The sequence below is a fragment of the Camellia sinensis genome, chromosome 1 (assembly GCF_055761805.1).
Source record: "Camellia sinensis isolate YWXY chromosome 1, ASM5576180v1, whole genome shotgun sequence".
Lineage (NCBI taxonomy): Eukaryota > Viridiplantae > Streptophyta > Magnoliopsida > Ericales > Theaceae > Camellia > Camellia sinensis.
The window spans coordinates 147,081,541-147,153,629 of NC_138961.1; the positions used below are offsets into that span (position 1 = coordinate 147,081,541).

General features: G+C 35.3%; 2 protein-coding genes across 6 annotated transcripts; both read right to left on the reverse strand.

Annotated features, from left to right (window-relative positions):
* Nucleotides 1-15,552: 15,552 nt before the first annotated feature.
* Nucleotides 15,553-43,778, reverse strand: LOC114286847 (PHD finger-containing protein 1). 5 transcript variants are annotated; one of them, XM_082886474.1, is made up of 16 exons: nt 43,632-43,778; nt 26,113-26,592; nt 25,581-25,802; nt 25,317-25,441; nt 25,180-25,225; nt 21,688-21,758; nt 19,413-20,292; nt 19,183-19,323; nt 17,756-18,523; nt 17,455-17,541; nt 17,053-17,356; nt 16,873-16,957; nt 16,701-16,790; nt 16,240-16,479; nt 15,985-16,124; nt 15,553-15,901 (listed from the first exon to the last, which is right to left on the reverse strand). In XM_082886474.1, exons 2-7 carry the CDS (start codon nt 26,544-26,546, stop codon nt 20,240-20,242), a joined length of 951 nt encoding a protein of 316 aa, XP_082742600.1. In that variant the 5' UTR covers nt 26,547-26,592; nt 43,632-43,778; the 3' UTR covers nt 15,553-15,901; nt 15,985-16,124; nt 16,240-16,479; nt 16,701-16,790; nt 16,873-16,957; nt 17,053-17,356; nt 17,455-17,541; nt 17,756-18,523; nt 19,183-19,323; nt 19,413-20,239. The 5 variants fall into 5 exon arrangements, with proteins under 5 accessions (XP_082742600.1, XP_082742610.1, XP_082742583.1 ...); XM_082886484.1 differs by lacking the exon at nt 17,756-18,523 and having other exon boundaries at nt 43,632-43,772; XM_082886457.1 differs by lacking the exons at nt 21,688-21,758; nt 25,180-25,225; nt 25,317-25,441; ... (1 more) ...; nt 26,113-26,592; nt 43,632-43,778 and having other exon boundaries at nt 19,413-20,068.
* On the reverse strand, nt 38,012-38,694 carry LOC145798535 (uncharacterized; the record flags this gene model as incomplete). Its single annotated transcript, XM_082886488.1, has 1 exon — nt 38,012-38,694. A coding segment is annotated over one exon (603 nt), but the record flags the coding sequence as incomplete, so codon positions are not given.
* Nucleotides 43,779-72,089: the final 28,311 nt, after the last annotated feature.

The following is a 72,089-nucleotide window of genomic DNA, read 5'->3' on the forward strand; positions in this document are numbered from 1 at the left end:
ATTCTTTTCTCGAGATGTGTGAACCATGTTCCCGATTAATTTTCTTTCCTTGCAATGTGCGAAACACGTTCCTCAGCAGTTTCCTCTCCTTGAGATACATGGAACGTAATCTCAAGATTTTCTATCTTGGGATGTGTGATGGCATATCCCTATGCATGGTAGGGCGTTCCCTGCTACCTCCCTTGTGGGGGTGCATTCGATAGCTTCGTTTTTGCGCATGTTTTCTGTTACATCGCATGGAACATGCAGTACATCATATTTTTTATCAAGTGTATCACATTATGCTGCATCCATATGCATCATTCTCTTTGTTTCACACCCTCATTGTGTGAATGCGATTTGGCTTGCACCCTTCACCCTCTCTGTGTAAGACACAGTTTGGAATGGAGTTTTTCCCCTCTCTACGCGAAGCGTAGTTTGGATTGCACCCTAAACCCTCTCTGCATGAGATGCAATTTGGAATGGAGCTTTTCCTCTCTCTGCGCTAAGCGTAGTTTGGCTTGCACCCTCCACCCTCCCTGCGTGAGACATAGTTTGGAATGGAGATTTTTCCCTTTCTACACGAAACGTAGTTTGGCTAGCACCCATTTCCCTCATCACTTGAGTGCGATTTGGCTTGCACCTTCCACATTTTCTACGTGAGATGTAATTTGGGATGGAGCTTTCACTTTTCTGCGCGAAGCGTAGTTCGGTTTGTCTTGTCACCCTGATCACGTAAGTGTGATTTGGCTCGTACCTTTTGTGCCCCCTGCATTATACGCAGTTGGTTCGCATCCTTTACCTGTGTACAACCTATCTTCCCCATCTCTCCGTATGCAATGCGAGGGCACGCGTCTGTTGATTGCACCGTCTCAATATTTGCTTACTTCTTTCCATGTGAAACATGGCTTGATTTGTTTCGATTTGATTTAAGATTTTCATTCAAATGTTGTTATCCTGTTATTGCTTGTTACATTGTTTCATTGCATTGTTTTGCATGATCATGAGTTTTCAAAAGTTGCCGGCTTCGCGCGGCGTATAAGCCCAACTTTCAAATGCATCCTTTCTGCATATCATTTGCATCTTGCCCTTGAACTACGCTGGTTTGACTCCTTGCGAAGGGATACATAGGCAACTTTCGAGTTCAACCATTGCATTTACATCTTGATTTCTTGCCCAAGTCTTGTGGCCGTGTCAAATGGGTCGTCTTTGGGCTTTGACAATCACTCACGTCATTTCATGACTTCTAGCTCTGTCAAAGAGAGGCAACTGTAGACACCTCATTTTTGACCGCCCTTAAGGCTTGGGCATCTCAGGCTGAACACTCGATGATGAAACACTATGTTGTACATACGTTCGATTTTTTCTCAACAAGAAGCATCGGTTTTTGAGTTTCATAGCCTAGAATCTTGCACCACCTTTGGACCAAAACTTGATTTTTCCAAGCCAGACAACCGAGAGGCCTGTTGGCCAACAGGTGGCTGGCTAGCCAAATATTGGTGGTCGACCGTCCCCTACTTGGCCGGCCGGCCGGCCATGTTTCCTAGTAAAACAGATATTTACTGCCAATTGTCCCCCCTCCATATGCATGCACTGCACCAGCTGGGCAATACAGATATTTCCGAGATAGCAACCTGTTTTTCTATATATATGGGACGTTCCCTCTTGGTTTTAGGTTAGAAAAAATTGCCAAGTGCCCAAACCTTACAATATACTCTCCCTCTCTATCTTGCAATAAACATACACTATACATATACTTCCTAAACCAAAAATTTGAGGCTCTTTGTTGAGGTTCTTGAGCTAAAATCTTAGCCTTTGAGAGTGGGTATCTTTTGGTTTATGAATAAAGAAGTAACTCTTCAAGAGGTATAACTTTGGCTATTTTTACACTACTTATTCCTTCTCTTTTCTTGCTATTTTTCACTATTTTGGACTATCTGTGACGGGCTGTGATTTAAAGCTACCAAAGGTGGAGGGGTTAATCGCCCTTCCTTGAACCCTGTCCTACAAGCTTTTATCCTTGTGTTTCCTACTTATTTCTCTACTTTTGGCCACTAATTTTTAGAGTTTTTTAGAAGCTAAACATGTGGTTTTGAGATCCAAAAAGCTGAGGGGTTAGCCACTCCTCTTTAAACTTGCTTACTAGCTCCAATTCTCTTTTATTTTTGCTCACTTTTTTAGCTTTTTCAAATCATTTTCAGCACTGTTTGTAGTATCTGTGGGGCTGTTTTAATTGTTTAGATGGCTTATGCTTTGAATGTCATGCTTATATTATTGTAAGTCCTCATATGTTTGGTGGTTTAGGCCTTAGACACCAACCTATTTGAGTTGATGGCTTTTATTTCATTCTTTCCATACATGTGCTCACACTTGTGATAATCATCTCTGCAACCTCCCTCCTTTCTTGGTTTTCTTTCTTTTTTGCTGAGAGTTGTTTCAAACTATTGATGGTTGTTCAAGGCATGAAAAAGAGACCCTTCATGCTTAATGGTTTAATCTCTTCGAAGGTTCATTACCAAGGCATTACATCTCTCTCATGCTAAGGACAATTTCTTGTTTGACACTTCTTTTCATTAGTGGACTTAATTATCACTTTTGGACAAAACGATTAAGTGATGGAAAGGTAATAAAACAAGGTCAATAAAATTGAAGTAAAAATGGTAACAAGAGCAATAAAATCAAGTTGGTTCAATCGGACGTTAATTGAACCTATTGCGTCTCAAGTCATCACATACTCTTAGTGATGTTAATGATTCGAGAAGCGATGTCTACCACCTCCCTTGAGGTAACTCCATGATGGAGAGAATGTTTTGTGGGTCTTTTCTTTTTATTTATTGAGCTTTTGCCCCATCAATTCATAGATCATCACTCAACGAGTTTGTGACAATTGATGGTTTGCGAATAGAGTCTACTCCTCCCTTGATCAGTTTCATGATAGGGAGGGGCAACAAACACTCTGTTTTTGCTCTATTTCCTTTCTATTACAGCAGGGCAGTGTCCAAAAATAGTGGCCAGCCGGCCACCTAACCATCCGGCCAACCACTCCATTTTAGACAAACAGTGCCATTTTTATGGCAGAACAGAGCAAAGGCTAGGGTGAAAAAAGTTTGATTGTTTGACTGCAAAACAGAACAGTTCTGGCAACAAAACAGAGGCGTTTCCGAGAGGGTGTTCTCATTTGTACACGCTGTTCTTCAACTCCTGATGTAATTAATTAGCTTACATACCTCGTAGATTAATTACTATGTTGCAATTAATTAGTTAAATTCCTTTGAGTTTGTAATAGCTAGTTAATTTAGTTAATTAATTTGGTGTTGTAATAATTAGTTATATTCATTCGGACTCTCTGGTGCGAGGGCCAATTTGTAACACTTGTAAATATTATGTATGTCTTCCAACCCCCATTCTTTCTCCCTTTTATTTACTTGCTTATAATGGTAGCATCATGTTTTACATTTTTCATGTCATTACCATGCTTAAATATCCATTTTTCACGCATTTGGTTGGGTGCATCATTCTAACTTTATGGTTGCTTTTTACTTATTCAAATACATATACAACCACATGCTATCAAATTGTTTCATATGCCATGTTAAAAACCGAACCTTATAGTTGCATTTTTTATGTGTTGCATTAGACACTTGCATATTAGAGCATGCAATTTTTCTAACTTTACTTCTGTCGGCTCGCCTCAGTTGAGTACTAGGTGGGCATTTATTGCTTTAACATATTGTATGTGTGTTAGTATTACCATACCAACCACGTTTACCATGAGGTTAAGTGCTTAGTTGATATATCTCTTGAATGCCTGCGGATGAAGTTTTTTTGCTTAAATTTGGATGATTTGACTAATGTACATATGAGATCACTTTTTCAAGTGGTACATATTTAAAATACTTTGGAAACAAACATGAAATCAAAACGTTCCAAATTTTGTGAATTAGTCTATATTTATGTGAATCACATTGTAAAAGATAGAATAAATAATCGGAAAAATAGTATATATTGTATATAAGAATCACATCATGATTAATAGATGTCGATCTTTGATCGGGTGAGTGGGGTGTTCAGTTCATGACCTTCCCCTCTCATACCTAAGTTCCCGAGCTGAGACACTTTGGTTATGACGGACAAGTGGCCTTTGGCACGAGTTATAGGTTTCCTAAATTCCCAAAAATATTTAGGTGGCGACTTCAAAATCTGGTAATGCAGTCCATTTCTGGCATTTTTAATGATTAAAAATGTATTTTTCAAAAAATTGCCAAATTTAGACTCATTTGTGTTTTATCCATTTCACATTGCACTTGTAAAACTAAATTCAGAACCACGGGAGTTCGAACTGTAGGGCTATCATATCCGAGGAGACTAAACCCCTCCAAAAAACAAAAAAAGCAAGTTACAACACATTAATACAAAAACTTAGCATATTGTAACGCCCTCAAAATAATAACATTAAACCCATCAATATAAACATACATTTATATACAAAAGATCCACGTTTCCTCAATTCATCAGAGTACTTCATTACAAAAGTATTACACGTTAACAACAAAAGTAAATGCCCTACGGGCTTACAGCTTTCCAAGTTAACACGTGGTTACAAAAGAGAGTATTGACTCGATTACACACTAAGCCCTTGGCTTGAATTTACATGTAATACATCAAAAGGAAAATAAGGCAACAAAAGTAAGTTTGCTCCTAGCCTCCCAAGCTATGTCCTCAGAAGTGGCATGCTACCTGTACCTGAAAATGATGTTCCCATATAGGGTGAGCCACAGCCCAGTAGAAATATACTAAACCGACTGTGAACAACGCCTAAAAGATTAGCAACTGATAGATGGTCAATACTTACACTTCCACTTACATCTTATTAAAATTCCATGACAGTCAAGTTTATGTTACAATTCACTTTCCATTTCTTATTCGACTTTGAGTTTGAAAACAAGGCTCAGTACTCTGGCCAAAACATTTGATGAGATTACAGTTCGTCACTAGAACATTTTTTTGAAATTCAAGATGAATACACATTTTGGTGTTGTATCAATAATACATAAACTACCTTCATACTTCACAAACGGTGATGACATACATTTTAATGTTATATCAAATCAAACAAACCTTTCAATAGATAAGCATATGAGCTATATCACCACTACAACAGATAAGCATAAGGGCTATATCAATACTTCAACAGACTAGCATGTGAGCTATATCACTACCACAACAGATAAGCATATGAGCTATATCAACATTCCAATAGATAAGCATATGAGCTATATCACTACCGCAACAGATAAGCATATGAGCTATATAAACATTTCAATAGATAAGCATATGAACTATATCACTACCACAACAGATAAGCATATGAGCTATATCAACATTCCAATAGATAAGCATATGAGCTATATCACTACCACAACAGATAAGCATATGAGCTATATCAACACTTCAACGGGTGAGCATATGAGCTGCATCCCAGGGTCCATCCCCCATCTTCCCTTAATCATTGACCAGTTTAGAGGTACATCCCCCATCTTCCCCTAAACCATTAACCAACTTAGAGGTACATCCCCCATCTTCCTCTAAACCGTGGAGTACATCCCCTATCTCCTCCCATACACAAGTAATGCATATAAACACAGAATCACATACGCAATCAATCAATACATAAAGTTAATGTATTCTATCAACTGTCTACACATAATGCATATAAACACATTGACCATATGCACAATCAACCAACACATAAAGTTGATGTATTCTATCAACCGTCATACTCTATGACACATCCAATTGATTAGTTTTGGTTTGCCTAATCATCATGCATTGTCTACAACAATCAACACTACCCTCCACCGGTAGCCCCAAGCAATTATTTCTAAGCGGGAAATAAATGCACAAATGGATAATATATCAACATTTCAACTAGATGAGCGATAAAAGATTTGACTACACTCTTTAGTCCCATGCATTCCCAATTTCAACATTCTCAATTCAATTCCTAATTTTCTTCAATCAATTATATGCATTAATTAATTAATCCAATTAGGGCAAATTACCATAATTCACAAAACAACCCTAAGGTTCCATTTTCATCAATGTCCCAACATTAATCTCATTTCTCTATGCCTAACATGCATATAGGTTTATATATTTAAAACCCCAACTTTTGTAAAATTACACAAAGGCCCAAACTTTCTCAAAATTACCCAACAACCCCCAACATATCAAAATGCTAAGATTTAAAGACAAAGCTCATAAGATGGAGTAGGTTATCCCTACCTCGAATGATGGGGCTCAACGAAGGAGATGAAGAAACGGAAATGCTCCAAATCCCGAAATTTTCAGATTAGAAGATAGCCCTCGACGATCAACACAACTTTTGTAAAGGCCCAAGGTGAGAAAACAACTCCTACTAGATCAATCCTAAGAGAGAAGTTAGGGTTTTAGTGAGAGGAGCTCTCAAAATAGCTTTTTGGAAAAGTAAGAGAGAGAAAGGATGTTGAAAAATGAACGAAAAGGTCGGATCTCGGCTTTATATAAAAGTCGCCCCGCTCGAGCGTCGAACTCCCCGCTCGAGCGTCACTCACAGATCCCCGCTCGAGCGTCCAATCCCCCGCTCTAGCGGCGGATGCACTCTCCCAGAACTTTTACAGACATGATGCCCGCTCGAGCGTCAGACACAAACTCCCGCTCGAGCGTCCAATCCCCCGCTCGAGCGGATAAGCAACAACAGAGTCCCGCTCGAGCGTCAAAAGCACTGCTTGAGCGGAGGGACCAAAAACTGGGCAAAGATTTTACGTTTTAAAACATAACCAACTTATTCCCAACTTGCCCAACACAACCCAAAGCTTGAACACAAACAGAAAGGAATAGAAAGAGGACAAGACAACAACACTCTTACGAAACCAAATCCGGATTACAGTTAAGCACGAAAGGGAAAACCGGGATCGCTATACATATTATATATATGCCACACAAAACATAAGCCCATTCCACACCTTTAAACATAAACCTAAACAGTGTCTTACACACACGACATTTTCCAACTATTTTCGACAGTACTACGACAAAAGAAGCTTCAGAAGCACAAAATTCTCTGGCATTCTTTAAGGAATGCAATTTTTCAAAAATCGACAATTTTTAATAATTGTTTTACTATTATTCTGCAAAAAAGTAAGTTTTCTTTTTTTTACTATTTCCATTCTTCATTCCATATTGGTTGGTGAAGAGAATGAAAACCATCGGTACTAGTTATTTGAATTAATAAAAAAAAAATCAGTAATCAAAATCATTCAGTGCTAGTTATCCGAATAAATAAAAAATCAGCAATCAATAATCGAATCAAACAATAATTTTTGGTTATATATTTTTGAATAAAATATAAATTTTTGACATATCGCTATCACACAAAAGAAAAACTTTTGATTTTGTACTTTCAAATTAAACATAGTTTTTAATCTATGTTTTCAAACCAATTATATAGTTTCAATTCTATACTTTTGAACTATTTATATATTTTCAAATTTTTTTTTCTCTCTGTCCTTCTCTTTGTTTACTTATTTTGCAGATGGATGCTAAACCTAGTGAGCATTTGTCATCTACTATTTCAAACAAAAGACGTCGTGCAGTAGAAATATTTTTGGAACTTGATTTTCCATATAGGTGCATTATTTTTTGAACTGGTTTTCTAAATGATAATCGTGAACATGAAGGAAAAAAAAAAAAGTTCGCATAGGGAGTAAAGTGAAATAATGAAGGAATTATAAAAGTGAATAAGGAACAATGGAGAGTGTAAAACAAACAAAGAATGCAAGAGGTTTGATGTGTACATTTTTTGAAAAAAAAAAGATGTATATTCAAAATTGGGATTTTTATTGATAAATCTCATTAAGTGTTCTAACCCAATAAGTCTATGAAGGAATTTTTTAACTCACTTATAGTCTCATATATTTATATTTTTATTCCATAAAGTCTTTTTTTTTTTCTTATACTCTTATGTCCTTATATTTAATATTGATATTTAATATTGGGGAGAGGAGACAGAAGGGAAAAGACCAAGGCATAAAAATTTTCATACATAAATTAAATAACATTGATATTATTATTTTATATTATTATATAATGTGAATATATTTTTAATTGACAACACATTAAAAATAATGTGAATATTCTTGCTCATCTGATGTGAATGTTCACAACACCTTTCCGAAAAATTATCTCTCATCTAATGTAGTGATATGAATGTTCACAACATGTTATACTTTTAATTAACAACACATTCTTATTCACAACATGTAGTGATGTAAACGTTCACAACATGTGAACATTCTCTCTCATTTAATGTAGTGATGTGAACATTCACATTCGTATGATTTTGTATGAATATTTGCATCATATAATTGACAACACAATAAAAAAAATTCATTTCAAATTAATGTGAATATAATGATGTGAATATTCATTTCAAATTAATATGATTTTAATGACAGCCAACATCCTGATGCGTGGGAACTACCAAAATATAATGACAATCAACATTAAATATTAACATTAATAAAGGGCAAGAGAAATTGGAGGTGTTTCGGTCTTTTTACCTCAAATAGGATCTAATGGAATAGTCAAAAAAATTATGGATTTGATAGAATAAAACTCTTAGAAAGAGGACTTATCAAAAAAGCTCTCTTGAAAATTTTCATGTTCAAAAAATGTTTATTAAAAAAATCTAGGTAGCATTTGGTAGAGTTTTCTAAATAAGATTTGAGAATATAGTTGTATTTTGAGTATATGAGTTTGGAATTATGATTTGAGTGTGAAAATTTTGTTTAGTGAATGAGTTTTGAAAATAATTTTGAATTGAGTGGGAAATTCTTGATGTGACATATGATATTTAATACAAAAACTTACAACTCATAACCAAACACACAACTCAAAATTCTATTCAAAACTCATAAAAAAAAAATTTTAATTCTGAAATTTTTTTTATTTAAAATATAAAAATAACAGGTGCCAATTGTAAATAATAATAAAAAAAATAGCACTGTTCCGGTCAACTGGCCGGATGTCTAGAAGGACGACCGGTCGGACATCCGGGAAGAGGAACGGTTAGCCCAAATTTTCCTACTTTCGAAAGAATTTTCAAAAGTGTGTGTGAAATTAACTTTTAAAAATTGCAAACAAACAAGACACTCAAAAGTCAGGATAGAAATATATTTAGAGAGCTCTACCAAACAGAGCTCTAGTTTTAAGGTATGTATTTAGAAGTGTAAAAATGGTCCGCGGCTCATAGGCAGCCCGAAGCCCACCCGCGACCCGAGGCAGACCCAGCCCGTTTAGGCTTGTTTGGGCCTGGGCCCAAGCCTAGTCTGAGACCCTAGGCCATCATTTTGAAGCCCTGCCTGGCCCATCGAACGGCATAAGGCCCACTTAAGGCCCAACCCGCCCAAGGCCCAGTGTCTTTTTTAGTGAAAAATAATAAACTATTGGTAGAAAAAATTTAAAAAACAAAAAAAAAATAGTCAGGCCCGCCCAAGTCCGAGGTCAGGCCCGACCTAGCGGCCCGCCGTAGGCCCAAATATCCCTGGGCTTGGGCTTGGGCCTAGCTTAATTTTTTGGCCGGTGGGCCAGCCCAGCCCGATCCGAATTTTGGTAGGAGCCTGCAAAGCCCGACATGAGCCGGGCCGGGCCAGATTTACATCCCCATATGTATTGATATTCATATTGATCATTTTGTTTAACGGTAAAGTTGTAAAAAAAATAAATTTATTGTGTGCACAGAGAGTAAATAGTGGGTTTTTTTTTTTTTTTCCTTTCTTTTTTTTGGTGGAATAGTCTCTTAGGTTTATATCTCACCCCCTCCGAAGGATTCAATAGCAACCCATATGAAAGATGTCATATCTGGGTAAACTATTAGTCTAGGAAAATACTATAGTACACACCTCTCAAAAAATGTGTATCTTATACAATTTAAAATTAAAGAAGAAAATAACATAATTTTATATTTTTTGAATCATAATTAAAAAAAAATGTTCTAACTAACACAACAGCATAAATAAAAAATTCATGAGTTATAACTTTAAAAAAAAAAAAATTAGTCATAACTAAAAAAAAAAATGACATAACTAAGGGTACATATGATGCACTCCTTTAAAGAGTATGTATGTTAGAATTTCCCATTATTCTAAACCACAATATCTTAACCATGTTCGGGTGAACTATTATTCCATACCACAATATCTTCACCAAATAACGGATTATATATTTTATTAAATTAGTCCAATTCTAAGATCATACAAAGCTATCTTGACTTTTTAGGGGCCTAAGACGAACTCAAAAAATGTGATCCAACTTTTATACATATTTTAAAATATATATGGATAAAATAATAACAATATATATCCGTATTTTTTGCTGGTACAAATTTATTGTATATATAAACACTATAAAATTGGGAAAATTGGCCTAAGGTCCCTCCCCAACTTTTGATAGGAGGAGAGGTACACAATAATATGTTTTGATGGCTAAGGTTCCTCAACTTTATTTTATGTTATAAAATACCTAATTTACCCTTCTTTATAACATACGATTGTTTGGATTTTGGCAAACTAAATATTCTATTGCTGACTTCATGGTGGAGATTTTGGAAACTGATTTCGCGGTGGAGATTTTGTCGGAGATTTCGTAGGGATTTCGCAAGTGTTGCAGTGGACTTGACGATAGAGATTACAACGATCGTGTAGGTGTTACAGAGCATAGGTTTTTCAATGGAGTTGTATCAGGTATGGTTTCGATAGAGATTCCACATGAATTTTTGATTTTTGTTTTGAATTTTATGTAAGGATTCCGATTTTATATTAGTTTTTCGAGTGTATTTTTGCATTAGGTTTTTGTTTTCAGTTTTGATCAATTTAAAAAAGAGGCTAGCTCAGTGAAGTTGTTTATGATTTTTGGAGTTGATTTTTCATTTGTTGTTATTAATCAATTTTAGACAAAGGCCAGCTTGATAGAGTTGATTTTTATTTTTGGAATTAATTTTTCATTCTCTGTTTTTTGATCAATTTCAAAGAGTGTTGACAGTGTAGTTGATTTTGATGTTTAGAGTTCATTTTTCATGCCCTGTTTTTCATCAACATGCTGATCAGAGTTCATTTTGCGTGCTCTATTTTTCATCAACATGATAAGTTTTGTTATCTATTTTTTCAAACCCGAGAAGTTTGTTTAAACCAGAGAAATTTCATTCTCTGCACTTTTGTTGGTATAGTCCAGAGAAAATTGTAAGTTTGTTATTATAATCCAACGAAAATGACAGAGAAAATTATAAGTTCATATGGACATATTATTAGAAGTTTCTAATGCAGAAAGAATCTGAGAAAGTGAATGTAAGTTCTTAAATTTCTCTGGACTTTTATTTGTAGTTGAGAGAAAATTATAAATTTGTTATTCACTTTCAGTTTGTAATTCAGAGAAAATTATAAGTTTGTAAAAAATGAATATAAGTTTTTGTTTCTCTGAGCAAAAGTTTTTTTTTTTTTGTTTTTGTTTTTTCTTTCAGTTTAGATGGGCAGTGCAGTGTTTTTTTGTTATCTTGAAAGTGTATATGAGTTTGTAAATTTCTCTGGATTTTGATATGAGTGTAATATTGCAGAATGACGCAAAGAAAATTATAAGCTTGTACTTCAGTGAAAATTACAGAAAAGCTTATAATTTTATAACAAATCTTCTGTGTGATTTTTGTCTATGATTGTGTTTAATAGTTAGCAATAAATTTCTCTATGATTCTCTCTGGATTCATTAATTTCTCTGTGATTTTGTTTTTGTTATCTTGAAGGTGAATATAAGTTTGTAAATGTCTCTGGACTTTTATTTGAGTCCAGAGAAAATTATAAGCTTGTTGTTATAATTCAGAGAAAATTATAATTATTAGAAATTTCTCTTGACTTTTATGTTGTTCTTGTGAAGTGTTTTTACGTTAAACAAATTATTTTTCTTGTTTTTTTTTCCAGTTTCGATGGACAGTGCAGTGTTGTTGCTGTGCAAATATGGGAATGATACTATTATCATTAATGTTTCATGCGAATTGAATTTTGAGGAATTGGTTGGCATTTTGTGTAAAACATAGGACAATTTGAAACCTGAGACGATGTATATTTCATATTCTATTGTGGGCCATTCGAATTGTATGGTTCAAAATGATATTGATTTTCTGAATATGTTGAGGGTTGTTTATGTACGTGGTGTTGATATAGTTGATGTTTCAGTTACTAGGTGTAATACTTCTGATCAATAGGATGAAGTGGGATCTAATTGGGTAGATTTTGTGCATGGTGAATGTGATAGGCTAGTGGATATTGAAAGGAATTCACTCTCTAAGTTTTGTTCTCACCAAGAAAAAGTGTTATTATCAGCTGGTTGGAGAAATATTATTACGAGTGTTGGACAAGAGTTTGAGGGTGGTGTGGTTGAGTTCCGTACTGTTTTATGCAAGTATGCTATTGAGGTTGGCTTTCAGTTTACGTATGTTAAAAATAACAAGCTGAGGGTTACGACAGAATGTGCATATAAGGAATCAAGGGGATGTATGTGGCGTGTACATGCTTCAGTTGAAAAAACAAATGGGTTCTTTTACATAAGAACTTTGAACAATGAACATACGTGTGGTGTGGCGGTTCGTACTAGTAAACATGATAGGATGACTTCCAGCTTAGTTTCTGGGCTGATACTTGAAGAGGTAAGTGCAAAACATTTAACTCGTCCAGTGGATGTTGTCAAAGAAATGAAAGACAAGTATGGGGTCTCAATCAGTTATAACTGTGGTTGGTTGGAGGTTGAAAAAGCAAAATATAGTACATATGGGGATTCTTGTTTGTCATTCGATCAATTACGGTGGTATTTTGATGAGGCATTGAAAAACAATCCAGGTAGTAGTTTTGAGTTAGATTTTGACGATAACAAGCGTTTCAAAAGAGTGTTTGTGGCTTTTCATGCATGCATTGCTAGTTTCAAATATTGTCAGTCACTACTGTTTGTTAATGGAACATTTTTGAAAGGACGATACAAAGGGGTTATGTTTCCCGCGACGGGGAAAGATGGGAATGAAGGTAATTGTAAATATATCTTATTTTATCTAAATATGTGAATTTTCTATACATGTAAGAATTGAGTGAATGTGATTTCTCTCAAACACTTTGAATTTTCTTTGGTTTTGGCCACTGTGTGAATTTTCTCTGGTTGTGACCAGTGTGAATTTTCTCTGGATTTTGGTCAGTGTGTGAATTTTCTCTAGATGTTGTCATTGTGTGAATTTTCTCTATAGTTGGTCACTAAGTGAATTTTCTCTGGATATTGTCACTAAGTGAATTTTCTCTAGATGTTGCCAATGTGTGAATTTTATTTGTAGTTGGTCAGTATTGAATTTTCTCTGGAGTTTGTCACTAAGTGAATTTTCTCTGGAGGTTGCCATTGTGTGAATTTTCTCTTGATGTTGGCAATGTCAAATTTCTCTGGTTGTTTATTGTTCTAATCTTCTCTACATGTGTATATCTAATATGTTAGTTCCTATTTGTTTTGTAGGTTTTTTTCCTATAGCTTTTGCTGTTGTTGATGCTAAGAATAAAGACAATTGGTGTTGGTTCCTTGAACATTTATGTGAAGTATTGGGATCGGAGAGGGTGATAAGTTTCATATCAGATCAACATTGTGGTATTGTGGAAGGAATTGCTAGGTTTTTCCCTAATTGCTTTCATGGATTTTGTCTTGAACATCTAAAGAGAAATTTGAGGGATAAGTTGTTATGTGGAAACACAAATTTGGTTAGGGAGACGATTGTGTCCAAATTTTCAGAGTGTGCATATGCGCCAACAAATTCATCATTTCATTTCAAGTTAAATGAATTAAAAAGTGAGGGAGGAGACATTGTGAGTGTTTTCTTGAGAAGTTTACCATATGAAAATTGGAGTGATTCATATTTTGAGGGGAAACGTTATGGTGAGATGTATTCAAATATTGCTGAGTCATTCAATTCATGGATACGAGACGCTCGGCACTTGCCAATAACAAATTTTGTGGACTTGATACGGTTGCAAATCATGAATATGAGGTCTGATAGAAGGCTGCTCTCTAGTAAATGGAATAAAGTTCTCTGTCCCCTTATGGATAATGTATTGGAAAAGGCTTTCTTGGATGGGAGGACATGGAATGTGAGTTTATCATCTGATAATGTCTTTGAAGTGCATTGTTTTCCTTCGGTTATGGTTGATCTTGGGTTGAGAACTTGTTCATGTCGAAAATGGGAAATAAATGGGTATCCATGTCAACATGCTGTTACTGCAATTTTTAGGAGTAGAAAGAATTTGAATTCATTTGTTGAACTATTTTTTCATGCTGATATGTATCGTCAAGCATACTCGTTTTCGATTGGCCTAGTTCCAACTATTGAAAAACCTGTGTGTAGCATTGATGATGCTATGATTTTACCTCCATTGAATAAGAGACCAGCTGGGAGGCCAAAAAAGAGCAGAATTACTTCTACTGGAGAGTTTAAAAGAGTAATTAAGTATAGTCGTTGTGAGAGTATTGGTCGCCATAATAAGAGGACATGCAAGGAACCTTTGTTAAATAGTTGATGATAACACATTTTATTGATTGAATAATACATTTGATGATTACTTTGTGTATTTTGTTTTGTGAAATGTATTTTTTGGACAGTGTATATAATAACACCTATCAAATTCATCTAGAGAAATTTTCCAATAGCAGTGAAAGCGTGCATTGTGTTTGTTGATACATACTATAGGCAGTGTGTTTATAATACCAGTCAAATTCATCTAGAGAAATTTGTCTATGGCAGAGAAAATTCTTTGTGCATTGTGTTTTGAAGTTTCAAATTCATCGAAAGAAATTTTCCAATAGCAGAGAAAATTACTGTGTGCATTGTGTTTTTAAAATTTGATGATTCTTTTATACCAACACAGTACATTACAGATTGTATGATCATATAGGCACCTTCTTTGGAACGATACGAGTTAAATTTCTTTGTGAATTTCTGATAATTTCATACCAGTCAAATTTATCCATAGAAATTTGCTAATAAAAGAGAAATTTACTATGGGCATTATGTTTGTTGAAATGAGCATTGTGTTTTGTGAGGTCCAATTCATCCAGAGAAATTTGCCAATAGCATTGAAAATTACAATGTGCATTGTGTTTGTTGAAACATACTATGGGCATTGTCTTTATAATACCAGTCAATTTCATCTAGACAAATTTGCCACTAGCAGAGAAAATTATCTGTGCATTGTGTTTTGAAGCTTCGAATTCATCCAGTGAAATTTGCCAGTAGCAGAGAAAATTACTGTTTGCTTTGTGTTTTCTGAATTTAATGATTGTTTTGTACCAACACATAGCATTATAGATTACATAATCATATAGGCATCATACCAGAGAAATTTATGCTATTGGCAAAATACAAGTTAAATTTCTCTGTAAATTTCTGTTAACATCATACCAGAGAAATTTCTGCAGACAATTTTCCCTGTGTGGATTGTGTTGACAATCACAATAAAAAATATATATATTTAACCACTGATAGCTATGAAATTTACATTAGTCAAAAAAAGATATATACATATATGTCAAACATCATCATTCCTTTAATGTATGAAAAAACAAATTGAATGGTTAACCTAATTACATTGTGTACATTGTTTTCCTTTCACTAGTGTGCTTTCACTATTATACTTTTGGTTCTTCTTCTGGTGGTATTTGAATTGGTTATGTCCATAACCGGCCGACTTCGGTCACAAATCTCTCTATGATTTCTGCCCTCATCAACCTTACGTCTTGTGTGGACAATTTAGAGCTGATAGGTTCATGGTTGCTATATTGTCTCATTATGTAGCATACAAAGACGCCACAATCCAGACTGCATACAAATTATAGGTATAGTTAGTTTTAAAAAACATTCAAATTAGATTATCTTATTTATAGATGTTGTATGAAACTTACGAATCACTGTCTTGTTGTGGAGCATTGTTGACATATTCAAAGTCATAATTTGTGTTTTGTGAGTCCATCAATTTGAAAGAGGGTTGTGATTATGCCTCTCTTTCAAGGTAAGCTTTCAAAAAATTCTCCACATAATCTTGCTGTAAAAAAATAATTTTTAAATAATAAAGAAATTTACAGACAAATCAATGGGATTCTATGAAAATTACCATCACATAAACATTATGATGCATCAAAGAAATTTGAACTCGTTACCAATTGTTTTGCATCTTTGATATATTTTTCTTGTGCATCATCCCTCATTGGCCTTAGCGAGTTGTAGAACCTCCATAAATTGTCTTGTTTGTCCAAGACTAGCAAGGTCCAGTGATTTCCATCTGTTGACTTCTTATTACCCCCAGTAGTTATTGGGAAATGAAGGAACTTGTAGTTCCTCCATGCTGTTTCAAGATGCTTGTCAAATAATGAGACTCGGAAAGTTTGATTTTCCGTCATCTTGATGAAGTTTTGCGGTCAGAGAAAATCAAAAAATGATTATGTTATGAGAAAGTTGAAATGACAAGAATTTAAGAAATATACACACAAAAAAATTTTAAATGCACACAACTAGCCAGAGAAAATTAGACCAGGGACACAACTGGCTTCAAGAAGTATCTTAATAAGAGAAAGTAGTAAATAAATTCCAAAGAAAATCAAATAAAAGTGTAGTAACATACTAAGCTCATGGATGTGAAAAAATATGAAGTTGGTTGTTGTTGTTTTCTCCTTTAGTCAGCAAATAGGATCTCTCCATAGCCATCAATGACCTGAAAAATATCATTTATAATTGCAACATTGGTTTATAAAGGCTAATGGAATATTGCAGAGAAATTTTGATGAAAGACTTACATTGTTGGCAATTTCTTTTTTCTTTATTAGGTTTCCAATATCTTCAAAGGTAATGAGATTCAACTCACTTGTCCAGATTAAAGCCCTACAATATGATAAAGAAGGGATTTAATAGTTGTTAATGCAATATAAGTTAGTAAATTGTTGTTTGTTATCTTCTTTTTTATTTGTTGTACTTACTCGAGTCTAGACACATTTGATATGTGTTGTAAAATGTCTTTTACATGTTCTTTTATCAATCTTGAAACTGGTAGAGTTTGTGAAAAAACCCAAGATTTTCTGATGTTTGTTGGTGGAGGCAAGACGTACGCATCGGCATCAAGTACTTCTTTGTCTTTGGTGGTTTGCTCTATTTGCTTTGCAGCTTGCTTTGAAGCTCTAGTCACCTTTGCAACTTTGGGATATTGAAATACTGGATGTTGTTGCTTTTCTTTCCTTTCTTTTGCCTTTAAATTCTTTATCATTGATGTAGGATCTTTTTTCACTGTAGACAGTGAAAATATTAGTAAAAGTGAAATTTCTCTAAAGTAAGAGATGATATTTCAATATGTAAATTTATTTGATTCAATATTTTCCAGTTACCATAGAATTTTGTCTTTTGTTTTGGTTGTTCTTTGTGTGCCTCTTGTTCTTGCTAGGTTGTTGGTTATTGTTCCACTTCTATTCCAACTATACACAGTGAAAATCAAACAAACCCCAAAAATCAAATAAGCAAATAGACAGAGAAAATCAAATAAGCAGTAGAAATCAATAGAAATAAGCAGTAGAAACTAATGTGGTCAGAGAAATTTAACTTCCAGAGAAAATTATAATAAATAGAAATTTCTCTGAGTTATGTTGACGCAAGGACATAACTTTTTTGTGGCTCAAGATTTTCACTGACCTTGTGGTTGAACTTGTGTTGGTATTTGGTAAGGTTGTGCTGCTAGTTGGACGGATAGTTCTTGAATTTGTTCATGCAATCTAGCATTTTTAGTTTCAGGCTCTGAAATTGAATACCTCAACTGTTGAATTGTTTTTGTATCATCTTCTTTTTGAACATCCAACATCCTTAGTTTCATTTGGATTGTGTTGTCTCTTTCTTGAAGTTCTGAGTTATGTGATGTCAAGGTTCTTATTGCAATATCCTTTTTTGCAAGTAATTCATTCCAATTTCTCTCTTCTTCTATTTTAGATTTAGAAAGTGCCTTTAGGCTTTGATAGAGATCAGCAATTTTGGCATCCTTTGATTCCTCATATTCTTGAGGCTAATACATTATTGAGCCACATATGCTATCATGATGTTGGTCTATCGGCTCATTATGTTCTTCTTCATCACTTTTCTCATTGTTTTCTTCTTGCTATTTAGATTGAGTGCCTTCATCTTCTTCTTCACTGTCTTCTTCTTCTGTTCATTTTCTTCTTTGTCTTCTACTTCTATTTCTTCACTTTCTTCTCTGGCTTCCGCTTCTCCACTGCTTGCTTGATCTTCTTGTCCATTGCTGGCTTCGTGTTCTTCTATGTTGCCTTCTCCTTCCTCATTCCCTGGTTCTTCAGATGAATCTTCTAATGTCTCCTTGAATTTGACAATTGCTTTTTTTGATTCTTTCTTCTTCTTTTTACCAAGACAAAACTCCTTTGATGGGTTTTTAACTAGCTCATTGTTATCTATCTGTAGCAGGAGGCTAATTTATTAGAGAAATGTTACCAAATTCACTAAGAGAAAAAATTCAAATAAGGAAAATAAAATTCATCTAAATGATACTAATGGGAAACAAACTTCAGAGAAAATTGAATGGGCCAAAGAAAATTTCAGACAAGGAGTTAATTTTATGAGGCAGAGAAAATTATGAAACAAGCAACATAATTTAGATATCAGAGAAAATCAAACAAGGCATATAAGTTGATGTTTTACTATAATTGTGTCGGAGAAATTTGGATTCGAGAGAAAATTCATTAGAAGGGTAGAAATAAACGGTGTTAATAAAAGATGCGAGGCACATAAGTTATGAGCCAGAGAAAATTACACATAAGGAGAAACAATTTTATGGGCCAAAAAAAATTATGAAACAACCAACATAATTCAGATATTAGAGAAAATCAATCAGGGCATATAAGTTAATGTGTTACAATTGTGGTCAGAGAAATTTGGATTGCAAAGAAAATTGATTATAATGGCAGAAATAAACCAGTGGTAATCAAAAAAGAAACATAAATTGATATTTCAGAGAAAATTGATCTCAATCAATCAAGGCACAAGGACGGAAACAAACCAGTGGTCAGAGAAATTTTGGAATTTCACTGAGATTTCATTGACGATAGAAATCTAACCTGTCGAGGTGCAAGAGAGTGGACTAGTGTCTTCTGCAGCTGTTTCGTCAAGCTTTGCAAGTTCCACTTGGCACATCTTGAGAAATCAGTTGTGTTACTGTCTTCCAAGTCAATGATATTTGCATGTTCACATAACCAATACTGTGATGGGAATTAAAGTAATTAAATTTTGCTAAACACACAAATTTGTAAGTATGATAACTGCAAATTTGAATGGAAATTATACTTACTAGCAATGCAATGACACACCCCGGAACTTTCTCTGGAATTTTGTGCAATGCTATGATAGAATCAATCAATGTTGATGTGATTGCTTCTGGCCAATCATACTGTTTCATTGATTCAAGAGGTTCCATATACTTTATAAAAACCCACCATATTGAATTCTCACTTGTTATAAAAAATAGGGTGAGACACAAGTATAATGTAACAATGATTGCTACATCTTTGTAGTCAGTTGGTTGCTTGCCTTTCATTGCTTTGACCAAGGCATTTTTAAGAACAAGACCAGTAAGCCTTGTGTCCTTTGGGAATCTTCTCCTTAGGAATGCAGATTTTGGCTTTTTAGAATATCTTAATGACATGGCTCCTTTATCTCCTTGCAAACCGAAAATCAAGGTCACGTCATTTGTTGTAAAGGTCAAGTTTTTTTTACCAACTGTGAATGCTTTTGTTTTTTCATTGTAACATTGGATTATTGCAACTATATCATCATCAGATTTCCTAGATTTCCTTGGATCCATCCTTCCAGTGGTTAGAGCTTGGATCAAATACCAGAATAGGGTCTTTTGAAGCTCTACAAGTTGATTTAAATTGAATTTAAGTGTTTGAAAAAAGGAGACAACAGATGAGAGATTGGATCGGTATTGAATGCTGTAATGAGCTCTTTTTCTTTAGAGTTTAATAGGTTTTTTCCCAATGAGCTGGAGTCTTTTGAAGTCGGGGTACTCATCTTGATGCTAGTTGCTTCATCACCTTGGACTTGTGTGTTTTGTTAAGGAGTTTGTGGTGTTTTGCTGGTTTTTGATCTTAGATCATAAGAAGACTGAGAGAGTCTCTATTTCTTGCTTGGTGTTTCCGGTGTTTTGCTGCTTTTACGTTTTGTCATTTCTAGACAATGATGAAAACATAAAGATGTCAATATTAAATCCCAGAGAAAATTGAACATGCTAGAGAAAATTGGACATGTCAAAGAAAATTGGACATAAGGGAGAAAACTAAGGTGGCCAGGGAAAATTATAAACGTCAGACAAAATTAGACACTAAAAATTAAATTTTAGAGTACTAATTGTTTTCTTGTGGAATACATCTAGTCACAGAAAATTTTCATTCCTAGAGAAAATCAACAAAGCAACATAAACATGGCAGAGAAATTTTCAATAATTGTTAAAATTACATATAGAAGTAAAATATAGCCAGAGAAAATTGAAAAATGAAACATATATCTAGCAAGCACAGAAAATGAATGACAGAGAAAAGTAAACATAGCAAGCCAAAGAAAATTTCCATTTGACAATTAGCAAGATAAAATAAACAAAGCAACGTAAACATGCCACTCAAAATTACGCAACATTGAAATTAAGAATTGAACAAAATAAACATACTAGAGAAAATTACACATTCCGGAGAAAATTACACATTCTTGAGAAAATTTCCATTCTAGAGAAAATTTCAAGTCCATAATATTAAAATGCCAGAGAAATTTATATACACAACCAGAGAAAATTAAACATGATAGAAACACACAAGGGAGAAAAGTGATGTGGCCAAAGAAAATTATAAATGTGAGAGAAATTTAGACACTGACAAGAGAGTAATAGACATTCCAGAGAAAAATACATATTCTAGAGAAATTTACAAAGCAGAGAAATTTCTAGACAAAATCACATAAACATGTTCAAGAATAAGATCAAAACACAGAGAAATAACTTTTTTTCAAAATAAACATGCTAGAGAAAATTCAAAGAAGAAACATACATTCCAGTCCATAATATTAAAATGCCAGAGAAATTTACATACACAACCAGAGAAAATTAAAAATGATAGAGACACACAAGGGAGGAAAGTGATGTGGTCAGAGAAAATTATAAATACCAGAGAAACTTAGATAGAGACAAGAGAGTAATAGACATTCCAGAAAAAGATAGACATTCCAATTAAAAATACATACAGAGCAAAGAAATTTATAGAAAAAATCACAGAAACATGTTCAAGAATAAGATAAAAACACAGAAAAATAACTTTTTCAAAATAAACATGCCAGAGAAAATTCAAAGAAGAAACATACATCAAGCAAAAATCAGAGAAATTCAAATGCCAGAGAAATTTACAGATAAAATCACACAAACATATTCAAGAATAAGTTCAAAACATAGAGAAATAACTGTTTTCAAATTCATGTAGTTTTTTATTACGAAATTGAAACCCTAATTTATGGAAGGTTAATATAAAATGCAATTAATTGTGTTTCAAGAGAAAATCTAGTTGTATTGTAGAAAAACTTACCAGAGTTAGGATGAAACTTTAATGACGAACTGATATGCCCTGAGATGAAGATGCGACGTGACGAAGATGAACTGAGATGACAATGAACAGTGAAAACGGGGTCAGAGAAATTTATGAGGAATGAATGGGAATGATTTTTGCATAAGATAATGAAACTCTAATGTCGATGGTGAACATGATATTGAAACCCTAATTCTGGTGTTCTCTTGCTCATGAAGATGGTTGGATGTTTGGAATGGAACTCAGTCGTCGGAGTTCAGTTCAGTTTCAGTGTTGATTTGTGAAGGGTATTTTGGTCCATGAGATAATTAAAAATGCGCGCGATAATAGTTTAGGGACCTGATCCATCACCCCTTTTTTTTGGTGTCCTTTATTCTCTAAATTACTATTATTAGGGACCTTAAAAAAAAATTCCCCTTTTACTATTTTTTTTACCGTGGAATTCATTGAAATATCAAGTAAGAAATCCAATTTTAAATTATTGTATTAGTAAATAAATCAATTATAATTTGTTTTTTTTCAATAATTATAATGTTATATTTCTTGAGTAATTTCATATGATTTTTATAGTTAACATAAATCATAGTCCTTGAGATTGAGATTGAGATTGACATAAATCATAATGATTGATATAAATTTTGAAGATTTTCAATTGTTAATATTATTAATTTATCCATACTCTTTCCTAACGATTGAATTGTAAAATTTGATCAATTTTAACTTAAGAAAAAATTATTTCTCTCCATACAATTGTAACTGTTATAGTCAAACAATATTGTATAAATAATTTATACATTTGACAAACAACCATCTATTACTTTTAAATAATTCATTTAAAAAAAATTATAAAACTTCATTTTTAAACTACTAATATTATAATGTAATGTTTGATTCACTAAGAGAAATTTAATTAAATGTATTAGTTATTCTTTAGTGTCTGTATAGATTAATTATTCTCTCATAATGGTGTATGACAATTTCGTTGTAATATTTTGTTGTAAATTTAACGCGAGAATAGATATTATGATAAAATGATTATGAGCAAGACTACAAAGCTAAAATTATCTATCCAAAATTTACCTAAAAATAAGAATTAATGATTTAGATTCATTTCATTCATAGATCCCACAATTCATCAATTTAATCTTTACCACACACCCATTCTGAGACCTTAACATTTTTGAATGATTATTCCATTCAACTTCATTTTAACAAATCAAACATTACTTAAGACTAAAATAATTAACCAAACATAATTTAAGATCGAAATTATTTTAAGAGCCTATTTTTTGGAAAGAATTCGAGGGCCCAAGGCAACACCTTGCCCGCCTTACCTCAAGGCCTGCCCTGTGGTCATGTCCCTCCAAACAAACATGCTCAAGCTCAAATGATATCAAACTCTTTTTGATAAGATTTGAACTCGTAACCTCGCACAATAAAATAGTGCTACACAACCACTAAACTCTCATTTTCCCAATTATTTTTCTTTACGGGACCTTCATCATGCGCCTGAAAAAAAATAAAATAAAATAAAATAAAAATAAATAAATTGTTTTCCAATTTGGTGACTAATCGAGTCCATAACAAAATCAACATGTTTTGCACTTAAAACCGGGAAAAATCCCTTAACCAGGGTTTTGGTTTTAGATCCTCAAAATTAATTACATAGACCCTTGTGAAACAAATCATAATCTAAAAATAAATAAAAAATAGGATTAAATTCATTTTACCCCCTCATGCTTTCATGCTTTTGGGGTTGAATAAGGCTACAAATGAGCTGAGCCGACTCGAGCATTGCTGAGCTCGAGTTTGGCTCGAATTGATAAGATTTTATTATTAAATATATTATTTAAATAAACATATTTAAGTAAAAAATATTATTTATATTATTTAATAATAAATAATACATTTATGCTATTATTTATATATTATTTATTATATAATATATTTATTATATAATTTAAATAAAGATATGACAAGTCACGCTTAATCAAGCTTAAACTTGGCTCGTTTACTAAATGAGCCTAATATTCGAGCTCAAATTCGGCTCGTTTAGTAAACGAGTCGAGTTGAGCCGAGTCCTTAACGAGTCGAGCTAAGCTAACTCGCGAATAGCCCAATTCGTTTGTAACCCTAGAGTTTAAGCACTCTACCCTCTTATGATTCAAATATGGTCAGAAAATCCCATATAATTTTGAACTAAAGTATCCACTGTTAATTTTTCCTTCCAAATTAACGGAACGTGTATCATACACATCATTTTTGAGTGAGTTTGATTTTCTAAAAAATTAAAATAAAATTAGTACAACAAAAGGACAATTTTAACCTTATTTTCTCCAAACCTAAAATTATATTAATATGTTAATTAAAATAAAATAAATTAAAATATAATTAAGAATTGATCTAAAATATAAAATATAATTAAGAATTGATCTAAAATATAAAATAAATAATAATTAAGAATTAATCTAAAATATAATTAGATTAAAATTAGATTAACATGTTATGAATTACAATAAATAATTAAAATTTTAAGCTTAATTGTGATCTAAAATGTAATTAAATAAAAATGTTAGTAATTGGAATAAATAATTAAATATTTAGAATTAATTGTGATCTAAAATATATTAAATTAAAATTAGAATATAAAATTTAAAAATTACAATTAAAAATTAAAAATTTATAATTACTTATGATTTAATTGAATTATGTCAAACATTATCAATTATGTGTATGAGAGAGGAGAGAAAAATAACAAAAAATATAGAATTTTAAAATATTATAGTCATTTATATCTATAGTTAGTGTTACCGGTTATACTTTAATTCAAAATCACATGGAAATTTTCTGACTATGGCTTGCTTTGGCAAGCTGGTAAATGCTTTTTGACCTTTTTGGATCACATCACCTCTCTACTTTTTTACACCAAAAAAGCCAAAAAGTTTCAAAAAAAAAAGTCAAAAAATAAACTTTTTACCATCTTTCCCAAACACCACTATATTTAAATTATGGAACGGTAAAGTAACCTTGAACCACAAGGAGGCAAATAAATTCTACCCCAAAAAGTAAATCAATGCTTTTCAAGCTAAGATAAATTCTACCCTAAATCAATTCAGCTCATTTTCCATCGTTCCTGATACGTCTTCAGGCCCCAAACTTCATCACATCCTTGGTGTCTTGTCAAGACTAGTAGGATTAGAGGAGTTAGAAAACAGAATCTGGTGAGAAACTTTTAGGATTGGGAAGGAAAGAAGAATTTGACAGATTGGATACATGGCTACCACCAGTGCTTATGGGACTGTGCAGACTCCATGTAGTTGCAATTACAAAAAAAAAAAAAAAAAAAAAAAAAAAAAAAAAAAAAAAAAAAAAAAAACCTTCACAATTTTGCTTTCTGACTGAATAGTGTGCTTGGTCTTGGTCAGCCCAACACACTAAGCACTGCTACTTTGGGTAACAAGACTCTCAGTTGATGCAAGAGCAAGGGAATACCTTTGTCGCCTAAATACACCCCATAAGTAGTACTTCCTACGAAATCCTGCAGATCAATAGGAATTGTGAACTTCATGATGAAAGCAAAACTAATTTTTGATCCACTTGCAACAGAATCACACTGGTGTAAAACTTACTCCAGTACCGCTGTGGCAATTCGCGAGATGTGAAAATCAAGAGCTCTGCATCACCAATCAGAGCCTTCAAAGCAAGGTTGTGCTCAATTATGTCGTCTAGCAGAGTGTCAAAAGCCTTCTCATCCCTTTAACAGAGCAAAGTTTGAAAAGAAAATAAATGATCAAAGGAGGCATAGAGTCCATTAAACCTAAATATGAAGCAATGTATGCATTTTATTTTTTTTGGTCAGTAGCAACATATATTCAGATCAAGTACGAAGATACCTTTCAGAATCAGGGAAGAAATAGAGTGCTATACTTTCATCAGTGGGTGGCAACTTCTGGAAACTTTTTGGCCAAACATCAGACCTAGGCAGAATTTCAACATTAAGCACTGGTGGAAGCGCATTTGCCGCATCAAACACTTTTGAGCAAGCTTTGCTTGATATATGGGCCACGAGTCCAAAAAGGGTTTCATTTTTTCCACTGGTAATGCTCAAGCATCCCCTATCCAAAATAGTCTAAAAAAGTAAAATACAGCAGCAAATAATGAATTGATTTAATATCTAAGGAAGCCTCTTCAAAATATATTACCAGGATAGCACGGTGCCCCTGGCTTCATGGAACCCACAAGAAAAGGTTGAATTGTTCAAAGTAATACAAAACCATGATTTTGAAAAAAAAAAAAGAAAAATTGACATTAAATCCTTTACAGCTTTATTGCAGGTTTGCACCCTTTAAGTCAATATGCCCAAAGGCCCATATTGTAGAGGCTTGCCTGACTAACAGAAGACCATTTTAAAGACAAAAATCTTACCTCCAAATTGGATCATTAACTGGTTGTCCATAGAGATGGCTATCAGGTTCTAAAGATGGCTGACAATATGACATAAGGACAGAAGGACCTGACTGAGAGATATTAGCTTTGGCTAATTCAGGCTCTTCTGAACTGTCCCCATCTTCAAGCATTAACCTTCTTCTCTGTATCCTACACTCTTGACTTCCACGAGTCTCATCAAATGAAACATGAAATTTGTCCTCATTTGGTAGAGAGCAACCTGTTAGCTTAGCTGCTTTAAACAGCTCATTCTTCATGCCAGCTGGTCTCTTGGCCGTTGAAAAAGCTTTCTTACTCGGCCTCTTCTCCCAATTATTTTGAACTTCAACAGCTTGGTCTTTCCTTGAATTTATTCTTTCACTTTTCATAGATGGGCCAATTTGAGGAGCCTTGGCGGTACATTCTTCACACATCCAAGTGATGCTGTCATCATCAGGAGAAAATTTGTCTAGACAATAGCTAGACAAGTAAACATTAAATTAGATCAGGAAGTACAAAAACTACATAAAAAGGATTATTTAATTTAAACTGGTATAGCATAACTGGACAAGTTCTTCCTGTAGCTAACACCATAACTATTGTAGGTATTTGGTGATAAGGTCGTTGATAGTGGACCTGTAGGAAGATGGTGAACACTTACTGCAAAGTATAAGAAGCTCAAAGAAGGCTAAATTCAAAGAAGCGATGATATTTAGACATTGGCATTATTTTAGAGAGAAACTGATACGGATCTTATATAATTATGTTTCTAGTCTTAGAAGAGTCTTGAAGGGGGTCAATGTAACCAAAGCAAGGCTAGGACTGGGTCGAGCTCCCCCTTTGGGTCCAAACCAACTTAGGGTCACAGACATGGGCAAACTGACCTAATCCACTAGATTGGACCAAATACACCCAGGGTACCGACGTGAGCCGAACCTAATTAGCCCTACCAATGTGAGTCAAACACTAGAGTGGGCCGAACCCACCTAGTCCATTAGAATGGGCCAAGGCTGAAAACCAAAGCCCAAGACCATCTTTCGAAGAGGGTTGAGCTGAAAAATGGCCCAAGACCAAGATAGGCCCAGGCCTAGCATCCAACCCGAGCGGCCATAGGAGAACACATGCCATCATGGTCCAAAGATGCTGAAATGGTTAGGAGAAAAATATTCCATCATGAGGATACAGATCAAACCGCATGTGCCCAACCGATCTGTGGTCCCCCACACCCAGGAGTAATCATTATCTGATTTAACCAGGCATGTGAGCTACATGCACACCTTGGAGAGCAAGCAATTACAGCCTATATAATACATCCCCTTTGCCTTGAAGAGGATCTGGTTTTCACATTCTACAGATACTCTATATTCCTTCTCTCTCCCACCTTCTGTCCCTGGCTTTAGTATCGGAGGGGTTCTCCGACCAACTCCGCTCAGGCAGCTCTAACCAGTTCTGTGATTTTGCAGGTCTCAGTCCCCAAAAAGTCCATTCCAGTTACAGAGCTCCGATTCACTTCATCAATGTGAAATGCACTCTTCAACAAATCTTATTTACATTTATTATTAGTTAATAAAGCTACTGGGTCAGTTTTAAGGTTAGAGGTATTTTGGTAATTTGAAGAATTTCTGGATATAGGTTTTGGGCTGCCCATGAGTTGTCTTGTAGGTCAAGTTATTTAATTAATTTTTATTTATTTTTCTTATTTGGTCTTAAATAAGTTTTGGATGTCAAAATATTAGTAGTTCCCTATTTTGGAATCATAGTTGGAAAAGAAAGTCTCTAAATCTATATAAAGTCATGTAATATTTCTAATTCAATAGAACTGATATTTTAAAGAATTTTAGGAGTTTTGAAACTTTCTTATAGATTGTGTGATGCAATCGAACCTGTGATACCTAAGGGATTCTAGCCCATAAAAGCCGTTCACAGTCCTTTAAACACTCCCTAAACAGTGCCAAACTGTCATATTTTCATGCCTAGACTCCTACCCCTTCATTACACTAAACAAACCCTTCAAACCCTATATTCTTGTCGTGATTTCAGCTATAAAACCCAATTAAAATCAGCCACAAAAAAGCTCAGATTGCTGCTGTCTCTACTTGTCCTGCAGCAGTTTTGGCATCAAAGCTTAAGGTTTCACCACTATGTTCTTACAAAGTTGAAGATCCCATGCGTCACAATATGTCATACCCCATAACAAAGAAGTTCGAAATTTTAAAGGAAGGGATGATCCCAGTGTTCTCTAATTGGCTTGTTTCAATTGAGGAATTTTTTGATTGCTATGATTGGATGGATGATAGAAAGCGAGATTTGCTAAGATGAAAGTTATAGGTTTGGCACAATTTTGGTGGTATCGTGTTGAAGAGTATACAAGAAGATTGGAATTGCCACCGATAAACACATGATGAGATGAAAGCTAAGCTTCAAGAGAAGTATATCCCTCCAAATAATCTTGTTGAGTGACGTGAGCAACTTGTTAATTGAAGACATGGCAACACTTTCTTTGAATAATATATGCAAAGACTTGAAGAACTTGACAATCAAAATCTGGTTGTGGAAGGCTCACACCAAAGGCTTGCTGGATTTAAACATGGTTACAGGCCTATTACTAGGCAAGAAGTGCTACGTCAATCAAAATATAGCATGAAGCATGCACAAGAAGTCACGCCAAAGCCGGAACCTATTGTTGAAAATCAAAACGTTGCGCAATTGGAGCTACAAGTGAAAGAGAACAATCAAAATCTGTATAATGACCAGATTATGAAGGTTGAGAAGCTTCCAATTGAAGTTAACCTTCCAATTGAAGTTGCCACCACCTTTTCTTCGTTGGAAATAGGAATAAAAATATCAAGAGATAAATCTTTTCAATCATGCCAATAAATTTGTACCGAGTAACAAAGTCAATTGGCATAAGACACACATCCTTGAATTGATTTGAATAAGCTTTTACAAACCTTTTCTTCAATATTCCTGGCATTCCCTCTTTTATTTTCTGCACATTTTAACAGCCCAAAACACTGTTCGAGGTTGTACTGTTACAGCACCCAGGACAGTCCCAAAATCAATATTGCTTCTTATTACATTAAGCCCTAATCCTAATTCTTCCATACACTACTAGAAGCCCTAAATTTCCCATTACTTTTCATCTTGAAACCACAACAAAAAGCCACTAAAATCCAGCATTACAGGTCAAAGCACTGTCCTACATCAGTATCTCAATGGCTAGAGATCACCGGACGTGGAGGAGGAAAGAACCAAGAAAGCCTTAGAGGAAGAGAGGGTGGCAATGAGAGACCCTTGTCACCAGATTAGAGGAAAATGATAGCCAGAGTTGTGTGTTTGTTACCTGCATTAGCTACTCCCTTATATAAGTTCCAAAACTGTTGGCGGCTAGCAAACCTATGGACACATAGCCAGGTCTCCTTGGTTCAACAAGCAGAGGCATCAGAGGCGGTAACACAGGAGCTACAAAATTAGGTATGATACCTCTTTCGAAGTACCAGGCATGGTACCTCTTTCGAAGTGCCAGGTATTGACGTCCCTCTCTCTCTCTAAGACCAATTGAAGAGAAGTTGTTTGCCAACGGGAAACGAGCCAAGCAACCTTGATGAGTCCTCATCCTAGCCTACAAGCCACAATCCTACAATGATCCAAAAAATGGATGCCAAGGCCCTACTCTCAGTCTAGGATGCCGAGTAGTGGTTATGGTAGTAGTGATAGTAATCCCAGCTAAGGGGGTGAGTGCATAAGGAAGATATAGGCAAGCCAAGGATTGGGTTATGTTATTGCGGAGTGGGAGTGATTGAGCGAAGGCATGATGATCAAGCAGTGCTCCTGGTCATTCCTTGGCATACCATATGAAAACAAAGGATAAGGGGAAATGGATGAGCAAGAGCTCGTTTGGACAAGCCGGGCGATGCCGAGTCGTGGATTTTGCTGAACAAGTGAGCTTGGCTCAATTGAGTAGTGTTGTGGCCATGCCTCAGACTCAAATTTTGTGTTATCAATCATAATTAACGGTATCAAAGTTCCAATTTGTTGGGACTAAATAGAAGTGCCGTATGCCAAGCTTATTAGTTCGAAGCCCAAACATTTTCTATGGATCAGCTCTAAGACAATCAAGGAAAAGAAAAATCTCATATCATTTCCAAGTTTGCCACGATTGTCTGCATCTTTGAATGAAATTTTAGCATGATGAAGTTGTCTCAAAGGCAAAGTCAGCTGATAAACGACACAGTCAGAGTAAAAGGATCCTTAAATTACACACGAAATTAGGAACTTTAAACAAGAAAGCTAAAAAGTTAAGGATAATGTGGTCTACTATATTAAGACATGAAAACAATTAGAGAAAATTCAATATCCATAATATAGTGACAGCAAAATTGAGGAACAATGGGAGGGAGATACTCACAATTACTCTCTACAGTTTTAAATGCCATACATTTCCTTAAAGTGCTAAACTGGTTTCTTTAGCCTAATAACTTGTCTCTAATCTAGGAAGAACTATGATTTGTTGAGTGTATCTGATTTTTCCTATCAATTTTTCTTTAGCCTGATAATAACAAATCTTGCATTAATGTTGTCAGAACTATGGCAATATAGGCGAGAGGTTGGTCTGTCTAACAACATTTCCAATCAATTTAATGCATTAATATTCCTTTTGCCAATAACATTAAAAATGAAAGTAGTAATAATATAATATCAAATATCACTGACATGTAAAAAATGTTCGAAGTGAATTGAGTGAAACAACATACTGATGCATGGCAGAATCATGGCACTGCACACAGTAGATAAGAAGGAGCAAATCGCCCTTGTCACCACAAGTCTGACAAACAGTTGTCTGAAACAACAATTCTAAATGTCACTTCTGAATTTGATATCATTTTTACTGTGGTTTTAAGCTAAAAAAAAAAAAATAATTGATTCCAATCTTGGAAAATATAATTAATTACAGGACAACATTGCATTTGAAAGTTCCATCAACAAGAATCAATAATTTTTTTTTACCAAACCTTTCAAATCACAATGTTCACATGATGCATGAAAAACGATGTTACGTTGACTCAGGTACATATATTAGGACACAAGAATTTTGAGTTTTTTATTTGGTTTCAATTTTCTAAAAATTGAGTTTTTTGTTTTTTGTATTTTTTTTTATTTTTAGTGAATATTTTTAAAATTTTAAGCAATTTTTTTACCTTTTAGATGTACCTAAAAAGTAAAATATTTGTAAAAAAAATATTTTAAAAAGTACACATGAATACAAGAATGTACTGAATTTTCTTCTTTTTTTTTTTTTGTTTGTATTTTTAGTATTTACTGAATGTTTTAAAGATTTTTTTTTCACAAATATTATAGTTTTTAAGTGTATTTATGTTAGGCGTATCTAAAATTTTTTTAAAAAATTCTTAAAATATTAAAAAAATTCAGTGAAAACAAAAAAACATGAAAAGCAAAAAAACTCAATTTTCTAAAAAGTGGATCCAAAATTCGGAAATCAAACAAATAGTTTCTAGATTATACTTCCAGACAAGCAATATATATACTCCCGGGTATGAGGATACTCCTTGCACAATCAAGTGCATTACATTCTATGTAATGTTGTGATTACAATGTTTTTGTTCCAACACATAAATGAACTATAATTTAATTTACATGGCATGTTCTGGAAAGAATAGGTTTGTAATTTCCCCATGAAACAAGAAAAAATACTTTATCTATTGTCAAATCTAAGCATCTTTTTCTTTCATCATCATGTGTGCTCTAAGGATCATAGTGAACACTGTGAAGCATGTATTATTTTATTATTTTGTATTCATTAATGGTAGTTTAGTCTTTGCTACTCTTTAGGGCTTGCTTAGCTTAGTTATATATATATACCTCTTTGTAATCATTCTTATTAAGTTGCTTAATACATTTTATGTTAATATTTTCCTATTCTAAATTATCTGTCTCCTCACCACTAGGTTTTCCCCCCTCTTCTTCTTTAGGTATATCTTGTTCCACTTCGGTTTTTGATTCTGAAGCTACACATCACATGGGAAACGATTCTTCTTTATTGACTTCTATATTTTCACCTCCTACTACTATTATGGCTGCTGATGGTACCTCCATGCCATCGGCAGGTGTTAGCTCCGTTCAACTCATTGTCCCTCCCTTTTCTGATATCTATTGCATTCCCCAATTGATTTTGAATCTTATTTTTGTGAGTCAGCTTTGTGAGGTTGGTTATCCTGTTCCCTTTTTCTTTTCTAGTTGTGTTGTGTAGGATCCTCATTCCAAGCAACAGATTGGGACATGTCGTAGGTTGGGCAGGTTGTATGTTCATGAGCACCTACATGTTCCTTCTCTTGCTGCCTCTTCAGTAGAATTGTCATCTTTGTGTCTTAGTTCTAAGTCATTTGAGTTTTACTTGTTGCATTCTTGCCTTGGAAACATTTCTAGTTCTCGTTTACACTTTGTATACCATCATCTTCAACTTCGCACCTTGTCCTTACCTTTCATTTCATCCACTATGCAGTTGGCTGACTTCTTCACCAAGTCCCGTACAACTTTACGCTTTTGCTTTCTGCTTGACAAACTCTCAATGCTTCCTATTGTCACATCCTGAGTTTGTGTGTGTTGGTGCGTTCATTATTTTGTTATTTTGTACTCATTACGGGTAGTTTTGTCTTTGGTACTCTTCAGGGTTTGATTAGATTAGTTATATATATGCCTCTTTGTAATCACTCTTATTAAATTGCTTAACACATTTTACGTTATTTTGTTTTCCTAATCTAAATTATCAAACACATGAATTCATACATCAGGCATATTTCATACCTTTATCCTTCACAACTAGTGTTGACACAGGTAGTGGATGTAACAGAAGACGCCATAAAAAACAGGTATAGAATATTCACAGCAAAGAGAATGAAAAGAAGGGAATTGAGGAACGGCTGTAGCTGTTTCCTATAATCAATTCTGGTAAGTGAAGAGTTTCTCAGAGTCAACACACATTGGTCCCTCCAAATGATTCCAAAAACCTATATCAGAAAAAGACCAGTCCACTCGATTGATGTTATCATTAATATTGCCACATGTTCCAACAGTGCATTGCTAATACAAAACTAAATGCCGTTAGGAAGAAACATAAAATGAGCCCATTTGACTTTGTAAGCAGCACCCTACTGGCTGCTAGGACATGTCAATATATAAATAATGACAAGTGTCCTTGGTCATAAGAAAAAGGCAAAAACTGGAAGAACATAAGACACTTTTCACTAATTTTAAAATACTATACTGATTTTTAACCTTTTGTCACCATTTCCAAAACACTTTTTACACAAATCTTGATACTAAACAATGCCTCAGCCACTTTTTAGCTTTTGACATAAATAATGTACATGCTAACAATTTGATTGAATTGATTCCCATATGCCTTACACCGGATAAGACAATTCACATAATTCATTCCATAAGCAGCCATTAATCTGTCTTAAAGCTCATCTTGTAAACCAAATGACATGCTCATTTTGGCCAATACAATTGCACTAGGTCAAGTTACCCTACTGCAATTTCCAGATTGCAACTGATACAACAAAATGAAGTGTCCATCTTTTGGCTCAAGGACTTCAAACCACACATGTTTATTATTATTCCACACGACTCAATTAAAATAAAAGGCAAGGGAAAAATTTTGGGATGGAGTAATGCCCAGTCAAAATGGTCACAACTAAAATGTTCACAAAAACTAATAAATCATATCCAAGACAAAAATCCCTTGCTTGCAATGTTTTAGACTATGTAACATGTTACATTAAATTTAAAAAAAAAAATACTTCAGCCTGCAATCACAATTTATGCTGTGATACATTAAACAAATAAAAATGCTAACCCCAAAAAAAAATCCAAATATGCAGATCAGTTGTTTATATTTCCACCTTATAAAGTAAAGATTAGAGCTTAAAAGTTACATGAGTGTAGAGGCTCTTGTTTTCTCAGATCCCAATAACAAACAATTGTGCGTGTAAGAAATAATGTATAGAGAAAGAGAGAGAATAAATTGTATGTATTATTATTGATTGATATATTGATTGATTTATTGATACATTTTCTGTCTATTACAAATGGTTCCTTATATAGATGTAGGTGTAGTGGATGGTGTGTAGTGGATGGTGATAGTGGTGTAGTGGGTTAGGTTTAGTGGAGTAGGTGAGGTGGTAGTGGTGTAGTGGGTTAGGTTTAGTGGAGTAGGTGAGGTGGTAGTGGTGGTAGGTGATGGTAAATTCTAACAGCCCCCCGCAAACTTAAGGAGGATAGAAACTAACCAATTTGAGTTTGAAGAGAGGAACAAAACAAGAAAATTCATAAAAAAAGGATAGGAGACACTGTATGGTCGTGTCAGACCGTTGGTGAAGACACTGGATGGTGGTGTCATAACGTTGTAGAGGACACTGTATGGGGGTGTCATAACGTTGTAGAGGACACTGGATGGCGGTGTCAGACCGATGTAGAAGACAGTTTATGGGGTCATGTTGGACCGTTGTAGAAGACAGGTTATGGGGTCATGTCGGACCGTTGTAGCAGACAATGTTGTGACAGTTGTTGTGACAGTGCACGGAGTCTTGCTGGACCCTTGTAGAAACTAACCGGAATCTATGTCGGGACAGTTTACAGAGTCTTGTCGGACCCAAAAAGGAGCTAACCGGAATCAATGTCGGGACAGTTTACAGAGTCTTGTCGGACCCTTGTAGAAACTAACCGGAATCTATGTCGGGACAGTTTACAGAGTCTTGTCGGACCCTTGTAGAAACTAACCGGAATCTATGTCGGGACAGTTTACAGAGTCGTGTCGGACCCATGAAGGAGCTAACCGGAATCAATGTCGGGACAGTTTACAGAGTCTTGTCGGACCCTTGTAGAAACTAACCGGAATCTATGTCGGGACAGTTTACAGAGTCTTGTCGGACCCTTGTAGAAACTAACCGGAATCTATGTCGGGACAGTTTACAGAGTCTTGTCGGACCCTTGTAGAAACTAACCGGAATCTATGTCGGGACAGTTTACAGAGTCTTGTCGGACCCATAAAGGAGCTAACCGAAATTAATGTCGGGACAGTTTATAGGGTCATGTCGGACCGTTGTAGAAGTTGCACCCTCAAAAGGTGTGCCCAATTTTGTCAAAAGGCGTGCCATCAAAAGGCGTGCCCAATTCATCAAAAGGTGTGCCGGACATGATGGCGAGGCACGTGGGCGCCTTGGCTTGCACGCCCGTTTTGTCGTCTGGTGGCAAGAGGCACGCGATACGCGTGGCTGCCTCGCTATTTAACCAAGGTTGATGCTGAGGCTGAGGCAGACAAAAAAACTTCTGAAAATCCTCTGAAAACAACTCTTCCTTTGCTGAGAAAGAAACTCTGTAATACTCTGTAACCAACCCGTCTCTGAAACATTCAGCAACATGGCCTCTTCTTCCCGTCCAGCTACCCAGAACATGGCCTCCTCTTCCCGTGGTCTGCTCACGCTCTTTCCAGAACTGAACGAGTCCACAAGAGAAATAACTGGTACGGTGGCCAGTGAACCTCAACCAAACACCTCTGGTTTTGCTCCGTTGAACTTTCCGATGCGGTCGGTGGAGCAAAAAATGGCGGTGCAGTCGGATGTGGAGGCCAATCAGTATACCTTGAAGTCATGTGTGGAAACCATGACTGCGGTTACAAATTTGTCGAACCGGCTGCAGAGTAGGACAAATGAGGTGCAGCAGTTAAACGCCCAACTGGCTCTGCTCCAACGCATGTATAAGGATGCGCGAGCAGAGATAAGTGTGCTAAAGGCGGAAAACAAGGAGCTGAAGCGGAAGGCCAGTTTTATGTTCCGATTTGGAGGGCCGCCATATGCTGCAGTGGAGGAGCAGGGAGTAGTGATCATGCCCAGTGGAGTGGGAAACACGGAGGCAACACCGGCAAGGGCCGCCCAAGACGGTGGCAAGAAGAAAAGACCGGCAGAATAGGCGAGAAGAAAAATCCCACTGTTCCGATTTGTGTTGGTTGTGTTTTGTTTTGTTTTGTGTTTTTTTATTTTTATTTTTTTTATTTTTTTTATTTTTTTATGGTGTAAAATGCTGATAGGGGTTGATCCCCGGCATGAAGAAATGACAAGTTTGTAAAATGTTGTTTTTTTTTTTTTTTTTTTTTTTTTTTTTTTTTTTTGGGAGTGTTTTGTTGAAAAAATAAAAATAAAATGAAAGAAAACAAGCGAGAAAGAAAATAGATAAAAAATATTTATAGATGGATTATATGAAAAACATCAGTGCGATTGTTTCAAAATAAAGTGGGGTATTTAAAAAAGAGGAAAAGTGACTTGGAAAAAATAAATAAAAATAAGTGATTTTTGAAATCAAATGGAGGAGAGAGAGGGACAAACCCATGTGATAAAGTGGAGAGAGAGTCGGTGAGTGGGGTGCAAAAGGTGAAGGAGAAATGATGGATTGAAAATGGTTTGGGTCAAAAGTGGACACTGTTAGTGGGGAACATGAGTGCATTGATTATTTGATATAATAATAATAATAATAAAAATAAAAAGTTAGAACAGTTGGAGAGAATGAGTGGAGTATGGTAAGGGTTTCATCCAAAGCCAAAATTCCTGCAGCGAATCACTTCGCAAATCCTAGCATGAGCTTTTTCTCTTTCCAGGCTTATTCATGAATTTCCTGGTGATTTCAAGAGCCTCTGGTGGCATTGTGGCAGAGAACACCCCAACCTGGATTTTGGGTGGCAGCAACTGAGAACACCCCAACCTGGATTTTGGGTGGCAGCAACTGGAAAATATCATAGATCTGATTTTTAAAAACCTTGTGACAGCATTTCATCAGCTTCATCCAAGACAAACATTTTGATGTAAACAGGGCGAAGTGATTGTCTCCGCAACATGTCAAACACACGACCAGGAGTACCAACAACAACATGAACCCCACTGGAGAGAATGCGCTGATCTTCGCGGACACTAGTCCCTCCAACACAAGCATGAACCTTCACACTTTGCTGGGCAAGTTCAAGAGTGGGTGGAAGAACCAAAGCTTGGCACTCAACCAAGCTATAATCTAGCTGCTGCAGAATTCCAGAGCAGAATGTTGCAGTGTTTCCAGTTCCAGACTGTCTCGTCATATGAGGTGAAGAATTCTTCTCCATCAGCCTCACACATGACTACAGTTGCACAAATCTTTGTTGATTTTATCAGCGGAATAGGTTGAGGTCCGGCGGGCGGCTAAGGTGAGGTTGCCGCCCGCCGGGGAAGCGAAAATACTAGGTTTTAAACCAGCTCTGATACCATGTAAGAAATAATGTATAGAGAAAGAGAGAGAATAAATTGTATGTATTATTATTGATTGATATATTGATTGATTTATTGATACATTTTCTGTCTATTACAAATGGTTCCTTATATAAATGTAGGTGTAGTGGATGGTGTGTAGTGGATGGTGATAGTGGTGTAGTGGGTTAGGTTTAGTGGAGTAGGTGAGGTGGTAGTGGTGTAGTGGGTTAGGTTTAGTGGAGTAGGTGAGGTGGTAGTGGTGGTAGGTGATGGTAAATTCTAACAGTGCGCTTCTAGTTCTAAATTCTGATCCAAACCAAAGAAAAGAATAACTAAATAAGGTAAAATCTTCAATCAAAACTTAGAAAACAATTAAACCCAAATTAATTGCTAGGACCTCATAACTAAACCTTTATATTATGTTTGGATCATAGATTTGGGTAGGGAATCGAAAAAAAGAAAGGAAAAACTGTTAGAATTTACCAATTTGCTCCTCCACCTACCATCTCCACTAGCACCCACTTCACCTACCACCTCCACTACACTACACCTACTACCACCTTCTCTTCTATATATAGGAGTTGTAATACATAACACAAATCAATCAATCAATCTTGTAACAATCATCAATCAATAATACATAAATTTTTACATGGTATCAGAGCAAGGTTAAGAAGCTAGTAATTCTGCTTCACCGGCGGGCGGCAACCTCGCCTTGGCCGCCCGCCGGACCTCTACACATATCTTCACTCCGGCTGCTCCTATCCTCAGAATCAGATTCTGAATCAGAAGACTCGAAAGTAGAGCTATGCCTCCGGTGCCTCCTCTTTCTCTGCTGCTGCTTCTTCTTCTTCCTCCTCCTCTCTTCCTCTGAATCAGTAGATGAGCTGTAGATCGAATCACTCTCTGCCGAAGAATTATCAGATCCAGTAACAGACCCACTATCAGACTCAAAAACAGAAGCTTCACTGTCATTGCCAGACTCAGTGTCCGACCTATGCTTCCTTTTGCTTTTCTTTGACCTCTTCTCTTTCTTTGGCTCCGTCGGAACATCTGGGTTATCCACGTCATAAGAAATCGACAACTTCATCCTCAACTTCGGATTTTTAAGTTGCTGGGTACGAGATGGTCGTGAGATGTAAACACGTTCGTTCTTGCATTCATAAGTCCAATGTCCAGCTTGGAAACATTTCTGACATTGTGAAGCTGAGCCAGTAGTGGTAGACATCGATGGCTTGAGGTCTTTCCTTTCACCTAATCTCACTTGTTCCTCTAAACCCACGGACTTTCCTATGTGGTTTCATTTTTTATTATTATTAAAAAAAAAAAAAAGCCCACCCAAGTGGTCTTATTTTTTATTATTATTAAAACGTGGTCTAATCACTACCCTCAGGCAGTGTCTACCTTTTGTACTCCACTTTCTTTTTTTCTTTTTTTTTATTATTTTATTTCTTTATTTTTTTACATTAAAAAAAAAAAAAAAAAATTCAAACCACAGCACGCTCCCACCAAACCTGTATAATATATTATACTCTCTTATCCTTTGCCATATTACCTTTATTTATTTTATTTTATATTCCCTTTTCCATTAAAAAAAAAAATAATAATAATAATAATAATAATAAATCAATAAATAAATAAATAAAAAATATATATATATACAGATTTGCACACCAAACTGTCCCTTATTTTATTCATGTCGGGGCTCACCCCGATCACCATTTTACATAAAAAAAAAAAAAAAAAAAAAAAAAAAAAAAAAACAAACACACAACAACCTCATCCACAGGCAGAATTTTTCTCCTCTACTCTACTGCAGGTCTCTTCTTCTTGCCTCCGTCCTGAGCGGCCCTTGACGGTGTTGCCTCCGTGCTTCCTCGACCACCAAGCAAGTTGCCTCCTCCCTGCTCCTCCACTACAGCATATGGCAGCCCTCCAAATCGGAACATCACGGTGGCCTTCCGCTTCAGCTCCTTGTTTTCTGCCCTTAGCACGCTTATCTCTGCTCGCGCATCCTTATACATGCGTTGGAGCAGAGCCAGCTGGGAGTTTAAATGCTGCACCTCATTTGTCCTACTCTGCAGCCGGTTCGACAAATTTGTGACCGCCGTCATGCTTTCCACACATGCCTTCAGTGTATATTGATTGGCTTCAACATCTGACTGCCCTGCCATTCTTTGCTCCACAGCCCGCATCGGAAAGTTCAACGGAGCAAACTTCGGGGCGCTTGGTTGAGTTTCCAGTGCCACCGCACCAGTTCTCTCTCTCGTTGACTCGTTGAGGTCGGGAAAGAGGGTGAGCAGCCCGCGGGAAGACGATGAAGCCATTTTCTAGACACCAGAGTGTTACACAGTATCTCTCTCAGAACTCTCTCTCAGACAACAGAGTGTTACAGAATCTCTCTCCAAAATCTCTCTCAGAATTTCTCTCGCAGGTTTTTTGCCTCAGCCTCAGCCTCTGTCTTATAGCCGAGGCAGCCACGCGCATCGCGCGCCTCTTACCACCAGCCGACAAACGGGCACGCAAGCCAAGGCGCCCACGTGCCTCGCCATCATGTCCGGCACACCTTTTGATGAATTGGGCACGCCTTTTGATGGCACGCCTTTTTATGGATTGGGCACGCTTTTTGATGACACGCCTTTTGAAAATTGGGCGCACCTTTTGAGGATGCGATTTTTTAAGGGGTCCGACAAGACTCTGTAAACTGTCCCGACATTGATTCCAGTTAGCTCCTTTCTGGGTCCGACAAGACTCTGTAAACTGTCCCGACGTTGATTCCGGTTAGCTTTTACAAGGGTCCGACAAGACTCTGTAAACTGTCCCGACATTGATTCCGGTTAGCTCCTTTATGGGTCCGACAAGACTCTGTAAACTGTCCCGACATAGATTCCGGTTAGTTTCTACAAGGGTCCGACAAGACTCCGTAAACTGTCTTCTACAACGGTCCGACATGACTCCATAAACTGTCTTCTACAACGGTCCAACATGACCCCATAAACTGTCTTCTACAACGGTCCGACATGACCCCATAAACTGTCTTCTACAACGGTCCGACATGACCCCATAAACTGTCTTCTACATCGGTCTGACACTGCCATCCAGTGTCCTCTACACCGTTATGACACCACCATACAGTGTCCTCTACAACGTTATGACACCCCCATACAGTGTCCTCTACAACGTTATGACACCACCATTCAGTGTCTTCACCAATGGTCTGACACGACCATACAGTGTCTCCTATCCTTTTTTTATGTATTTTCTTGTTTTTGTTCCTCTCTCCAAACTCAAGTTGGTTAGTTTCTATCCTCCTTGAGTTTGCGGGGGGCTGTTAGAATTTACCAATTTGCTCCTCCACCTACCATCTCCACTAGCACCCACTTCACCTACCACCTCCACTACACTACACCTACTACCACCTTCTCTTCTATATATAGGAGTTGTAATACATAACACAAATCAATCAATCAATCTTGTAACAATCATCAATCAATAATACATAAATTTTTACAAAAACTAGTTAAATTTTTTCTCCATTTCTCTCGCCTTTTCCTTCCTCTTTTCAAATTACTATGCTCTAAGCTGTGTTTGGATCATGAATTTGAGTGGAGATTTAGAAAAAGAAAGAAAAAAAGTGAGACGAATGTCAATGAAATATATAGATATATATATATATATATATATATTCAAAACCTATGAAGCACGGACACGGACACGGACACGCATACGGACACGGACACGGACACAGGACACGGCAATTTCTAAAAAATGGGGACACGGACACAGCAGGGGACACGGCAAATTTTTTAATTTTTTTATAAATATTTTTATTTTAATACATATTAATTATTTTATTTATTTATTATATTTTTAAATAATGTGTTGTAATTAATTATTTTATTTTACATACATGTATTTATTTTTTTATTTATTAATATGTATAAGTATATATTATCTTATAATATGTATTATCCATTATCTAATGAGTATATTTATGTTATATAATAACTATTATATAATATATAATATATAATAAAATAATAATAGTTATTAGTTATATATATTATATATAGTTATTATATAATAAAATAATAATAGGTATTAGTTATATATATTATATATGAATATATAATAGTTATATATATTATATATGAATATATAATAATTATAATAGTTATAATATCAAGAGATGAAGACGACGGGAGAGAACCGAGAGGGAGGGAGACAGCAAGGAGACGATCGCGATCAGAAGCGAGAGAGAGGGAGACGATCGCGATCGCGATCAGGATCAGAAGCGAGGGAGAGAGAGAAGGCGAGAGAGAGAGAGAGCTCTGCGAAGGCAAAGGCGAGACAGAGAGAGAGCTCTGCGAAGGCGAAGGGGCTGGATCGTCGAAGTAGAATGGGGCTCTGGATCGTCGATCGAAGTCGAAGGGCTCTGAATCGTCGCCGACCAGGTTTGTTCTCGTTTTCCCCCTTTCAGTTACTCTTCTCGCCGTGTCCATGGCGTGTCCAGATTCGGACACGCGTGTCCCCTGCAAAAAAATAAATTAAATTAAGGGGACACGCCAGATGCCGTGTCCCGTACGTGTCCCCGACGTGTCCCCGTGTCCCCGTATCCGACACCGCCACGGCTTCCATTTTGCCGTGTCTATGCTTCATAGTTCAAAACCCTATCTAAATCCATGATACAAACACAACCTTAGTGAAAAACAATCACAACTTGCAATAACAAAACTATTAAATCACACGACACACGTGAACGTCTCGATTAACCACAACCACAACCTACAAACCAGGATCTCTAAATGCACATATACTAAAACCCATGAATTAGAAACAAATAAAGAAATCACCAAACCAACCTTTACAATTTAATCAGAGGACAAAATCTCAACTTTCTCTTGCTTCGGCAAATATCTATACTATTATATATGTGAGCACCTACTTTGGTGTCTTAAAACTTTCTTTTTCTTTATGTCAAGTGCCCAATTTTCTATTCACAAAAAGAAAAATAAATAAATAAATAAATAAGAGGGTGTGACTTGAATTTAAAACCACAAATTTCATAAACAAGACCCTTATCATTTGAGTTGCATACACCATATAACAAATATTTTGTATATTTATTTATTTATTTGACTTGCACACGCATTGTGTGTGCCAACCACTGGTAATAATAAATGTATTGAGCAACACAAAACAAAACTTCTCACTTACGCATAAACACGCTTATATAAATGGCTAGCAACCCAAATCTGCATTCTCTCTTCTCTGCTTTGCCGACTCGTCTTGCTTTCACTTCCATCTAATCCAAACCCTAATTCATCCAATCTTATACTCTCCCGCCGACCTACTCTCCCGATTGCTAGTGAAGCCGCTTCTTCGATTCAGATCCTTCTCTGCGCACTGGGATGCCCTAATCAACAGTTCATATTTCACTAGGTTGCATCTGAATCGATCAATCGAAACCAAGACCAATCTGAGATCCACTTCTATTCGGTCGATTTTGATTCGTTTGATGGCGTTGTAGAGGCCACAGTGCGGTTTATGTAGGTAAGGCTTTCTTGTAATCAATCACTCTCTGTTTGTCCCAATGGGTTTGACACCATTGTTTTGTCGAACCCATCAACTTGAAACTCCATGAAATTGCCTTATGCTTCTATTGAGAGTTTCAAAACCTAGCTAGGTATTATGTGCTTCGCATTTATGGATTTGGGTATAAAATAGTGCTAGTGATGATTTCAAAGACTTGAGTGATGATGATTATTTTGATTATGAAGTTTAGGTTTATTGTTCGAAATCGAATTCATGACACAGGGCTGAGAAGTTCCCTAATTATCCTAATTTGAATCAAGAAGGTGGTGCACTAGCCAGTGGTGCTTTGCATTAGGTTGTGACTCAAGAACCCCAGGTCCATAAAGGCGGCTTGATTGTTGGTTTTGATCTTGGGCGTGAGGAATATGAATTCTTATATGACTGTTCAGGGCTTGGAGGGATGCCTATTGGTATTTTGCTACTATTTCATAGTTGGGGTTCATTTATCTCGCACCTAAGTTTGTTTCCGTTACAAAACCAGATGTGGTTGGGCACGAATTGTGGCAAGTGAAGATGTGGGTGGGAAGCCTTACTTACATAGGTATGCACATGCGTATACAATAGCAGCAAAAGAGATTAAACACTAAAATCACTTTAATAATGTGCTAAAATCAAAAGAAAACAGGACAGGCTCACCATTAGAACACCGGACTCGCACGAAGACGCCATGGACACCGCTTCATAGTATAAATCAAGTCTGCGATGTTAGAGAGAGAGAAGAGAGAGAGAGAGTCACGCTTATCGACCTCGTTCATGTGTATACATAAGCCTGTTTGGAAAGTCAAAGTTTGTGCAAAAATAGTGAACAAGATAAAAGGCCTATTTTGGAAGAGGGTAAAAAGTGATTTTTTTTTTTTGTATTTAATTAAGTTTTTGGCTTTTTTAGATAAATAATTTGGAAAGTTACTAAAAAGTTACTTTTAACTTTTTTTATTAATATTTATTTATGAAATCAAATCACAATAAAATGACCAAACTACCTTCATTTAATTTAAAATATTTATAACTTCACTCATGTAGCACATTTTGACCCATGAATGATAGAATTGTAATTTTACCAGTGACTAAAAACTAACTTTCCCAAATGAAAAAAAATACAAAAAAGCCAACTTTTCACTTTTGCTACAAACCTAAAAAAGTGGCTAAAAACCAAGTTCCCAAAACACCTCAAAATGAATTAAAATAATTAACATTTAATTCATAATCATTTTAATTTAAGTATTGTTATTAGTACTTCATCACTTATTTTGGACCCTTATTTTTTAACCTTTTATTATTGTACCTCATTTGATGGACTTAAGATTTGGTTTGATTTGGTTTAGTTATTGTACCTCAAATGAAATAATTAAAAAGGACATCAAAATTTTTGAGACACTCTATCTCACAATTAAATCCACACCCACTACATCATGAGTTAGGGTTTATGAGACTACACATCTCCATCACCACCCATTCATCTTCTCCAAATCCTACATTCAAAATCTACCCACCGTCAAAATCTTGAAAATCCTTTGGCAGCAATATTCTGGCGGCAGCGGCAACAACTATTTGATTACATACACTTCTCTGACTATGACAATGAGTGGAAGTTTTTTTAGCAATCACAACTCCATAAGACGAAAGGAGTATCACAATAAAAGCTCAGAACAGGTTCATAACTTTAATGGTGTTCTTAACTCAGAGGAGATTGCCCTTATAACGACAAGTTTTATGGAAAAAATAATAAAAATTATTCGTCATTTTTTCAGAACTGAACTCCCGAACATATGACCAAAATTCAAGAACACAAGTCTGAACATATTTTATTTGCTAAGGAATAGGTACCCGAACATTTCTTTTTTGTTCGGGAATAGATAATTGAAGCAACAATAGAAGAAGACAAACAAAGAAGGTCGGACCACCCTTGAATGGTCGATCGGGGGGTAAAGTCCTGCCCAATTTTGCACACATAGAGAGCATACAAGTACAGTGAGGTCATAAATGAATCACAGAAAGATCAACTAGATAAGTATAAAAGTAGATTGTGTTGTGTATGTGAAAGGAGGTAATAGAAAAAAAAAATCAAACTGATTGACAAACCTTGTAATGAAGTAGAAAAAAAACTTCTTAATCACCACAAATTTTTTTCACTAGTTTTGGGAGGTTCCACCATTGTGGGTTTTGTTAGGATTTTGGAAAAAAGGCTTTTTGAGATGTAAGGGGTGTGGAGGTGTGTATTTGAATGGGTGAAATATTTTTATAAGAATAATTTTGGTGTTATTTGGGAAAGAAAAGAAATTTTACGAATTTTAGAATTTATAAGTGGGGTCCAAAGAAATAAGGGCTCCAAAATAATTGATGGGTGATAATAACAGTCTTTTTCACTTTTTCTCTCACAACCATCAAATTAACTAAAAAAAAGTCAATTATTTTTCAAAACACAATTTTTTTAGCCAAACTAAAATGGCCAAAAATCAAAAAGTCAACTTAAAAAAGCCAAATACCTTTTAAACAGAACTTTTGAAGGGTAAATTACCAATAGATTCTAATAGTTAGACTTAATTCTCATAAAGTTCTATTGAAAATAAATCTTAGTTAAATCGTCGCTAAAAATAATTTTTTATGATTTTTTTTGCACATGCCACTAAAAATTGATAATTAGTGACTTTTTTTGTCACGGTTTTTATAAATTATCACTAAAACTCATAATTAGTGATATTTTTTTGTGACGAATTTTTCAAATTGTCGCTGAAAAGTTGAAAATTAGTGACATTTTTTTAAACTACACTAAAACTTATAATTAATGACATTTTTTGTGACAATTTTCAAATTGTTGCTGAAAATTAACAATTATTGACATTTTTTAACAATGTTTGATGAAAAACGTCATTAATTATTAAAGGACATATTGGACAATAAATCCACTTATTACCTATACATAACCCCCCCCCTTTTAACTAGGCTAAAATGGCTAAAAACCAAAAAGTTAACTAAAATAGCTTATTCGCAAACAAGACTATAGAAAATGACGAGAACAGAGACAACTACTATGGTTGAGTTAGGAGTCAACTAAAACACATTAGTATAGAAAGCCATGAATGGTAGAATATTTGAAAGGGTAATACCGCAAATCATTAGTGTGACAACCCTCACTACTATTTATTGATAACACCACTGATTACTGCTAAACTGAGATTGATCATGATAAGTAATTGAATGGATTGAAATTCTGGGCTAATTGATTGAGTATGTTAGTTTAAATGCATGTCTATCTGTTTGACTGTTAAATGATCTGTTCATATGTTATGTTTTAAACTGCAAATTGAAGGCCTTATCGGCGGCCGAATCTGAAAATGATTAGTGTTATGTGTTGACTAGAATTTATGTAATTTTATGATATATTAATTGAAATGTGATTTGGTATGTTTAAATTGGATTAAATAATGCTAATTTACAAGAGTTGGACTTATTCACCAAATTGCCATGCTTAGTGGGCCACTTTCTCCAACACCTTGAGGCTTGAGTACACTTAGACATACCTTTTGCTCAGCCATTTTGAGAGACAAATCGACTAGAGAGAGAGAGAGAGAGTAGGAGAAAGCTTGATTTCATCTCAAATTGGCTTGGAAAACTTGGAAGAATTGAAGAGAGAATTAGCAAATTGAACTTCTAGACTTGGAATTGAAGACCTAAGATAGAGAATTTATCTTCTTGTTTGTGTATTTGAGCTGATTCTTGGATGGTTCATGAGTCATAAGTGATCTAAGTCTAGAATTGGTTCTAACATGTTGAATTGAAGCTTAATCCATGCATGCATGTCCTTATATGGAAGTTTTGAGGTTATGTTCATGGAAATTGTTACATGCACGTTCATATTATAGTTCTAGTACATGAATTCATCATGTTTTTGGAAGTTTAGACTCAATTGAGCTTGCATTGAAGCTTTGAATTTGGTTGAGCACTTGCATGTCACGTTTAAATTATGTATTTGAACTTTGGATGAAAATTGTGCTTAATTGAACTACCTTTGGGCTTTGATTTCTCAAATTGATCTTTGAAAAATGTCATATTATGAGTTTACAAGTGTTTTCCAGAAAATTAGCCCAAAAGGATTGTTTTTGGTACGTTTAAAGTTGATTTCAAGCTTGAAGGTTCAATCTGGAATTTCCAGAATTTGGAATCACGCTCGAGCGGGGGACTTCACGCTTGAGCGTACAACCTGTGTTCATGCAGTCCGCTCAAGCGGGAAATGCGTGTATCCAGTACTTTGCATGTGTTTACAGTCCGCTCGAGCGAGAGAATGCACGCTCGAGCGAGGACTTGTGTCTCACGCTCGAGCGGAGGTCGAGCGCCCATCGAGCGTGAATTTCACACATCCAGTACTTTTGCTGTCCGCTCGAGCAGAGTAAGTCACACTCGAGCGGGGATCTTTTGTCTGCATGTCTGCTCGAGCGGGGAAACCCACGCTCGAGCGGGACCCCTGTTTTCTGAAAATTCTGAAAAGTGTTTTAAAGTGCATCTTTGCATCCTCATTCCATCTTAGGCACTTCTAGGCCTAGTTTAATGCATCTTAGTGAGGATATTGATGTAGAACCACACCGAGACAAATTAGGGATTAAGTTATTATTTCCCAACTGTGTAGCTTAGTGTGTGTTTGTTCTGTAACTGTGTAGGGTTGGCATCCGAGGACGCTCTAGCTGCTTATAAACCAGTGCTCTGTGAGTAATAATGTTGTAAAGATATATTCAACCATGAATATTTTCTGAATGATCAACTGTACTGCTTTCTGAAATGATATTTCTTACTGAATGAATGCTTGTCCTATTTGTGAACTGTATTCGTAGCATCCATAGCAATTTACTGTTACTGTACTGTACTGCTACTATCACAGAGATCTCTGTTGGTTCCCATGTTTGGAACCACTACTGTTTACTGATATGATGGCCATCAATTGACTGTTCGGTCTGATAAGACCTACTGTACTGTTTGCTATTGGATGTACCACTTATGACTGCTATAATCGAATAACTGATATACTGTTCAAATGACTGTTTTAAGTACTGAAAGGACATTCATTCTTAACCTCTTTACGCATATGTTATTCACTGGGCTTTAGTTCACTGTTTATATATATATATGTAGGTGTCCAGGCACCAGATCGAAGCTAGGGGCGTGGGGTTTAAACTCCCTTTTTGTCAAGCCAACCAACGTGCCTCACTGCGAGGTTCCAAGTGTTGCCAAGCTAAGGCTGCTTTGGGGTGTTTTAGATTCCCCATTTTCTGTCTCTGTTTTGTATAGACTGTATAGACTATTACTGTACTGTTATGGTAGGGACTTGGTCTCTAACCTGAATGATTGTATATGATGTATGTATATACTGTTTTTGTTCTGAATGTGAATATGTTATGAAAAGTCTTTTTGCATACAGACTGTCACAACTTATTAGACATCTTTTATTACCGTTTTGGCTTCTGCTAGCCCTTGTACTCTGTATTATTGTTTTACTGTTAAAGCAGGCCTTCGGTAATCTCGGATTACTGGCCGGTTACGGTGCTAAACCCATAGGGGCGGGTTTGGGTCATGACAATTAGAGCATCTCCAACCCACTAAATATATAATGCTTGTTAGTCAAAATCCCTAGTATAATTCACTTTTTTTAACTCCAATGCACTAGGCATATATTTAGGCATTTTGACTCAACTCAAATTTACTAACTACATGTAACTAGCCTTCAAAGGTTAGACAAAGTATATTTAATCATTAAGATTTTTTCCCTTAATCTTTGTTGCTGATGTAGTACTCTTTAAGGATATTTAGTCTAACATCCCTCTCCAACTTTTAGTAATGGAATAGTTCCACAATATATATATATATATATATGTATGTATATTTGTAGCTTAAAGTCTCTCACCCACACTCATACATCACACCCACTCTCTTATTCTCTATTCTCTTTCTCTTTTCTCTTTCCTTTTAATAGTACGTGCCGATCTTGAAATCATGAGCTACAAATTCAACTTCCTTATCAAGATTTGGAATTTTCTCATATGAAATCAAAGGCATTTGTGTTCGGAATCTCTAGATTTTGAGTTTCAGTCAGGTCTAGGGTTTTATAGGCTTTTTCTACAATGGATTTAATTTGAGTATTCATATTGTATTTATCAAATTTATTGCAATGTTGAAGCAATTTCTCAGTAAACTACCTCAAAAGTCATCAAAACCTAACACCATTGAATCGCCAAGGAGGGGTTTGAGCAATAGTTCATCCTCTCATGGTAGTGGTTTACAACATACCACAAGTGGGACTCGAACGAATGCCGCTAAACGAACCTCATTGGCGGTGTTCCCATCGAGTGTTGTCACTGGAATCGAGCCTTTATTAACATTCAGAGATGTTCCTAGTTCAGAAAGATTGAATCTTTTTATCAGTAAGTTGAGTTTATGCAATATGTGTTGTGCATAAATATGTGTCAGTGTATATAATACCAGTGCCTTTAATTGCATGAGTTCTTCATAAATTGATTATTGTGAATTTCATCTTCTGAATTCATAAATTGGTTGTCGTTGCTGATTTGGGTGATCGATCTGGTGTGGATATATCATCACCATGACTGGTTCTAGACAGTTTTTCCCTGTTCAATTTTGTAGTTCAATTTTCTCTAGTTTGGTCAAAACACAGAGGAAATTGTGAGCAAACTAAATACGTTTCAACTTAGAGAAATTTCAAAACATAGAGAAAATCAGAAAAATTGAGCAAATCAGAGAAATTTCAACACAGAGAAATTTCAAAACACAGAGAAATTTCTAGATTAAAATTTCTTTAGAAAAATGTTGAGGGACCGCAACTTCTATGAAAATATTGCATGTCCTTTATCCTATAAAATCTTAATACTAAGAATCTTAAAAAAAAATACCCCTATTCTTTAAAGTTAATAATATTTGAATGAATGAGTAAAATAAAGAGTATGGTTAGAGTAGAAATATAAAAAAGTTGATAGGGAAAAAAAAAACTTTATAGTAATGTTTAGATAGGTAAAATGCCTATTAACGTTGCAGATGCTCTTACTCTCTTTAGGGTTTGTTCGAGAATTAAAAAAAAAATTAATGATTTTTTTTAAAAAAAATTATGAAAAGATGTGTAAAAATGTAAAAAGAATGAGTTATTTTTCTATATCATTTTGGCAAAAAAACAAAGAGTAACATCTTTTTTCTGAGTTTTTTTGTCTTTACTATTTTTTTTCAAAATTATGTCAAATTTTTTTATTTTTCCAGTCTGTCTTGTTGGGATGAATCTAAAAAGTATATATTTTTTGAAAAATTCTAAAAAAATAACTGAAGAGAAAAATAAGCCAAAAAAGATTGCTTATTTTGGTTAATTTTTGTCTTTTTTGGATTTTTTAAAAAAAAATTATATTTTTTCACTTCATCTTGTAGAGCTAAATCCAGAAACCTAAGTTTTTTGAAAATTTAAAAAAAAAAAAGTTCAATAAAGATGAAAATAAACCAAAGAAATTCATTCCCAAAACACACCAAGTTTTTGATTTTTTGACTTTTTAAATAATTTTAATATGTTCTTAAATAGAGACTGAAACAATCATAATCATAATCATAATCACAATCAAAACCACGAGTTGACTCCTCTCTAGTTTGCAATCGAGTTGGAGTGTGTTGTTGGCCCTAGTGGGCCTTGTTCTGAGTCCATCTCAATCATTCAAACTGTTCAATGTGCAAGGATCATCAAGTATATCATTTCTATAAAAAAATCAAGTTGATCAGATATCAATAACCACTTGATCAAATCAAATTTGTGTCAACAACAAATATGATTTTTAAAATAAATTGTTGACGATGTCCGACCAACATGATTTTTTACAAAAATAATGCACTCAATAGGCTTTACATATTGGACAATGATCTAGGCCCACCATGGGCCAATAACACCCTCTAGTCCATAAGTGGACTAAAGAGAAACCTCTGCCCACAATCATAAGAAAAAATATATATTAGGATGAAAAGAAAAAGAGCAAATTATACTCACTATTCCTAAGATTTGAAAAAAGTATAGTTAATCCCATATTTTTGATATAATAATACTGACCTCTATCAAGATTTTGATTCACGTAGCACCTAGGCCCTTTTTCGTTAGTCATTCGTTAGTCATATGAACGAAAAAATAAGGGCGAATTACGATGATAGTCTCTATATTTTAGTCTTTGTATCATTTTAGTCTATATAATTTCAATTGGTTTGATTTTGACTATGAATTTGTGATTTTATCTCAATTTAGTAGAATTGCTTACAATTATTAGTATTTTTTAATAAAAAAAAATATGCACATAAGTGACATGTCATGTTTTTCAAAGCAAAATTATAAATTTGTTCAAGTCAGTGAGTTAATTTCAACAAATTCAATAATAATTTTTTATCAAAAGCACTAATTGTATCATCAATTGGACCAAATTGACACAAAATTTAAAATTAAGAGTCAAAATTGAGTTAATTGAAAGTGTAGGAACAAAAATGACACAAGAGGCCAAATATAGGGACTATCTGTGTAATTTATCCAAAAAAAATAATGTTATTATCTCTTTCTACTAAAATGTATATTTATTTTTGTTTATTTTAGTGTTTACGTATCATTGACATTAATTTTGGTTGCTTTAACTATATTAAAAGAGAAGTTAGTATAATTATATTAGAAGTGTATAGTTAATTGTATTTTCTCTAAACGTTAAGGGATACCCAAAATAAATAAATAAATAAAAAATCAATAAATAAATAAAATTCATAATTCAGAAGTGATGTGATGTAAAAAGATTGCCTAATATTTGGGAAAAAAATAAAATAAAAAAAGAAATAAAGGAATTTTGGTGGTAAATCCATTTTGCTAGACTTCTTTCCAAAATATGTCTTAGGTATATCTTCATGTTTGAGAAGATTTAACTTACCAGATCTCATATCTAATATTTTTATTTTTTATTTTTTATAGGTATTAACGCCCCCTTATAGTACGGTTATAATAAATAAATAAATAAATCAATAAATAAATAAAATTCATAATTCAGGAGTGATGTGATGTAAAAAGATTGCCTAATATTTGGAAAAAAAATAAAATAAAAAAAGAAATAAAGGAATTTTTGTGGTAAATCCATTTTGCTAGACTTTTTTCCAAAATAAGTCTTTGGTATATCTGCATGTTTGAGAAGATTTAACTTACCAGATCTCATATCTAATATTTTATTTTTTTATTTTTTATAACTATTAACGCCCCCTTATAGTTAAGATATAGGGAAAATTAGTGAAGGGTCCCTCTTCCACTTTTCATAATGAAAGAGATCCACAAAATTATTTTTTGATGTCTAAGATCCCTGAACATATCACAGAGAAATTTAACCTTACCAAATCAAAACTCATGTCTCTCTCTCTCTAAACTTCTCCATTCTCCAGCCGATTGAGCTCTATGATCTATATATATATTGTGGGTGTGATCTGATTGGGCGTCTCTACGATCTCGTGCTCTTTTTCTCTCCTCTTCATCGTATTCTATCTATTCTGTTACTCATCAATGGAAGCTAGGGTTTAACACCGGTGAAGATGGAGTCGAAGGAGGTGCGTGGTGGGAGTATGATCAGAGCATTCTCATTCTGATTCGGATTGTCCTTTTGTTACTCCAATCCTAGAGCCGCAGTCACAGCAGCAGCAGAAAGCCCCCAAGAAGATGGGGAGAAGCATCGTCTCTGATCGGAATTGTGGCACAATGAAGCTGATAGATGGAGATTAATCAAATCAGATTCCATTTCACACACCAAATAAAAGTCAGCCTCTCTGCAGATTAGACGATTCAACAGAGCTCCAATGAGGTTGTAAATATATATATATATATATATATATATATAGAGAGAGAGAGAGAGAGAGAGAGAAATGGTTTGGGGTAGTGGTGAAGAAAACATGTAGAAGGATGAAGATAAAGTTGTTCATGATGACAATCAGGTCCGTAATCAGCAAGAACATCCCATATTGCAAACAATTGCTACAATTTTCACAATTCCCCAAGTTATTTGGAAAATCACTTGAGGAGAATTCACATTTTTCCAAAGCTTAAATTTTGCTCAAACAAAACACTGTATTTTTCTGAATATTAACCGAACTACAAGTTATTTCGTAACACAATTGTTGATGAATCATTGATTTTCTACAACATTTTTGGGAATTCACACATGCCTGGGATTCTCATCAGTATCAGTTCCAACATATGTCTTCCAGAACCAATGGTTTTGAAACAAAAAATGTATCTCTTCAATTGGAACTTGCTTTGTTTTAGGCAAGAGGAAAAAGATGAAGTTGCTCATGATGAGGATTTCTCTCCAAAGAAAATTCCATCTACAGAATTTCTCTGGACTTCCTAGAGAATTTCTCTCCAGAGAAATTCTGGGAATGTCAGAGAAATTCTCTAGTTTTCACAAGAAATAAGAATACAAATCCAGATTTACCCTGAAATTTGGGTTGATTTACGTTCGGGGATCTAACAGAAGCAACATTAATGTGATGTTTGAGGATTGGATTGATCCTCTATTGGTTGAGGATTGGATTGACCCTCTCTCTCTTTCTCTATTTAATGTGTTTGTGTGTGCATTGTTTTTCTCTGGTTTGGAGTCCAGAGAAATTTTAAATTTCTCTGGGAGAAAACTAAAGAAATTTGCAAATCAGAGAAATTTGAAGAGAATTAGACCAGAGAAATTCAAAATTTCTCTGGACTCAGCCAATGCATTAGAGAAATGCTGAGAAATTGTAGGAAGAATTGGGCCAGAGAAATTCTGAGAAATTCAGAATTGCTGTAGACTTTCCAGAGAAATTTGGTCCAGAGAAATTTTAAATTTCTCTGGACCAGAATTTCTCTGGACGAATTTTCTCTGGACTGAAATTTCTCTGGATCAAGGTTGAGGGACCTTAGACATTTTGAAAATATTTGGTGTCCTTTATGCTATAAAATCATAATATTAGGGACCTTAAAAAAAAGCCCCTAAGATATATATTAACATATTATCTGTGTTATGTACGGTTATAATAAATAATAAAAAATTAGTTTTAAATTTAAATAATAATATAAAATTTATTTAAAATATGTAGTAAAAATAATTTATAATCAATTAAATTTTATTCATTTTTATCAGAGTTACACATAAGAGAATATTTTTATTTTGATGTCATTAATTGTGTGTCACCAGTTCTTAATAAAAAATTACATGTCATAATTAAATTAGTAAAAATTAAAGAAAAAATTAAAAAAATATATTTACGATAAAATATAAATACATTTAGTTTTATAAATTTTGTAATTTTAATTCAGCATACAATAGTAGTAAATTACATTTACTAATATACTAATTTTTTCTTATTTTGTAAGGACTTTTCTTAAGTGTGCCTTGCATATGGTATGCAAGGCACTTACACATTTCTATGTTACCTTTACACCTTTTTGGGTATTGAGTTATACCCAAATATTTGAAAACTAACACATTGGTGACCTGCTAAAGTAGGTCACCAACAGGTAAATGAATAAAAGAATATATTATATGAGTAAAAGTGTAATTTTGTCAGAAAATGTGTAAATAATTTCACAAAATGTGTAAATCTTCACAGAAGGCGTAAATTTTAACAAAAGGCCTAAGTAATTTCAGAAAAAGGCGTAAGGGATTTTTGAAAATTTACACCGTTTGTGAAAACTTACTGCTTTTCTGAAAAATTACACATTTTGTGAGAATTTACACCGTTTGTGAAAACTTACTGCTTTTCTGAAAAATTACACCTTTTTTGTGAGAACTTACACTTTTTTGTGAAAGTTCTTATACTTTTCTGACAACTTACAACTTTTGTAAAATTGCTCACCAAAGGTGTAACTTTTGACAACTTACACATAATACTTAAATCTTTTGTAAAACAAGTTATACCTTTTGTCAAAGTTACACCATATGTGGAACATTTTATTTCATAAAATTTTGACAACTTACACATAATACCTACATTTTTTGTAAAACAAGTTATACCTTTTCTGAAAGTTACACCATATGTGGAACATTTTATTTCATAAAATTTTGACAACTTACACATAATATTTACATTTTTTTGTAAAACAAGTTATACATTTTCTGAAAGTTACACCATATGTGAATGACAACTTACACATAACACTTATATCTTTTGTAAAACAAGTTATACCTTTTCTGAAAGTTACACCATATGTGAAAAATTTTATTTCAAAAAATTTTGACAACTTACACATGATACTTACGGCTTTTGTAAAACAAGTTATACTTTTCTAAAAGTTACACCATACGTGAATGACAACTTACACATAATACTTACATATTTTTTAAAACAAGCTATACCTTTTTTGAAAGTTACACCATATGTGAATGACAACTTACACATAATACTTATATCTTTTGTAAAACAAGTTATACCTTTTCTGAAAGTTACACCATATGAATTTTAGCAAAAGATATAAATTTTATGAATTTTTTTTTCACAAAAGATATAAGTGACTTCAGAAAAAGGTTTAAGTTGGGCTTTCACAAAAGGTGTATGTTTCAAGAAAATGTATAAATCTTATGACAAAAATTCTTTCACAAAATGAGTAACTTTCCGCCACGGTGTAAGTATTTTCACAAAAGGTGTAAGTTTTAGAAAATGTGTAAATTTGATGAATTTTTTTTTTCACAAAATATATAAGTGACTTGAGAAAAATGTTTAAGTTTGGCTTTCACAAAAGGTGTAAGTTTCAAGAAAAGGTATAAATCTTATGACAAAAATTCTTTCACAAAAGGAGTAACTTTTCGGCACGGTGTAAGCATTTTCACAAAAAGGTGTAAGTTTTAGCAAAATGTGTAAATTTGATGAATTTTTTTTTCACAAAATATATAAGTGACTTGAGAAAAATGTTTAAGTTTGGCTTTCACAAAAGGTGTAAGTTTCAAGAAAATGTATAAATCTTATGACAAAAATTCTTTCACAAAAGGAGTAACTTTATCGCAGCGGTGTAAGTGTTTTCACAAAAAGGTGTAAGTTTTTGCAAAATATATATAAATTTGATGATTTTTTTTTTCCACAAAATATATAAGTGACTTCAGAAAAATGTTTAAGTTTGGCCTTCGCAAAAAGTGTAAGTTTCAAGAAAATGTATAAATCTTATGACAAAAATTCTTTCACAAAAGGAGTAACTTTGCCGCAGCGGTGTAAGTGTTTTCACAAAAAGGTGTAAGTTTTTGCAAAATGTATATAAATTTGATGATTTTTTTTTCCACAAAATATATAAGTGACATCAGAAAAATGTTTAAGTTTGGCCTTCACAAAAAGTGTAAGTTTCAAGAAAAGGTATAAATCTTATGACAAAAATTCTTTCACAAAAAGAGTAACTTTGCCGCAGTTGTGTAAGTGTTTTCACAAAAAGGTGTAAGTTTTAGCGAAATGTGTAAATTTGATGAATTTTTTTTTCACAAAATATATAAGTGACTTCAGAAAAATGTTTAAGTTTGGCTTTCACAAAAGGTGTAATTTGAATAAAAATATAAATTTTATGGAAAAAGTAATTTCACAAAAGGGGTAACATTTCAAAGTATTCATAAACACAAAAGGAGTAACATTTCAAAGTGTTCATAACCACAAAAGGAGTAACACTTCAAAGTGTTCATAAACAAATTGGGACAACCACTGAACAGATCAAAGGGTTCGTGACCCCCGCTGACCACCCGAGCGTCGGTGGCCTCCGGTGCTCACTGCCGTCGCCACCTCCACAGCCACCGCCGCCGCAAATCGAAGGTTTTTTTTCTCTGGCTATCGATCTTGGTCTCTCTCTGTCGATGTCGGCCGTCGATGTCGGTCTTTCTCGGTCTGTCTCCAGCGATCTTGGTCTGTCTGTGTCCATGTGGTCTCTTCTCTGTCGATTCGGTCCCTCTTTGTCGATCTCGGTCTGGCTGTCTCTGTCGATTCGGTCCCTCTCTGTTGATCTTGGTCTGGTTGTCTCTGTCGATCACTGTCCATCTAGGTCTCTGTCTGTTGATCTCAGTCTATCTCTCTCTGTCTGTCCGTTGCTCTACATTTAAAACGGTTCTCTTTTACATTGACATTCTTCGTTGGATTTGGACTTGGAGTCGCTATTCCAAGCCCTCCCAAACTCATCTTCTCTGAAACGGGCTTATACTGAGAGAAAGAGCAAGCCCTCCGAAACGCCCTTCTCTCTCACATTGCCATTATTTGAAGAAGACAAATATAGTTGATTGGACTTAGGAACTTATAGGTTTTGCGAAGTTACTTACATCTCCTGTGAAAACACTTACACTATTTATGAAAGGTTAAACATTTGTGAAATAATTTATTTTTTCAAATTTACACCTTTTCGTTGAAATACTTAAACCTCCTGTGAGAAGTATCTTTTGTGGAAAAAAAAAATGATTGATGAAATTTACACATTTTGCCTAAACTTACAGTTTTTGTGAAAAAACTTACACCGTTGCTGAAAAGTTATCCTTTTGTGAAAGAATTTTGGTAATAAGATTTATACCTTTTATGAAACTTACACCTTTTCTGAAAGCCAAACTTAAACCTTTTTCTGAAGTAACTTAGATCTTTTGTGGGAAAAAAAATTCGTAAAATTTATATCTTTTGCTAAAATTTACACCTTTTCGTGGAAGTGCTTATATCTTTTCTGAAAAGTTACTCATTTTGTGAAATGATTTTGAAATTATTGTAAGTTCAAAAGGCGTAAGTATTATGTGTAAGTTGTAAAAAAATTTACATCTTTTGTAAAATAAGTTATACCTTTTCTGGAAGTTACACCATAGGTGAATGACAACTTACACATGATACTGATATCTTTTGTAAAACAAGTTATACCTTTTCTGAAAGTTACATCATATGTGAAAATTTTTATTTCATAAAATTTTGTCACTTACACATAATAGTTACATCTTTTGTAAAACAAGTTATATTTTTTTGAAAGTTACACCATACGTGAATGACAACTTACACATAATACTTACATCTTTTGTAAAATAAGTTATAACTTTTCTGAAAGTTACACCATTTGTGAAAAATTTTATTTCATAAAATTTTTAAAACTTACACATAATACTTACGCCTTTTGAACTTTTTGACAGCTTACACATAATACTTACGCCTTTTGAACTTACAATAATTTCAAAATTATCTCACAAAATGAGTAACTTTTCAGAAAAGATATAAGCACTTCCACGAAAAAGTATAAATTTTAGCAAAAGATATAAATTATATGAATGTTTTTTTTTCACAAAAGATGTAAGTGACTTCAGAAAAAGGTTTAAGTTGGGCTTTCAGAAAAGGTGTAAGTTTCATAAAAGGTATAAATCTTATTCCCAAAATTCTTTCGCAAAAGGAGTAACTTTTCAGCAACGGTGTAAGTTTTTTCACGACAAAGTGTAAGTTTAGGCAAAATCTGTAAATTCAATGAATTTTTTTTTTTCACAAAAGATATAACTGACTTCAGAAAAGGCTTAAGTTTGGCTTTCACAAAAGGTGTATGTTCGGAAAAAAAGTATAAATCTGACGAGATAAATAGTTTCACAAAATGAGTAACTTTTTAGAAAATATATAAGCACTTCCACGAAATGGTGTAAATTTTAGCAAAAGATATAAATTTGATGATTTTTTTTTTTCACAAAAGATGTAAGTGACTTTTGAAAAAGGTTTAAGTTGGGCTTTTAAAAAAGGTGTAAATTTCAACAAAAAGTATAAATTGTATGGAAAAAATTATTTCACAAAAGGAGTAACATTTCAAAGTGTTCATAACCAGAAAAGGAGTAACATTTCAAAGTGTTCATAAACACAAAAGGAGTAACACTTCAAAGTGTTCATAAACAAATTGGGACAACCACTGAACAAATCAAAGGGTTCGTGACCCCCGCTGACCACCCAAGCGTCAATGGCCTCCGGTGCTTACTGCCGTTTGACATCGCCAGTTCCACGGCCACCGCCGCCTTAAATCAAAGGTTTTTTTTTGTCTCTGGCTATCGATCTTGGCCTCTCTCTGTCGATGTCGGCCTATTCTCTGTCGATGTCGGTCTCTCTCTGTCTATCTCGGTCTGTCTCTAGTGATCTTGGTCTGTCTGTGTCCATGTGGGTCTCTTCTTTGTTGATCTCTGTCGATTTTGGTCCCTCTTTGTCGATCTCGGTCTGGCTATCTCTTTCGATCACTGTCCATCTAGGTCTCTGTGTCTGTTGATCTCAGTCTATCTCTCTCTCTCTCTCTCTCTCTCTCTCTCTCTCTCTCTCTGTCTGCCGTTGCTCTATATTACAAACGGTTCTCTTTTACATTGACATACTTGGTTGGATTTGGAGTTGGAGTCACTATTCCAAGCCCTCCCAAACTCGTCTTCTCTGAAACGGACTTCTTATGTGAAAAAATTTATACGTAAGGAAAATATGTTTTCATATAGGTTAAAACCTTTTGTTAGAAGCTTAATTTTTTTCTGAAAGTTTACACATTTTGGTGGAAATAATTAAACATTTTATGAGAAGTTACTCTGTTTGTGAAACATTTTTAGAAACAAAATATACACCTTTCATTAGAACTTACACCTTTTGTGAAATAAGTTACATCTTTTCGGAACATATTTACACTTTTTATGGAAATCTGAATTATATTTTCCATAAAATTTACACCTTTAATGAGAAGTTACACCATTTGTGACATAACTTCCATCTTTTGTGAAAGCCACATACATGTTTTTGAAAATATACACCTTTTATGAAAGGAATATTTGCATAAAATTTATCCCTTTTGTTAAAAACATTAACCTTTTCTGAATGATTACACCTTTTTCTGGGAATACTTACACCGTTTCTGAATGGTTACTGCTTTTGTGAATAACCTTTCCATATAATTTACACTTTTTATGGGATATTACACCTTTTCTGCCAGCAAAACTTACACCTTTTTAAAAACTTTACTCATTATTTTAAAAACTTACACCGCTTCTAAAAAGGTACTCCTTTTGTGAAACAAAATGTTTAAAAAAATTTACACCTTGTAAATAGGAGTTACATCTTTGGTGAAGTCAATTAGACCTTTTTTGAAAATTTACACGTTTTATGGAAAATATGCTTTTGATAAAGTTTGTTAAAGGAAATTGTTTGACAAAAGGTATAACATCTTCAAATATGGTGTATGTTTTTCCAATGAAGGTGTAAATGACCTTACAAAAGATGTAAGTTTTGTTTTTCACTAAAGGTGTAACTTCAAATAATAAGTGTAAATTTTATGAAAGAGGTTTTTCTACAAAAATGTGTAATTTTTCAAAAAAGTTGTAAATATTTCTGAGAAAAGGTGTAAATTTTTTGAAAAGGTGTAAAATTTAGGAATTGGTGTAAATTTTATGAGTTTTTACAAAATGTATAAGTTCCCAAAGAAGACCAATCATCAAAGCTGAATGTTTCGTTTTTACAAAAGATATAAGTTCCCAAACAAGACCAAAAGCTGAATGTTTCGTTTTTACAAAAGATATAAGTTCCCAAAGAAGACCAATCAAGCTAAATGTTTCGTTTTTACAAAAAGATATAAGTTCCAAGGTGTAACTTTTATGAAGAAAATTAATTTATAAATGATGTCACTTTTCATAAAAACGTGTAAGTTGTCAGATAAAGTATAAAATTTTCAAAGATGCCGAAGTGTTCAGAAGAGATGTAAGTTCCCTCGGCCCGTCCGTCTCTCTTCCATCTCGGACCTCTCTCTTTGTTTGTCATTTTCTCTCCCCGTCTCTCCGTTGTTCCATTTCCCCGTAGCTGTACGGTTTTACAGAGAAAAATATTTGAGGGCAAAAATCATATTGAAAGAACAAAGCTTAAGTTATTGGGAAGGCTAGCCAGGGAAGTGGATGCATAAATTCTTTTTTGAAGTTGATTTTTGTCGGTAGAGCACAGCCGCAAGGGTTAATCGAGCACCACCGTCGGTTTGTTTGCGCCGGTTGGTATTTCTTTTATTTCGTGCTGGTACATTCTCTGTCTCCTTGTTTGTCTTCTTTCATTCGCATATACCTTCACACCCAACCCGAAATCGACCCAATAGGAACAGTTGTGTACTCCATTTCCGTATTTTGTGCTATTCGAATAGGAACTTTTCCCTCTACTAACCGAAATTGACCCAATAGGAACTGTTCTGTACTTGATTTTTGTATTTTCTCCTTTTCGAATAGGAATCTTCCCTCTGCTATCAGTGCTGCAAGTTGAACATAGGTATCATAGTAGTTAGCAACAAGCATAAAAGGTGTTCTGCATTTACATGGCGAACTTGTTAGGTTAGGTTATATATAATGAAAGAGACTTTAAAAAAATTTGTGTAATGTTGGCACGGGAAAAACAAATTTTTTTTAAGAGTAGCCAAGAAAGCAAAAATAAGAAACTCGATAAACAAACAATGACTATTCTTGATCCCACAACGGCTAGCACACTCGGTTGAATTCTGCTTTTAATTTTGTAGTACTCGGTGCTTTTATATTGCAGGAACTTATGTTTAGAAACAATCTGTGTTACACAGAGTCTTCAAAATAGATCAAATACCCGTGTCGGACACCTGAGAGTCGGACAAGGGTATGGGATATGTGTCGGATACTTGAAAAATGGACACTTCTTATATAATTGTATATAACACAATTATTATATGTGCAAATTATTGTCAAATTACTATAAATGTCATTTTGACACTGTAAGTTACATATAGTACCATTTTATGTCACATATTAGATTAAAAATATGATATTTTTTCCCCAGACCACGTACCATTGAATGTAGGGTTAAGATTTAATGAGTCGGACTTGTACATACATACCCGGCACCCGTACCCGAGTCCGTGCAACACAGGAAACAACTGTTTGTTTTAGTGCTGAAGTTCATGCATAGTTGATGGTATTCAACTTAAAACATAGGAAAGCCAATTGAAAAAGCTGAAACGAGGATGCCGATTTCCAAATTTTGTAGAGAGCTATTCGTTCCCCACACCCAATTTTGAATCTAGAGTTGAAGCCTTCACTTTCATGGCTAGCCTTTCCAACAACTTAAGCGGGTGAACACGATGGCTGAAAACTAATATCTTCTCCCCACTTGATTCGGACAAGCCTAGCAGATTAAGGAAGAAGTTTGCCTTCAGTCCTTCTCTAATATCCAACTTTTCTAAGATGTGGTCCATCCGGGCATTGTCAATGCCCTCTGTTTCTGTGGTTGACGTGTCTGTAGGTGAACTCTTTAGGAGGGATCTCAACTGTGCGTGCACTTAGAGTGTGCTCCCATCCCAGGTGATGTTCAACTTCTTAACTAAGTTGTTCAGTTCTTGAACTTCACGAACTGTCGTAGGGCTGGCGTGAAGAAATTCAGAAAAGTCAACAAGCCCACGCAATTCACGAAGAAAATCTCATGCCTAGAAATGGACAGCTTTGCCTGTCATTGCACACAACTCTTGAATGGCGGTAACCTTTCTCTTCAAGTTATCATGTTGCTGTTGAATAGCAGTTACATTTCAAGAGGAAGATAGCTGCCATTCATGAGTTGCAGACTGTCTGGACTTTATTGAGCGAGTTCATGAAATGCATACTTTCATTTGTGGGAGTATGACCTTCATCCAGAATGAGAATGGATGGGTACGTTAGTAATATTTGTGCATGTTGTTGTTTGTGTTTACGCAAAATTTTCCGGTTAACAGCCACACGTTGCAGCCGTTTGTTTGGGTTCTTGTAAATATTGATTGGAATACTTTACAGGAATTGTCATCATTGCATCTGATGGATATTGGTCACCTCGCACCAACAATGTTAGTTTTCTCCTTTAAGACTTGCTACCAGTTGGTTTCGTACATATGTTTGTAAACAAACGAAATCCATCACCAAGGAATACGCTGATTTTTTTTCGGGATCAATTCTTACAGCAGCCCATGTACTTTTGTGTTTATGTTATTTGTTTTGCACAAATTTTGAATGGCCTTGCTTTGCATCATCAATTGTGAACTTTTGTTTCAATTACGTCCATTTGATTACAACTCTTAACTGTTTTGTATCAAACAATATGCATATACGTGGCAACTGTACTTTTTGTAGTAGTCAACTTATAACTTTACTGAACTTACATAATCTCAATCAATTGACATTACAATATTTGTTTTAAAAATCACAAATGGCATTAGCAATTTCACCAAAAATGTCCAGGAAATTTAAAATGGACTGTCAGAATTGAGGGAGTTTAAAGTGCATCGATCCAAATTAGACAACGGACAAAATGTGTACACCACCCTTGTAATTTTCCCTTCAATCTAATTTGTATGATTTGCTTTTTCATGACGGGGAAGGAAAAGATTGAAGACAATTGCCAAACAACATATCCAAATGTCTGACACTATTGGTGGCTCTTGTCGAAACCGGCCAGTTGCACCATTCATTTGTTACAGGTACTAGTTGTTCATGTTGACAATCTCGAATTACATTTTTCGTACTGAAATTACACGCCTTGTCGAAGTTCAGTTTGTGATGTTTGAAATTGGTTTCGTTCCGCATGTCTAAAAATGTTTAAATTGGTGTCGATTCAGTCCCGGATGTACGAAAGGTGTCTTATGCTGATTTCGGGGCCAGCTTGACATAAAAACTTGCATATATATATATATATGTATTCATATTTAAGATTTAGTGATGATAAGCTTCACCATGCTTGCATGCAGCCAGCAACAATTCAAGGAAATGCAAGGGCCAAACAACACTCGACGAAAAATGGTGAGTGTCGAAATCTGTATTCTCTATAATACACTATGATGGAAACACATCGCTAGGTTGCTATCCACACGTTGTATTGAATGGTCGTAGTGGGCTTGTGATTGTTTCACGTTTGTAGGATTGTAGCATGTAATAATGTCACCTTCCTATTGTTTTTGTAAATTTCAATTCATTGTAAAAGTCCAGCTACGTTTTGTCGCTGACTTTTTCCTGCAACTATTATTTGTATTTGCAATCTTATTTAATTACCAACAATGCACGCGGATTGCGTTTGGCATAAAGTTGTAGTTACAGTTATTTTGGACTCATACTTCTTACTTGTCTTGTACATCTGTCACTTTCTTGGTTAAAGAGTAGAAAGGAGATTGGGGAAAGGTGGAAGGCACTCCTCTCTGATTGGTTTGCGGAAATGGCTAAGGCGAGCGCCGAGGAACACGCCAAAGTAGTACCATGTGCACCCAAGTCTGAAAAGGTCATTACGTACTTCATATTTTCGTAAATGCATTTGGCTAGGTCCTGCTTTGCTGACATTGTTGGTTGTTTTTTTGTATTAATTTAAGGGTAAAACTTGTGCAGGGTAAAAGGCAACTCCGTATATCATTGAAGTCAATTGTTGAGCTAGTTAACCGGTTCAACGAAGCACAAAAGCAGGCAGTCATAGACATTGGGTTTGCTAGCCTCCTGGGGATGAAGTGTACACGTATAGATCACAACTTCTGCGCATGGTTGGTACAAAACTTCGATCTTGACAGTAGTTCATTGAATGTTCATGGTTGTCAAGTCAGGCTCACCTGTAAGGCAGTTAATGTTTTATTGGGAATACGGTGTGAAGGCGATGGCGTGCAGTTGGCTGGGTCATTAGAAGCATATCCCAATATCTACGATGAGGTTGGAGTTGTTAACGGAGTCATTCCTTTGAACAAGTTGAGACTTTATCTGACCGAGACTGATGATGCGGAGACGAGTTTCAGAGTAAATTTGCGCTGTACATGTTGGGGGCCATGTTGTGTCCTACCACAATGACCGGCTTGAAGCCATCGTTCGTTCATGCCGTGAAGGACGTGAATCGTATGCGAGCTTGTAATTGGGCAAAGTTGACACTGCAATTCCTTCACAATGGTGTTCGCAAGTATAAAGGTCATCGCGGTGCATTTGGATGTGTTTTCCTGCTAATGGTATGCCAATAATTCGATCTTTTGTTTCCATTCCCCCGTTCATATGTTTCATGCATTGTTCTGTCATGGTTCAACAAATTGGCCTTGATTGGGACATACAATGTTACCTGCTTTGTGAGTACGACAAACAACACTCTTCCTGACCAAGTATGGTAGTCGTAGAAATATATTTTCTACGACTACCGTCATGAATTTAAGAACAAAGAGTACAGGGCAAAAAGTATGCCGGACCTCAATGGAGGAACCAATTAAAACTACGTTGCAAAGAGGGGAACATAATTGATTGATCTTTATTGGATTGGAATAATCAATCAGACACAGAATTCATGACACAGGAAATATTATACACATTTGTACGCAGAGTTGAAGAATAATATACAGAAGAAACCTTGATACGACCATTACCAAACCAAACGTATTGATTCTGGGAAAGGTCTTTTGGGTTGCAGCCATTCATATATACAAACATGTACATAACAAATTTTCTTGGTTTCATCAATAAAGTCCTTGGTGTGCTGTACATTTTTTTTCCCAAAAAACATTGCATGATATGTGACTATAAAGTTGACAGCATCCTAAACAAAAGCGGTATTCTATGTATGTTCCGCTGCAAAATTGAGAAGAATGAATGTCATTGTTACTGAATATAGTTTATTTTTGTGGGAAGAATAACTTAATTATGGTGTGCCCCTTAATGTCCACAGCTATTGTACCTTGATTGTGTTTGTCTGAGCTCGACTACGGCGCGTTCCACACCTCGGCTACATGATTGGGGTGATACCCAAATACGGGAGACGCTGCGACGTATCAAAAGGAAGCAAAATTTCCCAACAATTGCGGTAAGCACTCCAACCACTGTACACATTTCACACCATTGACCCACTTGCCTTCAACATACAATGTCAGACTTCATTTATGTGTTTCTATGATTAGGTGGAGTTTGATTACAGTAACAACGAAAGTGACGCCGATGATGCTGACATGGATGCATGCCATGTCGAGAACCAACAAAAAGGACAGTACAATGAAGTCCGTATGAGCAATTTGGAGTCTGATATTCACGAAGTGAAGGAAATAATGAAGCAAGTTATCCACAACCAAATAGATTTAATGGAGATGTTGTGACATTTCCAAGGCAAGCAAGTTGTTGACAATGACAAGGTAATCTATCCAAGCATTACGCAATTTTGGCACAGTTGAGCCACATCATTTTACCGATGATTTATAAGACTAAGTTCACGAATGTGTATGCATGATTAGGTGGAAGGCAATGATGTGTGTATCATTAACCTCTCCTCTAATGTTGCCGAACTGAAGGAAATGCTGAATCAACTGCTTCAACGTTTCAGTTTGGGCTGCAACGAACCGTTCACTGAACAAACCAATTTAGGTGAACTGAAGCAAATGCTACACCACCTCATCGAAGGTATATTCTCTACACCACAACCGACAGGCGTGGACAAATAGGGTGTGGACCCTGCTGTTGGAGTCGAGGCGCATGACGATGGCATGGTCAAACCATCTGACAAAGTTAACCCAATGGAGTGTAATATTTCAGATGTACAAGGGGTGGATCACCAACAACAGAATTTGAAGGGAACCTTGGCGAAGGACAAAAGTCATTTCCATGATGGGCACAAGCTGAACATCAAAGAAGGTGGGGACAACCAGAAGAAGGGAGGCCTTCAGTCAGGGGAAACATACGAAACTGAAGATAAATACACTCCTGACCTTCAGTCAGTGGCCGTGAAGAACGTGCCGTGCGATGTGCATACTTCTCCTACTAAGGTTGGCAAACCATTGGGAGCAACTGGAATCGTTAGAGGAAGTGCAAAGGGAAGAGGAAAAGGAAAAGGAAAAGGGAAAATGCGCGGAAGTGGAGTTCAAGCCACTAAGGTCGGGGATATGGTTTGGTGCATCGATAGCAAAACAAATAGTGGAGTTGACGACATCAGTTCACTTGTGGATGTTGATGGTGTGGATAAGGTGAACAAGGTACAAATACTGCCTTTAATGCCCCACAAGTTCTGAATACCCAATTCATGGCCACATCAATAATGTGAATCAGTAATTTTACAATCATCTATGTTGTATTGTACTACTCGTCAAACAATTGCATGTTTGCAGTTATGACTGCTGGCATATGTTTGTACACATTTCTAACAAACTCCGCACCAAACATCACAAGTTTGGAAAACTTTGAGGCTCACAGTTTATACATCATTTCACATTCTTTTTCATGACTACCGACCTTGTAATGTAAGCTTAAATTTTTTTAATGAAATGTGTAGTGTTAGTTGGTTGTTTATTTTTGTAGGACTCGTTCAGGATGTTGGACAGCGAAGGGTTGTTATCGGCGGAGGAACAAAAACTTCATGATTATGTATTTGACGATAGCAAAAATGAAATGTATTGTTTCGTTTATTACTTGCAAATTTTAAATGACAGTCCATTGTGAAATAACTATCGTTCTAAGGATCATTTTTGCTTGTAGGGACATTGTTGTTTCCATAAATCTTCATGGACGGGCATGTGAAGTTGGTACCCGGCGTGACATGCACATGCTCAAACCGGGGTCGTGGCTATCCGACACTGTAAGTGTTGGCTGCGGAAATATGAAGCTGCGCTTTTCAGTACCCCTGAACTCAAAAACCTTTCTAATCAACTTGCCTTGTGTCTTACATACAACGCTCCAGCCAATCAACTTGGTGGTGGTGCAATTGACTAATCGACAGAGGGATTTACACAATGACGGGAGGCACACTGATTGGTTCTTTCCCGTATATCTGTCGGTAAGTAAGTGTTTAAAGCTATGTTGTGTTTTGTGTATGACATATTTTGACAAATGTTTCCGTCAATAACCTTTATGCATTACACATGCAGACTTTGATTCTAAATAAAGATACGCAACCTCTGCACCATGAACATACCGTCACATCATTTTTCGGACATGACAGATACACTGGTACGATTGATGCATGCCAGAGGGTAATATCAATGTTCATCCCGTTATATTAAAAAGAAAATATGTAAGCCATTACATGTTTACATGGCCTCTAAATAAGGTCTGCCTTTGTGTTTACGTGTAGATTTACATGCCTTTCAATCACAGAGGAGTGCATTAGTTGTGCGTTAAAATTGATATGGTGGACTGTGTAGCCTACCTATTTGACTCTGTCCCATCCAACCGACCAAACAAAAGGAAGCTAAATGCGGCTAAAATTTTGGTATGTCCTTCTGGTGCATTTCTGAACACTACAACAAACTTGAACATCCTTTACATAAACCAACTTCAACCTTGTGGAACAGGTTCAAACTATGCATGACTTGCTGCAACTACACTTTCGAAATGATTATGTTACAGACGTGCGTAGCTTCCGCCTCTGCATGTTAGATGAGAGGCCAGTACAACAACTGGACGTGCAATCCACAATCCCTCCCTCACATTAATGTGTATGCTGCATGACTGATTTAATGAACCAACTGACATTGACGACAACTGTAATGTGAAATTATTTTTGTAGCATGTTTGACTGTGGGATGTTCGTCATCAAATTCATGCAGCAACCTGATTTAAGCCCCAGTCCACACAAGGTACATTCTACCGCTTCATTTCCATTTGTCAATCAAATCCTTCCTTGTATGTCCTGCAATTTTAACTAATTTGTCTTATAATCTTTCTGTACAAAGTTTGCTCCCTTTGTGCGTCATAAGTTGTTGGTTGACATTGTTATGGATGTCAATAATGCAAAGATCACAGAGTACCGGGAGTGCCTTCATATGAGCAATGCCACAAGCTAGGCCAGTGATGGGAATGGGCTGCCAGTACGCCAGTAATTTGGGTGCCAACAGGACTTCACCAATTTTTTATTCTTTGATTTCAATATGGATGTTAATTATGGCTCCTCAGTGTTATTTTTGGTGGACGATGTAAAGATGGACTAACTGCAAAGTGCAAGTCAAATGTAAACATGGATCAAACATGTCGATGTGGCTGCTGTCTTAGTTCGGATTTTGTTTACGTATGTTTCTTGTTCGGATGAATGCGACTGAAACAAATATAATTTACGACTGCTTTTTTTACTCATACTTGGAATGTACTAGCTGCCCAATTTGTCAGCATCACTTCGATGTCGCAACTGTAATAAAAAAACAATTTGAACTTTTTAAAAATAAATAAAAACTAATATAATTACAAAATGAATTTATAATAAAATTGTTTTTACTGGCTGCTGTCGTTGTTGTATTTTTTGTTTGTTACCGAAATGAATTTATAATTTAATTACAAAAAAGGGAAAATTAATTTTCAGAAACGAAACCAACCACATTCTGAATGAAAACTCAATACTCTTTGTAGGTAAGTTATATATCAGCCCATTAGCACATATGACTCCAGCCAAAACAAAACTTTCATGGCTTACAGGGAAGGTTTAAAAAAAAAAAACAAATCTACATATCTGCTGCATCATCAGCAGCGTCTTTTGAGGAGTTGTTCGTACTATCTGATTGACTGTCCTCATCCATTGTCTTATCAGACTTCGCTTCGTCCGCCGCTAATTTGTCATCGGTCAGCTAATCAACGTTCTGCTTCATAGCGCCAACTTGCCGCCCCAAACTTGACAACCGTGTGTCCACTTCATTCAGCCTTTCGTAGATATCTTGCAACTGCTGCAATACAGGAGCAACATGAGCTTCAACAATAGCTTCAATCTTGTTCAAATCAGACATTTTGTAAGAATATGTGTATGGTTTATTTTACTGACTACTTTTTAAAAGGAATGTATAGATTCATAATATTACACAACACTATGCTGTAAGTATTTGTAAGATATGGTACATGACTGGTATGTTTTCAGAAGACCTCATGCATTGTGACATACATTGTATTAATATCTCAATTTGGCCGAATTCATCTTGCAAAAATTCGTTCCTTGTTGCATGCACCAAGTCATCCGTTAAGTACCCCTGATCGTCCAGTATTTGGCATTTCCAACACACATGCGTTGTACCTTCCATGAGTACTATCCCACTGTCATTGATTTCCACACCCACAGTTTAGCATACATTCACATCCGTCATTTGTATTTGTGCCCCAACCCAATTACATATCTACTCATCCATAAAGCTTAGCAAAATTCCTCTTATCAGATACATATGCCTTTCCAACTGCACCGAACCTATTAAATGAAATACCCGTAGTCATTAATTTGCTTTTACTTAGTTTGGGTAGGTGTTGCCACCAAACAACAATAAGTGTCTTCACAACAATAAGTGTGTTCACATCTTTAAATCTACTCAGTTAAGGTAATTTAACATTTACAACCAACTACAAAAAAGTTTGCAACCAGTGTTATTTCCTTTGCATTTGGGTTTGTTTTTGCGTCCATATATTGTTCGTGAACCTGCGAAAACAAAGTTGGGCTCAATCAAGAACCTTCACACCTATGGATGCACACCATGGTAATCGCAGTCATGGACAATCAGTTGCAAGGGCTGACAGCTCCCGACCGAAGTCACCAGAATTGGATTATGCAGGTGCGTATATCGATTCCTTCGGTGATCGACGTTTCTTTGAAATAGGGTTCCCAATGTGGAGTTTTCAACCTCTACGGGATTACAATTGCACCCCAATACAAGATGCAAGCCTGGGGAAGTATTTTGGAATTCCAGTTTCATTGTTTGCCAAACGAGTTCAGTGTGAACACCACTGTCGATGTGTTTTTGTCAAGGTTACTAAAGCCCGATTTGTTGAAATGCAACGGCAATTCTCTCATGTCAGCGAGTCCCAAGTTAGGCGTCGTTTGCAATGTGAGATTGATCAAATGACTCGTCGACTCATTAGGCACTCACGCATAGAGGACGCAAAGGCAGAGTCAAAGATACATGGATCGAACCCGGCATCTGCGATCAAGGCTATAATGGAGGATCCTGCACTGGTGTCGGACCCTGACCTTTCACATTACTCAGACTCCGAGGTTGTTGATTTGAGCGAGGATTAGGAGACCTGGAGATGTGCATGACATAGTAAGCGTAGTGTTGTAAGATGCCATCGTGGTGCGAAAAAATACGACTTTGAAACTAACAAACCGTCATACTCTGCTAACCATTTCAACGGTGCATGCGTTAATGTCTTTATCATTTCGACTTTGTTGAAAGTATTTTTTTGGGTCACCGTCATCGACTGAAAGCTGTCTTATGATTTAGAATCAAAGTACGATGACAAGGTCATTTTTCTGTAATGTCAATGACCGATATCAGAAACTATCATTAACCTATGTTTTGTTGATTACTTCATGTTTTGTCAATCGTTGAATATGGACAATGAGGTTTAAGTGTCAGAATCATTCAATGGAATCACAAGCTGTAATTGCAAAAAAAAAAAATTGTGCATGACCGGCCAACGGTCTCATACACTCTAACATCAATATGGGCACAAATGTTTTGTTTTTTCAAACACAACGGTTGTGTGGAAGCATACGCCGTGGGGTCAACCTGTGCACTAGCAATTTGTTTCCCATTGCGCATTGTTATGAACTAATCAACTCCCCTTGAAACAACAAAATATACAATAGACCATTCAGAAATAGAGTATTGATATTCATTAATGAAGAAGTCAGCACGATAGTGAAAAAATGTACCACGCATTCCATATCTGCTTTCAACTTGCTAACAAATAATAGTTGAGGCGACAGATAAGTGACAAGCAGATACTAGTTGACAGATAACAGATCTGCCAAATCTGTTCATTACAAACAAACCTGCAACAGATAACAGAAGTTGTTCATTACAACCAATGCACCCAGATAACAGAACTTGCAACAGATAACAGGTCACAGATAAGTGACAAAGCACCCACAAAATTCAGTCATCCACAAAGCATCCACAAAATTCATCCACATAGCATTCACAAAAATGAATCGACATAGCATTCACAAAATTCGTCCACATATCTGCCAAATATCATCCACAAAGCTCTTACAATGACACCAACGTTTCCCAAAATTCATTACATAATAAAATTACAAGTTACATCATAATAACTTATAAAATTCATTCCGTACATTCATTCCATACTAAAATTCATTCCACAAAGCTATTAAGTAAGTTACATAAGTTACATCATAATAAAATTCATTCCATAAACATTAGTTACATCATGAAGT

What these genes read in the sequence shown, in the direction of transcription:
- LOC114286847 (XM_082886455.1), bottom strand. Translation starts at nt 43,664, where the DNA reads ATGGCGTCTTCGTGCGAGTCCGGTGTTCTAATG. An exon ending in ATTGCCACAGCGGTACTGGA is followed by an intron (nt 25,226 to 25,316) that starts GTAAGTTTTACA and finishes ATTGATCTGCAG; the next exon opens with GATTTCGTAGGAAGTACTAC. An exon ending in AAAGTTTCATCCTAACTCTG is followed by an intron (nt 20,293 to 21,687) that starts GTAAGTTTTTCT and finishes ATCATTGTCTAG; the next exon opens with AAATGACAAAACGTAAAAGC.